Genomic DNA, 72,089 nt, shown 5'->3' with positions numbered 1-72,089 from the left:
GAAAAGTGTTAATTTAAAACTCAAAAGAGTGGACAGATATAGACACTTTTTTAGTGTTAAATTTAACACTCACAGTGTTAATTTCACACCAGCGATTTTGCTGCAGCTCCCGTTTCTGCTCGGAGACAGCTCGTACTTTTCCACTCTCCTTTTTCTCCCTCCTCGCGCTCAAAGACACATAACAGGTATGGCAGTCCATTCTCCCTGCAGCACGGACTACACTGCCCATGAGGCTACATTCTTTAGGACTGTAGCACTCTGCCTGTTGCCTTCATATTAAATCATTTTTTGAATAATAATTCTTAAAAATGTTTCTTCATGTCATTATGTGGGCCACAAGTAGGGGTGACATGGGCCGGGAGATTGAGACCCAGGCATTAGAGCCTCTTAATGCCTGTTTTGTTTGTCTATCACAAGTAGAGAGGGCATAGCCTAACATATGAAACAGGAAAGGACTGCCATGTAATCCATTTATTTCAACAAAGTAACTGTATTATGAATACCACCTTTTTAAACGGTAACGGTAACTGAACATATTTTGTATTTTAAATGTGTAATGCTGGTAAATGCTCTCCGTTACTCCCCAACACTGAGTGTTCCAAGGCCTCAAGTATGGCCAGCTTGCTGTACTTCTTAGGCATATCTTTATTCATCATACCTTTCTGAAGCTCCGATAGTGGGCTAACTAAACTCTGTGCTGCCTTGATCTTGATCCTTTATGGAGGGTACACAGCAAATTCAAAAGTGTTAAATGTTTTGGTGTTAATAGTCTTCTTGCAAAAGTAGAGTTAATTTTACTCTAAGCAGAGTCACATTCTTTTAATGTAACTCTGAGGTGTAAAATGATAGTAGTTAAAATCGAGTGTTAAAAATTAGTGTTTCTCTGTCAAATCTGGAGGTGTTACAATGGAAGCATTAACTCTTGGCCTCTTAACTCTGAACTCCTACAGGGGCTATGACACCAATAGAGTGAATTCACAGACTCCGCCCCCAGCACGGCTCCAATCGAAGACTGAGATTATTGTTTCAGTTTCTGTAGTCACAATGTCTCCTGCTTATTTCCATCATCCACTCGGAGCTAAGCATGTTTCTCTATACAGAGTAAGAGCGGAGTCATTCTGTTTCATAACAGCAGCAAGAACAAAATTGGCCGGTGTGCACGATTCAAGAATCTGATAGTTTGTTTTTTTGTTCAGGGTAAGAAAGGGTAAGTTAAGGTTATATTTTTCCTTTTTATGTTTCTTTTTAAATGATGGCTTAACCAGGAGCAGCGAGCTTTCATAGTGACACTGCTTTGACACCTTGTGTGACTTCAATGAGCTTCCTGTGGAGAGAATGCTTCACCGAGCGCAGAACAAGGAAAATAAAATGGATTTCAGTGTGGCTTGATCCGTTCGGAAAATGGGAACAGATCTGATGAGCGATCGTTCTAAAAGCGCTTTCATCATGGCTCGACGTGAGACTTTTTGTGGCTGTTTTTTCCCCTCGGCTGTGTGAGTGTCAGAGTGACACTTAAGAAGCAGACAGAGATGAAGTGCTCCCACCCTACAAAGTGCAGTCTCATTATCTCGGGCATGTCAAAAAGCCGCCTCTTTCTGAGGGCTTCTAACTGCTCCCTTTATGCATTTTTTTTTTCTTCACACCAAAGCGACGGCACTTTAAAAACCCATTTAAAGCAAAAAATGTTCCACAAACGAGACTGATGTGGCACCCGCTCCTTGCCATTATTTATGCTGTGGAGAGAAAATGACTGGCTGAGTGGAACTCAGCCTTGGCTCTCGAGAGGATCACAGCCACGTTCCACTTGGTAAATTACAGAAGGGCATATTTGCATTTAATAAAACGTCATTGATGTTGCCTCAGAGCTAAATGAGATAACTTTTCGTACACGCCTTAACCCCTTAAGCCCAAAGCTACCTGGAAAGGTCATCCCAGCATTCAGCCGGGAAGTATGAAGTCTGAACAGGTCAATGGATATGAGAAATGAATCAGTACTGGTAGTAGCAGTTGTAGTATAAAGGTGAGTGAGCAACCCTTTAAAGTAGTACAGCTTTAGTTCATACTTACCCTTTTTGTAATTTCCTTGTATGTCTGGATCAAATTTTTATACCACTTTAAAGCACAAACAATATATTTTTTCGACAATAACACAGAATTGTGGATGTTGCTTTGTTACCACCTAGCACCTAGTGTTGTTGTAGGTGATGTGCAACCTTTCATGCATATTGTATTTCCTCATGGCTGTGGCCTCTTTCAGCAGTAAAGGGACCCTGACACAGAGCAAAAATGTTCAGGAATGGTTTTAGGAGCAGAGCAACGAGTTTGAGGTGTTGACTTCACTTCCAAATTCCCAGATCTCAATCCAACTGAGCATCTTTTCACTTTCCAAAAGAAAAATTCCAGTCTACAAAGAAACAATATTTGGTAGATGGTCATAATATGTTTGTTTTTTGTCTTCATCCACATCTGGAAGCTTTGTAGGATTTGCATGTGCAAGCTAACGTGTGTGTGTGTGTGTTGCACATTTGGGAGAATTATTTTGCCTTTGAGCGTTTGGAAAGGAGAGCTGTATGTTATTCCCCTTTTGGCAGCTTGAGCTCTGTTTTCAAATAGTTGCTATGCAACCATTAGAAGAACCTCTCCAGCTAATTCATATACATTTTATATCTACGTCCACTCTATTTTCCCCCTTGTCCTCCTCATCCTTACCTCTGTTTCTTGTTCCAGGCATGTACTGCTTGTTTTCTTCTTGTTCCCGTTAGGAGGGCCAAATGATCCGCCCATCCTTTGGCTCTCCTGCCTCTCCTCCTTTCTCATCTTTCTACCTGGCGGCTCTGCTCTCTGTTTTGATCTGGATGCTGGTGAAGCATCCAGTATCATACACACTGTACACTCAGTTTGACGAGGGGCCCAGTGTCAGTATATGTGTATAATGGTGTGGAGCACACACATCTGTGTGTGGCTGTCCCCTTACTGTACGCGTGTATGTTTGTCCTGCTTTGGGCTGCTTGTATAACTATTCTCTGTTCTAATGGAGGCACAGATGGAGAAAGCTACGTGAAACCAGCTTTCTGTCTGCATGAAAACTCGTCACTCAGCAAATATTGACCTCTGACTCTGGTTCAGAATGTAAGCAACGAATTGTCATTACAGTCTAAGCAAATAATGGAGTTTGAGTCTATGCAAGGTTACGTTATCAGTGATTATTAGTTCAGTAATCCTTTTGTACACTCCATGTATAAATCTGTCCATGACAGAAATTACACAATACATCGCTGCACTGTTAGAAATGACAAGTCTAGCAGGTTACACTACCTTCCAAAAGTATTTGGACAGTTTTTGAAAGTTGTTGTTGTTGTTGTTGTTATTATAAAAAACACAGCTTATCTGGGCATCAGTTTTCACATAATTTCTAATAATGTTGTTGAAATGGAAACTTTACTGACTTCTCATAATTCCTCAGAAATGTAGCTTCCTGTTATGAGATATGCTCAGTTGGTGGTGAGGTGCTGTGTACCTTTCTGAATTCAACCCCAACACTCCTACCTATGAGTTGTTTCCTCCTTATTTTCAATGGGCTTCCCCCAGAAGTCACCTTGAGGAAAAACTACCTCCGTTGTCAGGCGGCACATGGAGAGATGGGTTTCACGTTAGAGAGAAAAAATGGCAAGGAAAAATAAACCCCCACGTATAAGCTTAAAAACACTACAAAAGACCAAGGATAAAGGAGGATTAGAACTGCCTAACTTTCAGCACTACTTCTTAGCCAACAGGCTTCAGTTTATCTCAGGATGGCTAAAACATACCCTCTTAGATGAACCTTGGCTAGATGTAGAACAAGCACTCTGCAATAATCTAGAGATCTCAGACCTACCATTTATCAGCTCAAACATCCAACGACATGAATGCTTTAAAAGCATCAACATCAGCTCTTCTCTGACAGCATGGTGGGAGTTTCTAAAATTGACGGCGTCTTCATTAATCCCATGCAAACGTACACCTATCTGGAACAACCCTGACATATTACAAAACAATAATATGATAAACTTTTCAGATTGGAGTGGTAAAGGAATCAAATATTTAGAACATATACTAGAAGGAACAGAATTTATTTCATTTGACGGACTAGTTACACAATATGGGATCAACAAGAAAAGATTTTTAGAATATCAACAAATTAAATCCATAGTAAAAAAGAAATTTAAACCGGGTCAAGTTGAACTACAAACACCACCAAGTGTGGTTCAATTTCTTACTCTTAAAACCCCCAAATTACTATCCAAAATATACAGAATGCTTTCTAAAACAGATGAATCAATATCACTTCCTATTGCAAAATGGGAAGCGGATTTATCAGTTAACTTAGACCTAAACTTCTGGTCTCAGATTGGCTTAAAAACCTTTCATCTAATTAGAAATCCCAGTCTTCAATTAATTCAATAAAAAATATTACATAGAGTGCACTATACAGGTCATCGGATGTTCAAGATGGGCTTTACGTCTACCAACAACTGCTCACACTGCCAAACCAATTCAACGGACAATTATATCCACGCTCTTTGGTTCTGTCCACCAGTTCAGAAGTTTTGGCGCGAGATATGTGAAGACTTATCAAAGTGTCTGAAATGTAACATTCCAACTTCCCCCTTAGTGTGTTTGTTGGGCAGCTTAGATAATGTCACTACAGAAAAGAATATCGCCCATATGGTTTTCACTGCCCTATGCATAGCCAAGAAAACAGTCCTCATGAACTGGAAAAATAATTTCTAGAATTAAGATTATTTTTATCTATTAGATTACATTAGTCTTGATACAGCCTCTGCCACCACATCAGATCATCCATCACCTAGTGGGGGTGGGGGATCATAGTTTGGTCCCACCTTCGCTGTTGTGATTGGTGTGGGGGTAGGGACAGGCTTGGGGCGTCGGGGGGTTCCCAGGAGCATTTTCCTTGGGGGACTCAACCCGGGGTTGCGGTTAGGGCTGCACGATTTTGCATAAAATGAGAATCACAATTTTTTGGCTTAGAATTGAGATCACGATTCTCTCACGATTTTCTTTTCCAGTATAAATATTTATTGCACTTATTAACTGCACATCAACTTCGTAACAGTTGAGACTGACCATAAAAACAATAAATAAACATAAAAACAACAAATGTCTCACGTTTTGTTGTTGCCGTAAAATGTTGTACTGCTTGAAATTCCGTCTCCACCGTTGCTCGACGCTGCGTGTACAGAGCAGGTAGTGCAACAATAGAAAAATAGTTGCGGGACGGCACTGTGTAGCGTTTGTCTAGGGTGTTGATCATTTTCCTAAATCCCTCGTTTTGCACAGTGTTGATGGGAGCCATATCTGTGGTCAGGTGATAAGTGATAGCCTCCGTAATTTCTTTGTGCCTGTGGGAGTTCGACGGGTATAGGGAAGCGCTGTATAAGGTTCCCGTTATTGATGTTTGGGTGGTTGACTGGGACGGATTTTCTCCTGTCACTTTCTCGTCATCCGTGACGTGCTCTCCGTTGTTTTTTTCCCTGCTAATTTTAGCATCACACGGCACAGCTTCTGTATCACGTGGTATAAGGCTCCGCCCTTGTCATTTGTTGAGCAGGAAGAGTGAGCGCTTGTTTTCATGCAGATTACGTCCCGGATCAAAATGCAGTACAATAGTCGTCGTCTTTTTTTCTTTTTCTTTTTTTTAAAAATTGTTGTCATTTGGAAATGAGATCGCACATAAGTATGAATCGAGATCGCGATTTTCTAACAATTAATCGTGCAGCCCTAGTTGCGGTCATGGCCCTTTAAGGGCTCTGTTGGCTCTTAGGTGACGGTTTCCTCGTGGCTGCGTGCAGCGGGGCTAGGGGAGGATCTGTGCTGACGGACGTGGGTTACTGACCTGGTAGCCTGGCTGCCCCTGGGTGGGTCCTGGATGGGCGTGGGGTTCAGGGGGTGCTCCGTCTCTGGGCTGGGGCCCTGGGTGGGCCTTGGGGGCTTGGGTCCTGGTTGGTGTGTCGCCAGGGTTGTGGGCGGGTGGGTGTATGGGGACCCAGCCCTGGCGCAGGGTGCCGCCAGTGCATCGAGCCACCTGGGGGGCTCTTCAACTGGTGGGGGAGATTGTCACATCTTGCAGGAGGTCTCCTCTCTTCAGGAACTCTCTGCAGGAGTGGGAGATATAGGAGAGGTGGAGGAAGATCTCAGCCTGGGCGTCTGTTGTCTTGTGTAGTCTGGAAGATGAGTGGATGACGGGGTGGGTGCAGTTTTCTCTGTGGTGGGTTCGGGTGGGCTGTCCCGGGCTCTGTGAGTCCCTCAAAGCATCCACCATCATTCCCGTTCCCAAAAAATCAGTGGTCTCCTGTCTGAATGACTACCGTCCTGTTGCACTGACATCATGAAGTGCCTGGAGCGGCTGGTCAAAGGTCACATCTGCTCCTCCCTCCCTGACATACTGGACCCTCTTCAGTTTGCCTATCGGACAAACAGAGCCACAGAGGATGCCATCGCCCTGGCAACGCACACCACCCTCACTCACTTGGAGAAAGGGAATGCATATGCAAGGATGCTCTTCATCGACTACAGCTCGGCATTTAACACCATCATCCCCTCAAAACTTGCCACGAAGCTCGTCGACCTTGGGCTGGGAACACCGATCTGCAGATGGATTCTAAACTTCCTCACAAACAGGCCCCAGGTGGTGAGAGTTGGTAAGCACACCTCCTCATCACTCATCCTGAACACAGGTACGCCACAGGGTTGTGTGCTTAGCCCCCTCCTATATTCCCTGTTCACACACGACTGTGTTGCTAAACACGTGTCCAACATCATCATCAAGTTTGCGGATGACACAACCATCATAGGCCTCATCACAGGCAATGATGAGACGGCCTATAGAGAGGAGGTGATGGCGCTGTACGAGTGGTGCCTGGAAAATAACCTGACTCTCAACATCAGCAAAACTAGAGAGATGATAGTGGACTACCGGAAACGACCAGTCAGAGAACACCAGACCATCCACATCAACGGTGTCAAGGTCGAAAGGGTCAGCAGCTTCAAGTTCCTTGGAGTCAACATCACTGAGGACTTCTCCTGGACCCTTCACACAGACGCTGCTATCAGGAAAGCTCGCCAGCGGCTTTACTTCCTGAGGAGGCTGAGGAAGTTTAGCACGAATGCCAACATCACCTCAAATTTTTACAGGTGTGCAATCGAGAGCTTGCTGACGAGCTGCATCACAGTTTGGTACGGAAGCTGCTCTGCCAGCAGCCGTAAATCACTACAGAGGGTGGTGAAGGCAGCAGAGCACATCACTGGCACGAGGCTTCCTGCCATTCAGGACATTTATCTCCAGCGATGCCTCCGTACAGCACACAGCATCATCAAGGACCACAGCCACCCAGCACATCAGCTCTTCTCCTTGTTACCATTTGGCAGACGTTACAGTAGCCTGTCTGCTCAGACTACAAGACTCAAAAACAGTTTTTACCACCAAGCCATACAACACCTCAACCACAACACTTAAACACACACACACACACTCCACAGGACGCACTCAGAAGCTACCCTTCACAAGTACTCGGTATAATCTGCACTGGTCACTCCACTTTGTTGATATTTATATTTTTAAAAAGTGCAATACTGTAACAACTGCCACAAAAAAGAAAGACTTTTGTACTGTTTAGTTGTACTGCTGCTCATTCCTGTGCAATATCCCATCTGGCCCCCCTCCCCCCTTACATTCCTATTTAAGATTTTCTTTATTTAATCACTAGTGTGTACATATATTTGTATATACAGGGTGGGCCATTTATATGGATACACCGTAATAACATGGGAATGGTTGCTGATATTAAAGTCCTGTTTGTGGCACATTAGTATATGTGAGGGGGCAAACTCCTCAAGATGGGTGGTGACCATGGTGGCCATTTAGAAGTCGGCCATCTTGGACAAAACTTTTGTTTTTTCAATAGGAAGAGGGCCATGTGACACATCAAACTTATTGGTAATGTCACAAGAAAAACAATGGTGTGCTTGGTTTCAATGTAACTTTATTCTTTCATGAGTTATTTACAAGTTTCTGACCACTTATAAAATGTGTTCAATGTGCTGCCCATTGTGTTGGATTGTCAATGCAACCCTCTTCTCCCACTCTTCACACACTGATAGCAACACCGCAGGAGAAATGCCAGCACAGGCATCCAGTATCCGTAGTTTCAGGTGCTGCACATCTCGTATCTTCACACCATAGACAATCCATGGTCACCACCCATCTTGAGGAGTTTGCCCCCTCACATATACTAATGTGCCACGAACAGGACTTTAATATCACCAACCATTCCCATGTTATTATGGTGTATCCATATAAATGGCCCACCTTGTAGATATATATATATATATTTAGTCAGTTAACTGAAAATCTCAAATTCAAATTCAAATTCAAATTCAAATTTTATTTGTCACGTACACAGTCATACACAGTACGATATGTAGTGAAATGCTTGGACAACTGCTCGTGACCTAAAGAGAACAAAAAAGGAAAAGGCTATGAATAAGATAGGAAATAAATATGAAAAATTAAAAAGGGTAAATTTAACTAGGAAGGAATAAAATATAAATTAAGGTTAAAAATGAAATAACTGTACAACACAAATTAGAATGAAGGGTAAATTTAACTGGGAAGAATAAGATAAAGATAAATATATAAATTAAAGTTGAAAATAAAATAACTACAACAAAATACACAATACACAATATAGAACTATATAAGAATGTATGAAGAAATATAAATATAAATAAATATATACACAATAACAGCAGCTGTACAAGTATTAACCGGAAATGAAGAATATAGTGACCAGTGTTGTGCAAAACCAAAGTCCAGAATGTCCAGTGTGTGTGTAAGAACTGTATGTGTGGGTCAGTACTGTGTGGTGGTGTGATTGAGAGACCGTATCGCCTGCGGGAAGAAGCTCCTCCTCAGTCTCTCTGTGTTGGTCTTCAGGGAGCGGAATCGCTTTCCTGACCTCAGCAGAGAGAACAGTCTGTTGTTGGGATGGCTGAGGTCCTTCACCATCTTCCTGGCCTTGGTCCAGCACCGCCTGCTGTAGATTGAGTGCAGGTCAGGGAGCTCGGAGCGGATGGTGCGCTCAGCTGACCGCACAACCCTCTGTAGAGCTCGTCTGTCCTGCATGGTGCTGTTCCCGAACCAGGTTAAGATGTTTCCCGCCAGGATGCTCTCTATGGTGCACGAGTAAAAGTTCCTGAGCACCTTGGAGGGCAGTTGGAAGTCTCTCAAGCGTCTGAGGTGGTAGAGACGCTGACGGGCCTTTTTCACCACGGTGTTGATGTGACAGGACCATGACAGGTCCTGCGTGATGTGAACTCCGAGGTATTTGAAGCTGTCCACTCTCTCCACTGGGCACTCGTTGATGACGGGGGTCTGGTAGTTCCTCTCCTGCTTAGTGCTGAAGTCCACTATCAGCTCCTTTGTCTTACTGACGTTTAGAAGGAGGTTGTTCCTCTGGCACCAGTTCTCCAGATTCCTAATCTCCTTCAGGTAGGCCGTTTCGTTGTTATCAGAGATCAGGCCCACCACGACGGTGTCGTCAGCAAACTTGATGATGGTGGTGGAGCTGGTAGTGGCCACACAGTCATATGTGTACAAAGAGTACAGCAGGGGGCTCAGAACACACCCCTGGGGGGCTCCAGTGCTGAGAGTGGTGGAGGCTGAGACATGTCCGCCCATCCTTACTGCCTGTGGTCTGCCAGTTAGGAAGTTGGAGATCCACTGACACATAGATGAGCTGAGTCCCAGATGCTCCAGCTTGGTGGTGAGTGTGGAGGGAATTATGGTGTTAAATGCAGAGCTGTAGTCTATGAAGAGCATTTTAACATAATTCCCCCTTCTAGTGTCCAAGTGAGTGAGTGATGTGTGGAGGAGATGAGAGATGGCATCGTCTGTGGAACGATTTGGATGGTAAGCGAACTGTAGTGGGTCCAGTGTGTCTGGTAGTGAAGAAATGATGAAGTCTCTGACCAGGCGTTCAAAGCACTTCATCACTACTGAGGTGAGGGCTACAAATCTCTTTTTTCTTTTACTACATCTTATTAATATTTTGCTCTTACTATTTTTCTATTTATTTTTTATTATTTTAATTTATTTTATTTTTTTCTACTGTACCATTCTGCTGAGTGACTGTCTTCTGCTCGTCAAATACATTTCATTGCGATGTTGACCCTGTGCTAACTTGCATATGACAAATAGAACTGAAACTGAAAACTGAAACTATGTGAAAAAGTAAGTCTCCATCTTCTTAAATCCCAAATTAATATGAATTGTGATTTAACCACATTTTTTGGAAAGCTGGAAAGCAGAGTTCAGTTTCACCACTCCATGGGGTGAACCTTGTCCTGCAGCTGTCGTTGGGTTTGAAGTGCACTGGAATGCCATGCTTGTTAAACATACTCAGGAGATCCTTGGACAAACCTACTACAGAAGGAAAGCCAATGTTGCTTTTATTCTGCTTCTTCCTAGTTGGCATCTGATCTTCCTTCTGTACATCTTCCCTGATTTGATGAAGGCCATATTTGTGTTCTAGAATATGGTGGGAGTTGAGCTCATTAAATCACCAGTAAACAACAGGGTCTGGTTGTGGGGCTGGGGTTATTCAGTGTTATCATTACTCTGGGTTCTTATCTAACTTTGTGATAAGCTGCGGTCACTGTAGATCCTTTGCAAGGAGTTGTGTTAGCAGTATAATGTGGTTGTTTCTGTACCGGACAGTTTCCACTGTGCCATTGTGCACTCGCCGTTTTGTACCATAAAAATAACTGTAACGTCTCCACTCCTGAAAAGCTGCATCGCTGCACTGCTCCACCATTCTCCTCCAGTACATCACAAAAGGAAAGTTTTTAAAGCAGAAAAGGTTATTTATTTACAAAAATTCTAATGTTAGAGATCCTGCAACTGGCATTTGGGCTGTGCAGGGGTCTCTCTCTTCCGGAAGATGATTGAATAAAAATAAAAATAAAATGTTTTGACCACTATGAGTCGGGTTTTCTCTCTTCTATCATGGGGACAAAAGAATCGGGGTTAATATTTGGTGTTTCCGCCCGGTTCTTCGTGTAACAGAGAAAACAAATGTGGCCGAAGGTTGGATCTGATACGAGGCGAACAGAAGACTGGCCTAAAAAGATTTAAAGGTAGGCACAAACCTGTTCAGAGAAAAAGCAAATCTGTGCATATTGGATGAATTCTAAATTATCTGTTCGCTGAGTAGATGATCTTAACTATCAAATTGGCTCAGTAGTGGTAAAACTAAATTCTTGAGAATAAAGTAAAACTTTGAAGCAATGAGAAACTTTGAAGTAATGATAATGAAACTTGGAGAATGACAGTACTGGGTTAAAAGGGATATGGTATTTCATGGTAAAAGAGGAAAAAGAAGTAATGTGTGTTTAGGATGTTAGGTAATTGGTCATTTTTATGTGTTTGAGTCCCTATTGATCATAAGGTTGGACCTGCATCGGTCAAATAGTTCTGGTGGACTTTTGATTGTTGTTTCAAATTAAAGTAAAGTATCTTAGTATCTTATCTTTACAGACGTGTAAAAGGACCCTCCGGCGTGAGGATTATCCCAGGTAGCACCTGCCAATGACTTGGGACCTTGGTTAAAAATAGCTAGTGATTGGATCACTTTGCCATTTGGAACGGTATATGCACTTTTTTGGGCAGCAGAGGTTGGACCTTGGGCGTTCGACGCTTTTAAATTCACTTAGGGTTTAAATGAGGCCAGAGACAGTTTGGAACTGATACTGGTTAATTGATCACAAAAAAGTTGGACTTTTATCTGTTGGATGGTTAATTTAAATTAGTCAAAATTGTGTAGGTTTTCGGAATTAAGTATGTCAGGCCTGATAATTGTTGTTGTAATTACTGGACGTCCTTGTAATATAATATAAGAGATTCTTATGTGGAGGGAGTCTGTAAGCTGACAGTGAGTGAAAGGACTGATGCTATGTTCAGAGTGTGTGTGAAAATGCAAATGTGGAAGCTGTGAACTGCTTAAACCACCGTTGGTTTCAAAAATGGTGCTGTGAACATTGTTGAATGCGTGTATTTAAGACGCCGTTTAAGTTTATTAGGGGGCTATAAATAAAGTTTTGAGTTTTGCATTATATTTATAGTAATTGACTGAGTTTTGATATATATTGAGTGCACTGTACATACCTAAGACCAATATATTACTTTCAATAGTAACCTCTCTTCAGCAATAAATGCTGGTGTGTTTTAGGTTTTCCATTTTGGTGTGTGATGTGAGAATTATTAGAGGCTTAAATTGTTTTTCTTTCACTTTTCAAAGTATCCATCCATCCATCCATTCACTTCCGCTTATCCTTTTCAGGGTCGTGGGGGGTGCTGGAGCCTATCCCAGCTGTCATAGGGCGAGAGGCGGGGTACACCCTGGACAGGTCGCCAGTCTGTCGCAGGGCCAACACACAGAGACAGACAACCATTCACACTCACATTCACTCGCACATTCACACCTAGTGGCAATTTGGATTATCCAATTAACCTATCCCCACAAGTTACTTTTCAAAGTATGTTTGATAAAATACTCTTGGGAAAAGAGGAAGTCTGAGAGAAGAGAGAGAGAGAGAGAGGGAGAGAGAGAGAGAGAGAGAGAGAGAGAGAGTGTGTGTGTGTGTGTGTGTGTGTGTGTGTGTGTGTGTGTGTGTGTGTGTGTGTGTGTGTGTGTGTGTGTGTGTGTGTGTGTGTGTCAAACAGGAAGTCTGAATACAGCTTGTGAGCTGGTGACAGACGTTGCAAGATGAAAACAGAGGAATTAGAGACTGAATGTCTTAGAAAGTAATAAAATGATATTAATTACATGTTTTAGTGTGTCAATACAGGTGGAGTCTTCTCAGCCTAAAAACATGAGTACAGAGGCAAAAGATTAACAGTGTAAGATTAACAGAATTGGGAGGAAAAATAGGTCTGTCACGGTCTGGCTGGCAGACCGTGGGGATGTGGGGAAGGAGGACCCAGGCGCAGAGCTCAAAGTTCAAGCAGTGCGTTTATTCACAGTGAGGTAATTGTACACCACACAATAATTCTCCAAAGTGCTCCCTCGACTCCCGTGACGTGCCTTCTCCCAAGTGCTGGTATCCCGTGCTCTCTGCCCCTGTGCCTTCACACACCCCGTGTGTCTTGCAGTCCTGTGTTCCGCTGTCCTCCTGAGGAAAAACAGACACAGCCGTTATGGCACCAACTCCGGCAGGCATACACTTAACAACACTAGAGACACTGACGTGGAGTCTAACTCAACGATCCTGCACCGGAGGAAGCTCCATCGCTCTGTTAAGTAGCTCCCCCGACGATCCTGATCAAAAGCAGGTGTGTGGTAAGCTAGGCGTGACCAGCAGCTGGCAGGGCCACACCCATCAAGCCTGCAGGTGGCTGTCCTTCATCCTCCAGCCACACACACACACACACACACACACACACACACACACACACACACACACACACACACACACACACACACACACACACGTGCACACACACCAGCATGGAACACAAGAGCACAGTGCAGCAAACATACATCCAATACACTAATAACAATAAAGGTCCACACTGTTCACGAACCCCGAGTCCCCGGAACCGGGTCCGTGACAAGGCCAGATTTTGGCTTAAAATTTTACAGCTTGACCTCCCACTTGTCCCGATCCTGAGAAGAAGCTCATAGGACAGTTAATCTCCTGATGAAGACCGACAGAACATCGTGGACTTGAAGAATTAACAGCAGACAAAAAGACAGTGCAACTGACGATACCAGCAGCAGGATGGAAGAAACCGCGTGATGGAAAATGCACGGTGAACTGGAGGCTGGTAAGAACAGTGTGACATAACTGTTTAAAGGCACTGAATGTGATATTTTGCCAGGCTGGGACTTAATCTAAAAAGAAAATACTGAAGAGAAACAGAGAAGAAACAGACTGTGTTGTTGGAGATTTGACGGCCACACAGGACACTGTGAAGAGAGGGACAGGGACCAGTGAGAGGTGAAGCCCAGACGAGTTCGACTGCGAGAATAGAGGGTAAAATTGGGTTGAAATTGAAGCCGGAACTCAGGATGGTTTAGGGATGTCCACATCACAAACAAAGAGGTAAACAAAAAGAAGGTAAAATAAAGAGAGAAAATAACTAACAATTACATTAATGAATAGAAAACACACATACACAAATTGTTACATGTGAAATAATTTTTGGAAAGAATCAGAAGTGAGATAGTTTGAATCAGAACTCAGTGAAAAGATGCATGAATTGATGCAAGTGTGAACCACTAGACAACTCTGTCAGAGAAACAACTCTGGCAGAATGGATGGCGAAACTACTAGAAAATAGGGATATTGTTTTGAACAATAAACTGCCGTGCGACGCTTCTCCAGTCTCTTGCAGGTTGAAACCAGGCGATTGGGTTCTTATCAAGTGTCATTGACTACACCCACAGCCTGTAAAATTGCAGAGAGACCATTTTGGATTCATCAGAGCCACTGCAAGAAAGCAGAGCTTGAAGCCCAGACCAGCAGAGATTCACGAGTGTAAGGGGTGTTTCACCAGGTATCAGTAGGTCCAGTGACGAGGGAGGAGTGCTGATTGAGCTCAGCTCGCACTCTCATTCACTCTCATGTTGGCCAATCAGAAGTCTAGAAGCCTCGGTGGGAAATAGTAAAGAAAGATGGGGCATAGAAGCAGAACCCAGTCCTATGTGTGTAGGGACAGTAACTGTGTGTATATGTAAGCATTTAAACACTGCAGAGAGTACAATTAACAGTAACAGTATTGTAGAAATTCATTTCACCGAAACAATAACGCAGCGCACAGTGTGACGTCAAAAAAGGCCCACACCTTTGACGCTACGTTTTCTCCGTTTTTCTCATCCGCACCTACAGTATATGCAAAAACGGAGTTTTCGAAAATATCCACCCTGGCAAGCGTTTTTAGAAATCTCCGTTTTCAGTGACCAAAAACGCCGTTTATGTGTGGACGGAAGGTGCAAGCGAATCACAAATATAATACTTTTTCCAGTCAATGGGAGGAAGGTAATTTAGAACCTGTGGAGCAGTCAGGAGGGAATATAATGGAATAGAGTATTGTTTTTAAATGGTAAATATTAAATTATGTTTCTTGTGTATCCTGTTTGTTACCCAAGCAAAGCTGTCAGCTGGCTTGCACATGAGGGTAATGCAATGTAGTGATAATTGGAAACTCCTATTGCAGAAGCAAATGTTGGAGAAGACCTGCTCTCATCACTTTCACGAGATGACATCAAAGATCTGTTTCCTGGTCCTGAACATTTCCTCAGGCGTCGGGCTCTATGGCTTGCAGTGCACAAATGTGAAGAAGTAAGTTCTGTCCTATCGCTGTGTGATAAAACTGAGAACACACCAGCTTGTTTTATGCAGTTTCAAGTAATTCCACCAATACTCACTTAACAGATAGACAGTAGAATCTTCTTTAGTTTTGATTTAAATCAAGTGGCCTACACATTTGTTAAATATACATATTTTTTATTGTTCAACACTTTACTGATATTTTGTTGTACTTTCTTTCATATTTAGAGACCTAAAGTTCTTGTGCAATTTTATGTGAAATTAGCCCCATGTACACTATTTTAGAACAAGACTGCTGCTGAAAAAACGCTAACAACTACTGGAGATGGTGACTTCTCCAGAGAGGAACCCAGCACTTCTAAGTTTGTGACTATGTCCAACCCAGAGTACATAGTCTTCACAGACAGTGAACTTGAGCAAGCTCGACATTCTTACTTTGAAAAGAAGCGGCTGGGGACAGAGTGTGCTGAACCTTTGTCAAAGGAACTCTTTTGTCGACTCGTAAGAAACACCATGACAAACATGATTTCGATAGCAAGAGCAGCTGACGACTCCAGATACCCCAGCAAACATGAGGTTGATGCCATGGCAAAGCGATTAATGGAGTACTACCCAATGCTTAAAGAAACGTGTGGTGAGTGGGTAAGTAGCATTTGCTCAATATCACTCTGTGTTAATCATGAGTGATGTATCTTATCATCTTTTAATTTTTACCGTTTGTACCTGTTTGGAGCATGTTGATAAAAAGCTAATGAAGAGACTCTCCAATGTCAAATGTCCAAGGAAAGACAAAAAACCTCCTGCGAAGAAGCCAAGAAAGGATGGGAATGAAAGCGTTGCAAAAAGTGACAGCAGTGGGGAGTCCAGTGCATCAACTATTATTCTAGATAAATCACCAGTTAGATCGATGGGCACCCCAGTGCACCACCAGGATGGCAGTGATGAAGAATGTAAGTATAATATAATGCACCCTCTTTTTACAGCCTGAGTGTAAATGTGGTTTGGACGATACTTTTTGTTTTTTTGTTAAAAATTCTGCTAACAATGGAACACAATTACTTCACTGTTTATCTTGGAGTCTTTGTGTTCCATTTAATAGTGACAACTTCACAGGATTAATGAACAATTTTAAGATAGGTGGTTAGTTAATTTGTTGATCTAATTTACAGATATATTTTGGTATTTTTGTTTTATTGTTTTGCACCAATAACATATATATAAAGCCTTACTGTGGCAATAAATGATTTGCACACCTCTGCTCTGTGTGTTTAGCTGGTTCAGCTGACTTCTTTGACAGCCAAAAGACCCAGGCAAGACACTACAATACACTTCAAGAAATATACAAGCCCAAAAAACCAAACAAAGCTGCTGTTACCCAACTGCTGAACCTGGAGTTTGAGTCTAGAAGACAATTCATTAACTCTGATGCTATAAAGGAGCAGGACAGAGCAGTGAAGATACTAGAGGCATATCCTTGTTTCAGAGAACTGGATCATGTAAGCCGCACTTATTTCTTTTAGCCATCCTGTTATTCCTTTGGGGACATTTTGATATGATTTTCAAATTTCTTAAATACTGGCCCTCATGTTTAAATTGTTATCACTTATTGTCAAGACCAGATACAGAGCTAGACAGATCTATCTCAGTTGGGTTTCTGTCTGTATTTTTCAGGTCCTTGATGAGCTGCGGAGAATTATTCAACCATCCAACTTGAAATACATTTCTGAGATGAAGGATAGATGGGAAATCTTCTACTCGAAGGTGCAGTTTTATGGTGTCATGAAGAAAGTTATGAAGCCGCCAAAAACTTTGGATGGAGGTAATGCTACAGTATCTTGATTTGTCTACATTTATGCTTTGCAGATTACATTATTTGCAATGCTTAATGGTGTTGCCCTGTCTTATTTTTCTTTTTTCAAACCAGTGGAACATGCAGCAGCTGTGTTCAGAGCCCTTCCCGTGCTTTTCCCTTCCAGCACAGTACCACCTAAGAAGCTGGGCATCTGTAGTGAGGCTTTTTTCCATGTCCTAAAGGTAAGGCTGCAATATTCTATGTGTATATATTGTTGAATTTTGCAGTTACTCATGTTTTCATTTTATATATTTTACTGTGGAGTCAGTCAAATATTCTTAAAGTTCAGATCCCCATAACATGTTGATGTTAGTAAAACCTACAAAAAAAGTTGATCTATTTTAAACTCTAATGCAACTCAAAAATTGTGTTTCTTACAGTCTTGTTCTAATCCTCTTTTTTTCTGTCATGTAGACTTCAGAAGACCCTGAAGGCTACCTGCGTCAGCGACCCCTGGCTTGTCCAGTTCTGCTTGTCTCTGAAGGCAACTGCATGATAGCTGTTGGAACCACACCGGTGAGCACTTTTGACCGGAAGGATCTTAATGAGGGACTGCTCTATCTGATGGCATATTACTATGCCCTCCACCTCACATATCCAAAGTGCATTTCCACGCTGCTGTCTGTCTTGCAAACTGAAATACTCAAAGACTCCATCCATGACCGAGATTCAACCCCCTCTTACAAGAAGGCGCTTGGTGAGTGGAAGTCATTCATTGAGTGAGTCTCTCAGATGACAGACTCCATCTGCCTTGTTTATCAGACTCAGTGTTAGTCAGTGAGGTTGTTTTTTTTTCTTTAGAAAAGTTGTTCAAATGTAAAACACATGTTTGTTTGTGTGGTCGTTCAACTTGTTCTTCTAAAATGTTATGTAATATAGGATTTGAAATAGTGATTGTTTTAAGCTTCAGCAAAATTTATTTTTGATACCAGCCATGAGTGTGTTATACTGTTATTATTCATGTTAAGAGTATCTGGAATATGCACTTCTTATATTGGCCATGTTACACAGTACCCTGTTGAAATGTATAATTTTAGACATGATTCTCCTGGAACAGACCTCAGTGAGTTACTGACCCATTGCTGTGTCAATAAAAGCGCAAAATCTAAGAGTGCTTTTGCTGTCTTAATTTAAGATGAATTCCCTTATTTTTAGTAGCTTTTTGAAGAGATGGTGTCTTATTCTCAGGAATTTTTGCTGATTATTGTTCTCAGAGTCGAAACATAATTCTTATAGTTAGCTCAATCAAGAAAGAAACAATTCAGTTTTAAGAAAATTTGTCCTATAGTAAGGTGTTTTTTTTATGTGAAAAATCTAAATTAAGGTGTAGAATCTTAAAGTAAGCAAATAATTCTTGAAAACAGCTTGTTCAAGAAAGCATAATACTCATTTTAGGTACATATTTTCTAAATATCAAAGTGTCTTTTACTTATAATAAGTCACATTTTCTTCAAATAAGCACACATTTTAGACAATTTTGTCTAGTTAAAAGGCATATGGCAGTTAGATTAATTTGCTAGTTTTAAGAATTCTAGTCAAGCAACTTTTGCTTACCCCATTGGCAGATTTTTTTTTGCTCAAAACAAGAAAATTTTGTCAGATTTAAGAATAGCTGTTTTTGCAGTGCAGCCATTGACCAAATTTAGGCTTACTGATACATTTGGGTGAAACCAACCATTCCAATGTAAGGAACAAACACCCACCGATATATAAATAAAGACCAGGGCAGTCACAGAGCTGCGAGTCTCAGAGCCCTCACTCTCAGTGCGAGTGCTCTGTGCTGCCCTTGTATACAAGTAAAACTGTGTTTCTCCTCTCTGATTCTCAACTGAAAAAGTGTTTAAGAATGCATCTCTTGACAGTCTCTTATATATAATACATTTATACATACAGTGTCAAAGGAACCTGTCTTTGAATGAAGATTTAAGGTGACAGGAAATATAAATAAATACTGAAGCTCAGTATTTGAAACAGAGTTCATTCACTGCTGTAATAACTAATAATGATTGAAATAATAACTTATTATATTTGCATCACCAAAGTGAGATGACTTTAGTCTCATGAACAACATTAGCTAATTGTTATTTACTAGCTAATCTTAAATGATTGTTCAGTACAGAAGTGAAGCCCAATAATCATGATTTCACAGTCCTGTGGTCTCAGCCTCAGATACTTATCAAATCAAAGCTCATGTAGAAACAAACAAACAAATGAACAAAAGATTTTCTCCTTTATTTCTGTCAAACAAAGCTGTATGAAACGTTTCCAGCAGTTAGTGTCATGGTTGCTAGGCAACCTGGGCAGCGCAACGGAGGCTAGACCGTCCCATTTCAGAAGCCTTGCACTTCCAGCCTTAGCAGTCTTTGAGTACGCGGCCCGTGTGGACCGTCAAGGCTGCGTACTTTAAGGCTGCAGACCCTGAATTGGGATACAGCCAACATGTCCTGAAGTTCTCCAGAGGCCTGGTAATGAACTAATCACGTGATTCAGGTGTGTTGACCCAGGGTGAGATCTAAAACTTTGGGAAGCGCATCTGTAACCGGAAGGTCGCCAGTTCGATCCCCGGGCTCTCTGTCCTGGTCGTTGTGTCCTTCACCTGCCACCTACTGGTGTTGGCCAGAGGGGCCGATGGCGCGATATGGCAGCCTCGCTTCTGTCAGTCTGCCCCAGGGCAGCTGTGGCTACAACCGTAGCTGCCTCCACCAGTGTGTGAATGCGCGAATGAATGAATAGTGGCATTGTAAAGCGCTTTGGGTGCCTTGAAAAGCACTATATAAATCCAATCCATTATTATTATTATTATTATTATTAAAACCTGCAGGGACACCGGCCCTTGTGGACGGGGTTTGGGGACCCCTGGTGTAGATGAATCCTTAATGTGACTGTTTCAATTAAAGAAATGTTTTTGTTTGATTTTTCTTTTTTATTCATTTCTTATTTATTACTTGGTTTTAAATATAGCTTTTTATACACTTTACAAGTCTGGCTCCTGTGCTCAGATATGTTCACCGGGTCCGTTCTATTATCTGCTTACATTTTTCTCTTTTCAGTCTGGACATTTTTGTTCCACACCAAGGAGTATGTATGGGAATCATAGATACTTGTCTAAACTCACATCTACACATTCAAAAACAAAACAAAAAAACTCCTACTCAGTCTCTATTACAAACACAATAAATAAAGTTGTTGGCTTAAAAAATATATAAAAATAAAATTTTTTACATAAACAAAAACTAAAATATATTCCACAAATGCATCAAAAGCCAAAAACTGAAAACACAGAACAATGTCTACAGTCTTCCATATGTGAGGGACAGATATGTGGGATAATTACACATACACAAGAGTGGACCAAGTAAAGCGCTATACAAATACAGACCATTTACCATATATAAGAGTGAAATAACGTGACAGTATGAAAATGAAAACGTGCGGAGAAGACCGCTTTTTTCACATCTCTTTGTTTTTGCAGTGATTTATGAAAATAATAAAAGCATTGCGGTAGGTAATTTTCTATTTATACTTCCATGAAACACAAACACATTCGATGGATGTATGAGGACTGTACAGTGAGAACTTATCTAGAACAACTGTTAACAGATAAGATCACATTTTAGGGGTAAAGCTAGCACAGCTGGCTTAGAAAAAGGTAAAAGTTCAATTTTTTATGGTGGCTTCGCTTAATGTGCATTGTGCAATAAAAAAAAATAATAATATTTAATTTTTTTTAGGCACTTTTAGCTTTTCAGCTGAAGCTTTATCACAACATACTTAATACATACAAGGAATAGAAAAAAAGCCACCAAACCTTTCCCCAAATATGCACACATGAACAGAGGCAATTAGTCCATTAGCCATAAAAACGTAACTTTTTTCTTTTGCAGTCGCACTAAATATAGTAGTCTGCACAGTGGAACACTTGAACACACAGAGACACACACATATATATGTTTACTGACTACATGCATAATCTGTGTCTTTGTGTTTAAAATTATTCTAAATATGACAAAAAACCAACTCGTTATTGTTCGTGTTAAAACAGATTTTCTGCAGTGCACTTCTTCTGGTAAGACTTTGGTCACTTAAAACCAGCACAGCAGTAAAACATTTTGCATGAAGCGGACAGAAAACAATCTTGATGTGCGACTGCAGAGCAGTTACATGAACAGGCATGCTGCGGCTTGTTTGGTCCCACTCTTCTTCACATTGGAAGCTTATCCACCTTTGGGCGCAGAGGCCTTCACAGACCACCTTTACTTCACCTGGACTGTGTAAGTCCAGATCTGTGTAAGGCAGATCCTCGTATCCAGATTTATCCAGATTCTCAGCAGCTCAGAACTTCTAATGGTGTGTTCTATTTGGGCAAGGGCTTTAAATTATGGTGTTTTCAGGTGAATTTATGATGATGGAACTCTCGGGCGTCTGTATGACAAAGAGAAAGAGAAAAGCACTTAGTCAAGTGTGTGCTTGACTGGCGAAACGCATGGCTGATAATTTTTAATGGAGGTTTCTGTGGCAGAGTGACTGTAGTCAGCTCTTATCAGTCCCAAAGATCTGACTGAGTAGTCCATATCTTTGGGTAAGCTTTCAAATGGAGCATCCTGGGCTGTGTATTTGAACTGTGATCTTTTCCCAAAACCTGAGTAGTTTTCTTGCTTAGACCTCCATGTATCAGACAATACAATAGAGATAGAGGTAGTCAGTAAGTGAAAGTACATTTAAAATAAAAAGTCCAAAAGACATGCTTCAAACTAAATGACTGCGTTGAAAGTCTTTTTCACACCGTGATTTCTTTGGACTGTTATAAAAGCGTACATCTTTTATAACTTTATGAAAACAAGTATTTGGTGCACAAGTTTGAATTTATTTTGGACTTTCTCTAATCCGCACTGTGTCAGAATTATACATGCGTGCTCCAATATATAGATCAGCCACCCTCATTAATATTAATGTAAATGTCCTTTAGCCACATCAACCAAGTGCTTTTCATAGCCAAGAACGGTCTTATGGCTGGATATCTGAACCCTCTCCTTGACCAAACTGGTAGAGTCATTCGTGTCAAATTCTGTAGAATTTTAGCTTTAAATATCACACATACTTTACATACTACATACTGACATTTTCAGTGGCCTTTCTTGCCATCAAAATAAACCTGGATCTGTAATTTGGGACATTTAAAAAAATGTCTGCGTGCTTGCTAGTTGAAAATATGTAAAAGAAAGATATTTAAACAGACACTAGTAAAAAATAATAGTAAAAGTCAGCTTGTGATCATCTCTGATCAACAGCCTTATTAAATGCAGAGTAGTTTGGGCCCATTAGCAGGATTCATCATGTCATCACTTAAAGACCAGTTACAATAGAAACAGAGGTGAGAGTCAAGTTACAAAAAAATAAAAAGCCAGTTAAAATGAATGTGAAGTCCAAAAGACACGCATCAAACAAAATATCCGTGTTGTGTCATGTGGCCTAAATCTTTTTTCACGTCGTTGGCAAAGATGTTGTGGAAATTTGGGGACTCCTGCAGAAACCCATATTTGAACAGACTCAATAGAAAGACTTGCAAAAGTCAGCTGGTGATAATTTCTGAATGGTGTATTGCTGAATTTCACAATAATGCAAAATAAAACAGGTAGATTATTTTTCAACATGAAATTGTTAGTCACAAAAAATAAGAAAATGCTACTTTTGTCTAACGTTTTTTTAATCAGCTCCTCACAAAGGAAACTTAACCCAGTGATCTGTGCGTTTCTTCCCAGCTGAGAGAAGTCCAGTATCGAGCACATAAGCAGACACAGTTTTGTTTTGTTTTGTTTTGTTTTTTTACCTACAGTTGTTGGAAAAATAGATTTTTGTAGTTACAGCTGGACCTCTGCTGACAAAAAAAAAAAAAAAAAAAGCACACTTAGTGGGAACAAATATCAAATCAGTCAAGGCTGTGTTTCCATTCGGGTCTTGTCTGGTCTCATCAGTCAAGGAAACCACGTGTTTGAAACATTAAGTCTTTTACAGGCACCGTTTATGAAAGTAGTAGTACAGTAAAAATTACCGTTAATAAAATGGGACCCTCTTCAACATCCCTGGGAAATGTGTTTTGCTAAAAAGAGAAGAAAATAATACTGTTAAAGCAAAAACACGCAGAGCAGGGTTTAACACAAAGTTGACTCTCTACCAATGTTAAGAAACAGATAAATCACTTCTGTTGTTCTTATTAATGAAATGTAATATCTAAGTAAGACTATCAAATAACTGCAAGTTTAGTTGTATCCTAATCCTCTGTGCTTCAGTTACAGTGAGTTAGCATCCACATTCTACAAAAATACCTGCATCTCTGTCATTCTTACTTCTTCCCTCAAGTTTGGAATCTGAAGCAGAAATGAAACAGAAGCCATGGTCAACCTTCATTTCCGCATCAATGTGACAAATTTGTGCTATTACATAAAAGGTTTAACACTCTGTCATACTCATGTTCTCACAGAAACTGATTCAAATCAAAAATCTACGTGTAAAACTCTCAAGTTCCCTCGCTTGCGTGTGACTTTCAACTTGCAAGTACAAATTCGTTTAAGTCGATTGGTCTTTGGATTGTTAAATTTGTGGTTGCCATGACAATCAGAAATCAGATGAGTTTGGCTTACTCAGCTTTACTGAGCTTCAGGTCCTGGAAGGGTGATACAGTTTGAAGCTGGAGGATCTCTATATTAATATCCCATGAGGCTCATACAAGCTAGGTCCCTTAACTTTCGGTAGCTGTTGGAAAGATAAAGTTGTGCTATACCAGTCAGAAATACCATTATTACTTTAGTATTACGTTAACACAAAGTCAGGGCTCACCCGGGACCTTTGCTGTGAGTCACACGGTGCAGCATAAAGGCCCTTTTACAACAGATACGACATGCGCTGCACTCATCGCTAACTAAGAGTGAAGGATCCAACATTTGTTGCGCTGGCCGCTGTCGTTTTTTTGCAGCAGCTCTTCGTGTACTAGATGCGCCTGCTCCTTGTCGTTTCAAAACATGTACCTCTCTTACTTTATATCCTCTACAAGAATTTGTGTTGTATTATGTTGAAATGTTCAATAAAACACATATCGCTCATTCATAATGAAGAAAGCTTTGTAACTGTCCCGACTAGTGAGGAGTCTGTTGTTTCCACAGCACTGCTCTCCCCCTGAACTGAGCAGTTGAAAAGGCTCTGGGTCTGTATAAACACATAAACCTGTGACTCAAAAAATTTACCGAACTCAGACACGCACAAAATGTTTTCATTCATGGTGATGAAGGAAAACACTGGCACATGAAAGGGCATTTACCCTTCAAGGGCCTGAGGCTAAGTAAAGCCCACCCATCTGTTATCTGATTGGATTGTTAAATTTGTTACATGACATTGACCGATCTGCTGAAAGGAACCGGGTCAAACTTCATAACTGCAAGTTGAAAGTCACACACAGCCTTGAGAGCAGAGTTTTACACATAGTTTTTTGCTTTGTATCTGTAGCCAGACCTCAACAAAAATATTTGTAACTTGTGTAAATAGTTTTTACAAACTCATAAATTCTCATCGATCACAAACATGAAATTTTCAGATATTTTGGTTTACAAAGTACTCAGTCCACAACTACACATTGTGATTTACAAGTACAAAATATTTATGACCACAATGTGAGCCCATATATGTCTGGGTACATGCTGCTACGCCATTCTTTAAGCCACATGTATCACACACACGGCCCAGGGCCCAGAATCAGTCTGGCAAAGACTCTAACCGGAGTCTTCAATCATTTTGTTTTTCAGTGGGGTTTTTTTGTTTTTTGTTTTTTTAAACAGGAAATGTTGGTAAATTTATGGAATTACCCTCTTTTATCTGGAATTTTACACATTTATTTATTTTTATCAGCATTTGCTGTCCTGCTTTATTGTATTAAATTAAATGTGTAGTTGAACATCCTTACATCCCTGCATTAAGCAACATTCACATCTGAGCTGCCACTCACCTGCTGAATCTGGTTACGCATGTACAGATAAATTGCCATGGGGACAATGATGTTCGTCATGATAAGAACTCCTATTAAAATCTTTTGGATGTCACTTCCTGTTTGAGAAGAAGTTGAACATGTATTAATTTTCAAAGTAACACTCCCTTGATAACACATATTTATGCATGAATAAAGTTTTTAAAGTGCATGAACTATTAATTTTTGTCTTGTTTTCTATAGTGTGGCCAATCTGTAAGATTCACACATTTAATAAATATCGTACATGCTATATGGTTGTTTTAAAACAATTATGTTGAATTCTGTATTTGTTTTATCAGTTTTTGGAACCTGAAAAAGAAAATGAGGACTTGGGCTCTTTTGGAATGTCGGTACTACAACAAACTTGTCAATATACATTTTACTGAAGCAAAGAATAAATAAATAAACAAAAAACACAAGCTTACCCGTTTCTTTTTCTGAACCTATGAAAAAACAGGAAAGACTGTATGAGAACATCTGCAAACTAAACGTGTGTCGAGAGTATTGCGGTTTGTTTCTTTCAGTACATAGCTTGTTATAGAATGTTAATTATAATGCCAGTGCAATCTTGTTAATATATATAATTGTATCAACCCAAATAAACACTAAAATATTAATAAACAATAAAAATGAACTAAAACTATACAAGTGGACTTGGAGAAGGCATTCGACCGTGTCCCTCGGGGTATCCTGTGGGAGGTGTTGCGGGAGTATGGGGTGTCTGGCCCATTGCTACGGGCCATTCGATCCCTATACAACCGTTGCAAGAGCTTGGTTCGCATTGCCGGCAATAAGTCGGACTCGTTCCTGGTGGGTGATGGGCTCCGCCAGGGCTGCCCTTTGTCTCCGGTTCTGTTCATAATTTTTATGGACAGGATTTCTAGGCGCAGCCAAGTGGCGGAGGGCTTTCGCTTTGGTGGCCTCAGAATCTCATCTCTGATTTTTGCAGATGATGTGGTTCTGTTGGCTTCATCGGGAGAGGGCCTCCAGCTCGCACTGGAGCGGTTCGCAGCCGAGTGTGAAGCAGCGGGAATGAGGATCAGCACCTCCAAATCTGAGGCCATGGTTCTCAGCCGGAAAAGGGTGGAGTGCCCACTCCGGGTCGGGGATGAGTTCCTGCCCCAAGTGGAGGAGTTCAAGTATCTCGGGGTCTTGTTCGCAAGTGATGGGAGAAGGGAGCTGGAGATCGACAGACGGATTGGGGCTGCAGCTGCAGTAATGCGGACGCTGCACCGGTCCGTCGTGGTGAAGAGGGAGCTGAGTGTAAAAGCGAAGCTCTCAATTTACCGGTCGATCTACGTCCCTACCCTCACCTATGGCCACGAGCTGTGGGTAGTGACCGAAAGAACGAGATCGCGGATACAAGCGGCAGAAATGAGCTTCCTCCGAAGGGTGGCTGGCCTCTCCCTTAGAGATAGGGTGAGAAATTTGGCCATCCGGGAGGGGCTCAGAGTAGAGCAGCTACTGCTCCACATCGAAAGGAGCCAGCTGAGGTGGTTCGGGCATCTGACAAGGATGCCCCCTGGGCGCCTCCTGGGTGAGGTGTTCCAGGCATGTCCCACCGGGAGGAGGCCCCGGGGCAGACCCAGGACACGCTGGAGAGATTATATCTCTCGGCTGGCCTGGGAACGCCTTGGTATTCCCCCGGATAAGCTGGAGGAGGTGGCTGGGGAGAGGGAGGTCTGGGCCTCTTTGCTTAGGCTGCTGCCCCCGCGACCCGGCCCCAGACAAAGCGGATGAAGATGGATGGATGGATAAAACTATACAAGTACAACTGCAAATTAAAGTAACTCTTAATTTCAGTATCAAAAGTATATTCAAAAAACTTACAAATTCCTCCCTGTGAACCTATGGGAGAAAGGAAAGACTATGAGTACAATCGCAAGGAACAGTTTTTAAATCAGAGTACAGCATCAAGTTAGTTAAACTGATCTGTTCAGCTGTAAGTACCAGAGGGGGGATGTGGATCAGTTTCATCTGCTTTAGTGTTAAAGAAATTGACGACTGGTGCACTACAAGGGCAGCAATGAGAGATAATGGTTTCACATGTGGGGGACACTTTTCCCTTCTCATCTTTTCTTACTGTTTGTTCACTAGTTTTGCATTTGGCTGCTGGTAGCATGAGGCGATATGGATACAGAGGTTGCACAGGCAGTTCATCTCATCCAGGATACGTGTTATTGTCAGAAGGTTTGCTGTGTCCCAGCACAATCTCAAGAGCATGGAGGAGAATCCGGGAGATAGGTTTTTACTCTAGAAGAGCTGGACAGGGACAGAGAAGATCCTTAACTCATCAGCAGGGCAGGTATCGGCTTCTTTGTGCCAGGAAGAACAAGATGAGCACTGCCAGAGCTACAAAATGACCTCCAGCAGGTCACTGGTGTGAATGTCTCTGACCACAAAATCAGGAACAGACTTCATGAGGGTGGCTTGAAGTTCTCTAGTGGGCGCTGTGCTCACTGGCCGACACTCCGGAGACTAATCATCATATCCTCCTATAAGATCTCACATCATTAGATGTTTCCAGGTCCAAACTTCTCTTCAGCTGCCAAACTCAAACAAATACTGCGGGCTTCACTGAGAGTTAAAATCTGTCTAAATTATTTCATCTTCAATATAATGATCAGTGTGGCTGCTCTACTAGATGAAACAATAAAGCTTAACATCCAGGCATCCCTTAAAAACAGGATTTATGAAATTTATGAAATATGAAATTTAACAGAGTTAGAAGTTAGCAGGGAGTTAGGGTTAGGGTAGATGGTTAGTTTCCATCTAAAGATGATACACCAGGTTCTTACTGAGGGATTTTTGAAAATTAAAATGTACAGCTCTGCTGTCGCTTCAGACATATATAAAGACAGTAAAATAAACAGCAGTAAAGTTTGTAGGGTTACTGAAGTTAGCTCTGTAGCCAGCCACCGTTATATGCCAGCAAGCCTATGGATAGCATAATATAAACACATTATCACAGTAATGCTGGAGGATGAACAATCCCCCCCCCCCCCCCCCCCCCACCCAATAAAAGTGAAAAAAACAATACAAAACATCGGGTCCCTGATCCCAATCACATAACAGAAAAAGGATGAAAGACGACCAAACTTCAGCCAGGAGAATACCTGATATAATCTATCCACAATACGAGGTTAGTCATTAATATACTGCTGCATGGTTTTGGATATAATATAATTCCTGATCCTCAGCTGCCGTTAAGGTTTCAAAAACGGAGCTTTAAAACATGCTGCAGATGAATAGTTGTAATAAAACCTCAGAGGCCAACAGTGATTACTGACTATTTTTCAAGGCCTGTTAAAAAGAAAATAGTCTTGTTGAACACTGTGTAGTTTGCACCCAGAACCTGGACCAGGACTTGAACACAAAAGCGAATCTAAGTCCCTACCCTCACCTACAGTCATGAGCTTTGGATTGTGACTGGAAGATCGAGACTCCGAATACAAGCAGTGGTAATGAGCTTGCTCCAAAGGTGGCTGGCCTATCAGATTAGACTCTCTACTCGTCCATGTGGAGAGTTTTTCAGAATCATTGTTAAACTTAAGTTATTTATTTGAACTAAAACTATTACAATATATTTTCCATGACACATCAAATAAAGTTCTATTAACGTAACTTACGTGAATTCACCAGGAATGATGCTGCTGTTGTACTTGTTGTTGACGATGTCGTTGATGGTGCTGTTGTTTTTGTTGTTGATGCTGTGCTTGGGTTTTTTGTTGTTACTTCAATGGTTGGTGTTGCTTCGATGGCTGGTGCTGTTGATGATGTTGCGTCGATGGCTGGTCCTGTTGGTGGTGTTGCTTTAGTGGTTGGTGCTGTTGATGATGTTGCGTCGATGGCTGGTCCTGTTGGTGGTGTTGCTTTAGTGGTTGGTGTTGTTGGCAGTGGTGTTGATGGTGTTGCTTCAATGGTTGGTGCTGTTGATGGTGTTGCTTCAATGGCTGGTGCTGTTGATGGTGTTGCTTCAATGGCTGGTGCTGTTGATGGTGTTGCTTCAATGGTTGGTGTTGTCGGTGAAGGTTTTGGTGGTGCTGTTGGTGGAGGTGGATTGAGTAAACACAAGAGTTTGTAGCTATTTTTTTTCATGTGTTAATTATGTTAGCGGTCATAAAATTACATTTTTGGGGAAATTCTAGACTGTTTCCAAATTAATTATTTAAAATTCAATATCACTACTTATATTTAGTTTGAATAGAAGGGTAATTTAAAAGGCTGGTGTAAGTACTACAGAAACTGCTGATCTCCTGGGATTTGCATCTATACAGTGGGGCAAAAAAGTATTTAGTCAGCCACCGATTGTGCAAGTTCCCCCACTTAAAATGATGACAGAGGTCAGTAATTTGCACCAGAGGTACACTTCAACTGTGAGAGACAGAATGTGAAAAAAAATCCATGAATCCACATGGTAGGATTTGTAAAGCATTTATTCGTAAATCAGGGTGGAAAATAAGTATTTGGTCACCTCAAACAAGGAAAATCTCTGGCTCTCACAGACCTGTAACGTCTTCTGTAAGAAGCTTTTCTGTCCCCCACTCGTTACCTGTATGAATGGCACCTGTTTGAACTCATCATCTGTATAAAAGACACCTGTCCACAGCCTCAAACAGTCAGACTCCAAACTCCGCCATGGCCAAGACCAAAGAGCTTTCGAAGGACACCAGGAAAAGTATTGTAGACCTGCACCAGACTGGGAAGAGTGAATCTACAATAGGCAAGCAGCTTGGTGTGAAAAAATCAACTGTGGGAGCAATCATCAGAAAATGGAAGACATACAAGACCACTGATAATCTCCCTCGATCTGGGGCTCCACGCAAGATCTCATCCCGTGGGGTCAAAATGATCATGAGAACGGTGAGCAAAGATCCCAGAACCACACGGGGGGACCTGGTGAATGACCTGCAGAGAGCTGGGACCAAAGTAACAAAGGTCACCATCAGTAACACACTACAACGGCAGGGAATCAAATCCCGCAGTGCCAGACGTGTTCCGCTGCTGAAGCCAGTGCATGTCCAGGCCCGTCTGAAGTTTGCCAGAGAGCACATGGATGATACAGCAGAGGATTGGGAGAATGTCATGTGGTCAGATGAAACCAAAGTAGAACTTTTTGGTATAAACTCAACTCGTCGTGTTTGGAGGAAGAAGAATACTGAGTTGCATCCCAAGAACACCATACCTACTGTGAAGCATGGGGGTGGAAACATCATCCTATGGGGCTGTTTTTCTGCCAAGGGGACAGGACGACTGATCCGTGTTAAGGACAGAATGAATGGGGCCATGTATCGTGAGATTTTGAGCCAAAACCTCCTTCCATCAGTGAGAACTTTGAAGATGAAACGAGGCTGGGTCTTCCAACATGACAATGATCCAAAACACACCGCCCGGGCAACAAAGGAGTGGCGCCTATTGTAGATTCACTCTTCCCAGTCTGGTGCAGGTCTACAATACTTTTCCTGGTGTCCTTCGAAAGCTCTTTGGTCTTGGCCATGGTGGAGTTTGGAGTCTGACTGTTTGAGGCTGTGGACAGGTGTCTTTTATACAGATGATGAGTTCAAACAGGTGCCATTCATACAGGTAACGAGTGGGGGACAGAAAAGCTTCTTACAGAAGACGTTACAGGTCTGTGAGAGCCAGAGATTTTCCTTGTTTGAGGTGACCAAATACTTATTTTCCACCCTGATTTACCAATAAATTCTTTACAAATCCTACCATGTGGATTCATGGATTTTTTTTTCCACATTCTGTCTCTCACAGTTGAAGTGTACCTCTGGTGCAAATTACTGACCTCTGTCATCATTTTAGGTGGGGGAACTTGCACAATCGGTGGCTGACTAAATACTTTTTTGCCCCACTGTAACTGTCTGTAGGGATCACAGAGAGGACCCTTCTGTGAAGGGTTGCACACTGACCAGTACATTTAAAACATGACACTGTTTTACAAATGACTGTTGTCCACTCGAAGAGACCAGATCCTTAAAAAACTAGAACTTTCTGTTACAAAATGCTTATTTAGCTATTTGACAACAGTTTGGTGTTCTCTAGCACAAAACAAAGAAAAACTTACTAACAAAACTTGAATTGTCATTGAAATGTTAATCTGAACAGATAATACTTAGTAAATATGATCAAATATGTATTTTGTCCATGTGTGAAACTCAAAGCTTCTTTAAAGTCAAAATATTTTTTACGAAAAAAAAAACCCTTGGAGGTTTCTTTAAACATTTTTCTTGAATGGATGGAGTCTGACTGCGTTTAATCTCATTTTTGGGCAAAGAATAGAAAGACAACAGCAGCTGTCAAGCACTGAAAAAAAGGTGAAATATTCGTCTTTTGCAATAAAATGTCAGTGTCTGGTCTGCGCTTCCACAGGCCCCACTGGTTTTGAAACTTATTCCCGTTAACGAAGTAAGGAAGCAAGACGAACAGTTCAACCGGTTTTTCACATGCTAGTAAGGGAAGGATCTCAGAGCAGCCCTTCTGCCCTCAGTCTCAGACCACTTCAAAGAACCATCACCCCATAGCAGCCTTTTATTCTGTTACACACAGTTTACACAAACACCCATTGTAAATCCCCCCATGGTCACAAAAGGTTAAAAAAAACTGTGTGTGTGTGTGTGGGGGGGGGGGGGGGGAGTCAGAAACAAGAGAATGCCTTTAATCATATAGTTCGAACTAAGACTTACAAATTTAAGTCTTACAAATTTAAGTGACACAATGACAACATTTAACAATTTTAACCTGACAGTCAGTAGCACTGTACGTGTATGTGTGTCCTCTTTTAGATGTGTTTTAGTTTTTCTGCTTTTAATGACTAATCTTGGTTGAATTTAACGTTTATGGCCATATGAGGGTCATTTGGGCGTTTTTTGTTTTTGTAAAGTAAATTGTCCTGACTTCTTTGAGAAAACATCTCTCTGTATATCTGTATATCTTCTGTCCTGTACCTTTAAAGTGATATTTACTTGAAAAGCTGCACTAAGAGCAGCAGTCTGTCCACAACGTGGAAGTCAGAGAGAATGCATGAAGTAGCAAAAAAATGTTGAGTGAAAGCCTGATTCAAGAAAGTGGGGAAATAAATAAGATGCAAAAGTTATTACACAAAAAGAGCTGAAGTATATTTTAAGATGGGAAACAGCAGTAGTGCGGCAGTCGGCGTGATTTATAAGTTCTAACATCAGCTAGAAGCAAAACACAAACATGTACTGTTTCAGCATTAATATCCAGTCCAAGCCAACTTTATTTCTGGAGCACTTTAAAATCATCTTTGACCAAAGTGCTTTCCAGTAAAAAACAATGAGAAAAGTAAAACTGTGACAAAACTATAAATAAAATGTGTTTCCTACCTGGGGTGGCAGAATCTTCCCCACAGACTTTTTCTAAACAAAAAAAGAAAAAAAGAAAGAAAAATACAAGCAACAAGTTGTGAATTTTAAAATCAGCACACCGAAACAAAACAAGAGGAAATGTGGATGTAGGTCTCAGTACCTGTACACACATCCACACTGACAGACACAATAGCAGCATGGATACACATCACACACACCCACACACAAAGTCTTGATGTTTTGAATGTCTCTGTTCATGGTGTGTGTGTGTGTGTGTGTGTGTGTGTGTGTGTGTGTGTGTGTGTGTGTGTGTGTGTGTGTGTACTTACTGTACACTTCACAGACTTCAGGTGGTTTTGTTTTATCTTTGGTGAAAAAGAAGAAAAATGTTAGCGGTAAGAACCAGAAGTTCATTTTAGGTTTATTGTAGGAGATCCACATTTTACGGTTTGAGGAAGACCTGCTCCTTTTCTTTCTCTGAATTTCTAAAATGTCTAAGCTCGTTACAACAGTCGGTGTCACAGTGTTGCTTCTCACAAAGACATTCAAGCAGCAAGTCTTTAAACTAACCACAGCTGAATGTTAGACAAGTATCAAAATGAGGCGATACCTCGTAGACCCTTGGCTATATTTGTCAAGCACATGAAGTGGTAGAAAGGGACACTGATGTTCTCATCCGCCTCGTTACATGGCGGTTTATAGTCCTGCAGGACAAACAACATGTTTATCAGATATAATCCTTGTTTAACCTGAGCAGGAAAAAACAAACAAAACTTGAAGAAGAAGAGATTTTTTTCCTTGCCATGTTATTCTCGTCCTTAAAACAGTCCCGTAGAAAGCAGGTATTTTCTGTTTTGCTGTTATCACAGTCTTCGGCTTCCGTTAAACTACATACAATGATGTCCTGCAATGAAAGAAGGGCACATTTATCATTAACCAAATATAAGTCACTCCAACATAAACTTAAATACATTTGGACATTTTCTAGTTTTTAAACAATGTTTCACAAAGTTACCTCAGACTTGTTCATTATTTTGACGGTAATATTCTCTGGCAGCTCACTTGATGCGTTTTCCTTCCAAGTACAGAGAGTTGGTAAAGAAGCAAAAGACATCATTAGTTATATATTTGTTTATTATTAGTGAGTGATCATCACAACTAAAACTGCAACATGTCCAAAGAGAGTTAAATATACAAACACACAAATCTGCTGGGGTTAGAGGCTCCCAGAGGGCTGCAGGTTGTCAAAAGCCTGATCCCAAAACCCAAATCTGATTTATATCATCCTCATATTACCTTTTATCTTAGCAGCCTTGTCATCCAGCATTAGAGATCAGCCTATTAAGAAATTATAATAATTAGGGAAAAGAACATGTTTTTTTCTTACCAATCCTTTTTTTGTGAAGTGGTCCATACAACCTGCTTCTGATGGCTCGATCGGGATTACCTGGTAGACAAAAGGTTGTTTAATTAGACGGACAGAATTACCACCATATAATGAACATAACTTGTATAACACTATATAAACTAAACTAATGCAGATGTAAATTTAAGGAGGACAGGCTACCAAAAAAATTACTAATGAGTACTTTAGGTCTCATAGCTTTTTAATAAAACCAGAAGTTACAGTAATCAACAAAACATTAAAACTAAAAACATTCGCGCGCCTCTTGAAACTATTAAGTTCGGATCACCAAGAGCACATTTTACAGCACTTATATAAAAGTAAATAGAGTAAAACTGCAAAGAGAACACTCACACTTAAAAGCAACAGGCAGAGAAAACAGCCGTGTGACGTCATGATGCCCTCTGTGATCTTTGCAAACTACAGTGAAACAAAAAAAGCAGGAGAAAGGTATATTATGGACACAGACACACAGAAGATTTAAACAGATTTAAATAATAAACAATAATAAAACAAAACCGATAAAACTTGTTTCCGTGGCCAGTGCTTTGCAAAAGCAAAGTGTTCACATTTTAAACATCATCTTGATGACATGTTAAGGCTTCAGGGTTAGATCAGTGTTGTAACGACTTCCATTTAGAAAGTCGTTGAGAGAAGAAGTAGGATTTGATGTGCCATACGAAGTCCATTATGAAAACTAGTTGTCTTTGAGGATGCTGATTTCATGAAAGTAAAATGTCAGCAGTTAATAGACAAAAGCTCAGATGACACAATCAACAGGCAGGTCAACAATATCTGAGGCCTTCTCCCTCTCCCACCATCCCATCGCAGGGAGGATCTCCGCTGGTCTTGGACATGATAAATATTGTTTATTAAAAGAAGCTTAGGGCTTTGACCAAGTAGCTATAACACTGATATGATCTCTAAATATGTCCCATGATGTTATCAACACAGCTTTTCTCCAAACTGCGTTCTCTTTTTGTGAACAGCAAGTGACTCTGAGTGCTCTGCAAGAGCATCTTTTAAGTATACACTGTGAAAGCTATGCACTGCAGGCATTTCTTGTTTTAGCACAGACAGCTGACTGTCACACTCTGAGAATGGCTTAAAGGTAAGTGTAGTCAGCTCCACAAATCATGAAAAATAGCATTTACATAAATGTACATGAAGGGCAGAGAAACAATCAGTTCATGTGTATCATTTCACGTTGTATTGGGCTGTAGTATAGGCTGAAACCTGCGGTTAACATCCAAAACTAAATCATATAATCATTTAATCATATAAGCATAAAACACATGTTCAATCTGAATTTATCCAAGGACGAGGGATCAGGAAGGCTGGACAGATGTGAGTATGGATGGTGTACCAGGAAGAGGGGATAAGGCAAAAGAAGGAGTCCAAGTTGAACCGAGGCAAGCAGAAGAAGAAGAAACAGGCGTACAATCCTGAGCCAAAGAGACGATACAGCCAGGACGAGAGAGGGGAGGAGACACTTCCCTGAGATTATTCCCAGTGGTACCCATATTAAAATGTCAGAAGTTCAATAAAAGTTGGAAAAGAAAATGCTGTGTCATGTAAAAATGATAATAATCTTTTGAATGAGTATTGAGCAATGTCGCTTTAAAAATGCAATGAACTAACTTGTGCTTATCAGATTTAATTTAGCAAAGAGGATTTTTTTCCAGTGCACTGTTGAACTTCATGCAATTTTTTTTGTATGTGCATTTAGACAAATTCAGCACAGCTGCATGAGCGGCGTTCACACAGAATGAATATTACCTGAGTAAAGACTTTTTTTGTGTTTTCTTCTTTGATGCCTTCAAAGTTATTTTGACTTGATTTGTGGGATAGACTCCTGAAAACCAGCCAATTCATTTATGTCCTCTGTAATGGGTGTTTGTTTTTGGTCTACATCTTTTGACTTATCTGTGCTACACTAAGTCCTGATGTAATAAGGGGCGTAAGGGGCGATCGTGGCTCAAGAGTTGGGAGTTCGCCTTGTAATCGGAAGGTTGCCGGTTCGAGCCCCGGCTTGGACAGTCTCGGTCGTTGTGTCCTTGGGCAAGACACTTCACCCGTTGCCTACTGGTGGTGGTCAGAGGGCCCGGTGGCGCCAGTGTCCGGCAGCCTCACCTCTGTCAGTGCGCCCCAGGGTGGCTGTGGCTACATTGTAGCTGCCATCACCAGTGTGTGAATGTGTGGATGACTGGTTGTGTAAAGCGCTTTGGGGTCCTTAGGGACTAGAAAAGCGCTATACAAATACAGGCCATTTACCATTTAATTGTCACGGTTCTGGGCCTGTTGGACCCAGTATTTTGAGTTTATTATGTTTTGGTTTAATTTTGCATCATGGATTGTTTTCTTGTTCAGTACCACATAAATATAGTACACGCCCAGGAAAATGTAGCCACATGTGCAAAAATATCTGAGACTGCAGAGGTGAAGCAGGAAATAAACGTGAGAGACTTTATCTCCAACTCCAGAAGTGGATCAATGAATTCACCATGCACTTGGACAGTAGGCTGTGAGTATGCAGTGTCCTCAAAGCATATTCCACATGTCTTTTGCAATTTTCCAGCAGGCCCATGATTTAAAACTAACTACATAAACTGATAAGTGACCTCTTTGTTTTTAAAGTGACATGAAGGAACTTCTAAAAGTCTGGCCAACTTAATATTCACTCAGCGTCCTCATCAGTCCCACTGCTTACCATGACTACTGAAGAAGGACCTTTTGGTAATATGTGTTTTTAAGTTTTTCATTATATGTTATTAACTTATAGTTGAAGTATATCTGTACACAAAGGCTAAAATTTACAGAAAATATAGACGATATAAAGGGTTGCACAACAGTTAAGGTAAACAAACACAATATATAAATATTAACACAATCTCAGAAATGTTAGTCTTGACCTCTTCAGAAAATATAGTTTTCACTCGGTCATATAAAGAATCAGTCAGTTTAAAGGTCAGTAAATCTGAGCAGAGACTAATACAATACATGAGTTTCCTGGGGGTGTCAAGACACAGAAAATTATCATTGTTTTGATGATCTGCCGACAGATATTGTGCAGAAGTGAAAACAGTGGCGTCTCATGGCACTAGAGATGGACTGATCCGATATTAGCTATTGGTATCTGTCCGATACTGACCTAAATTACTGGATCAGATATCACAGAGAAATAAAAAATGTAAACTGACCCATTAAATTTCACAAAAGCACCTCACAAAACCTCACAAAACAAAAAGCTCATGACCATAGCACGTCAGAGCAGGATGCCTTGTGGTGTAATCTATATTGGTGAATATCATGCGCCACTAGGGGGCAGTACTTACCCTTCTAGACAGGAGGTGATGCTATGTCATGAACATAGAGTGAGCTGGAATAAAGATGGTGGGATTCCACGTTATCGCCTAAATGAGGAGTTTTATTAAAAGAGCCCAACGCAACATGGTGTCAGAAGTGCACTCGCTCTAAGCGGCGAAGAGAGACAGTGGAAAAAAATAACCATCAGCTTGGCGAACGGCTAGTGACGAAAATGACGGAGCAAGCAGCAGCATTACCGGCGACTCCTGGCCCGGTTACGGCAGCTCCACCAGCGGCTACTTTCACCATCAAGCCACCGGAACCATTCGACTTCGCAAAGCCCCAAGAATGGGAGAAGTGGATCAGACGTTTCGAGCGTTTCAGAATGGCAAGTAATCTGAATGGTTCAACTGATGCTAACCAAGTGAACACATTAGTATACTGCATGGGAGACGAGGCTGACGACGTGCTAAGGGGACTAGACCTAACAGACGGGCAGCGCCAGCAGTACGATGCAGTCAGAAACGCATTTGACAGACATTTTGTCCCCAGAAAGAATGTGATTTATGAAAGAGCAAAGTTTAATAAGCGAGTACAACAGCCAGCGGAAACAGTTGACTCCTTCATAACAGCTCTATATGCTCTCGCTGAAAACTGTGAATATGGTGAACTCCACGATGAACTTTTGAGGGATAGGCTCGTTGTGGGTCTTAAAGATTCATCACTGTCGGAGAGAATGCAGCTCAACAAAGATTTGACGCTAACCAAAGCTATCACAATGGCGAGACAATCTGAGGAAGTAAAAAGACAGCAAACTGACCTCAGAGGCGAAAGCAGCACAGGCAAAACAGCCATGGACGCCGTGCATGTCAGAAAGTCACAGCCCAATAAATTCAGAAGCAGAGAGCAAAAGCAGTTCAAGCCACGAAAACCACAAATAACAAAACAAGAAAATAAAACGTGTTTTAAATGTGGAAAAACACAGATGCACCCAGCAGCACAGTGCCCAGCTAAAAATGCAGAATGCCACAACTGCGGGAAACGTGGACACTACGGGAGAGTTTGTAGGTCTACAGCTGTGCATGAGGTGGCAGACTGTGCAGATGGACTCTTCCTAGGTGAACTGGATTCAGGAGAAGACCCGTGGCTTGCTAACATCTGCGTGAGAGGCAAAAGCATGACCTTCAAATTAGACTCGGGGGCAGATGTCACAGCTATCTCAGAAGAGACATTCAAAGACATTAAGCAGCCAAATGAGCATCTGCAAAAAGCTGAAAAGCCACTGTATGGACCAGGAGGTGCAGCACTGACCGTGCTTGGGTCCACAAAGGAGGACATTTCCTACAGTGACAGGAGCACTGCAGAGACAATCTATGTAGTCAGAAATCTGCGTGTAGCTCTCTTAAGCAGGACAGCTTCTGTGAGACTGAAATTAATTGCCCGAATGGACAATGTTGACCTTGAGACAGTGAAGAAAGCGTACCCGAAGCTATGGGATGGGCTCGGGCTTGTTCAAAAACCGTACACGATTAAGCTGAAGCCCGACGCTAAACCTTATTCACTGAAAGTGCCCAGGCGTGTTCCGCTCCCACTACTGGGCAAAGTCAAAGCAGAGCTACAGAGGATGGAACAGTTGGTGGTGATCAGTCGTGTGGAGGAGCCCACAGACTGGTGTTGCGGCATGGTCGTAGCCCCTAAAAAGGACAAAGAGACAGTCCGCATTTGCGTGGACATGACACCTTTAAATGGGTCGGTGTGCCGTGAAAGATATATCCTTCCCTCTGTCGACCAAACACTAGGCATGCTCACAGGGGCGCAGTATTTCTCCAAGCTCGATGCTAACATGGGCTTTTGGCAAATACCGCTGTCCAAAGAATCTGCTCTCCTCACCACGTTTATTACGCCATTTGGGAGGTACCATTTCAACCGTCTGCCATTTGGTATTTCCAGTGCACCAGAGCATTTCCAAAACATGATGGTGACAGAAGTGACAGCCGGCCTCGCGGGAGTCGTATGCCACATGGACGACATCCTGGTCTGGGGATCTACGAGAGAGGAGCACGACATGAGACTCCACGCTGTCCTCGACCGTGCAGAGAAGGCAGGCGTCACCCTGAACATGTCAAAATGTGAGTTTGGCAAAAGAGCAGTGAAATTCTTAGGATTCATTGTGTCATCTGAAGGCATGAGCCCCGACCCTGACAAAACTAGCGTGGTGCAGAAGATGAAAGAGCCAAGCACTGTGAGTGAGCTTAGGAGCTTCTTAGGAATGGTGAACCAGCTGGGGAAATTCATCCCAAACCTTTCTGAAAAAGACAAACCACTGAGAGACTTGCTTTCAACTAAAAACATGTGGTACTGGGGGCATGAGCAACAAAACGCCTTTAACAGTTTAAAACAAGAACTGTCATCTGCACCAGTGCTACAGCTCTACAACCCAAACAAACCCCAGAAGATCTCAGCAGATGCTTCTTCATACGGGTTGGGGGCAGTCTTACTACAGAAAGACAATGACGTGTGGTCACCTGTCGCGTATGCCTCGCGATCATTGACAGCCACAGAGCAGCGCTATGCTCAGCTGGAAAAAGAAGCGCTAGCGCTCACCTGGGCCTGTGAAAGATTCAGTGACTTTATTCTAGGGCTACACTTTGAGCTTGAGACCGACCATAAGCCACTAAGATAAGATAAGATAACTCTTTATTGTCATTGCACAGTCATACATAGTACAGTAGTACAATGAAATTGGAAAAACTGTCCTACGTCGGCACTACATATAACACAACACGACACGATATGACACATCACAACGTAACAAACAACACAACACAGTATATTAACTTAGTATAAAAAAGAAGAATAAGTGTATGTGTATTGCACACTGTTATTATTGCACATTAATTATTATTGCACCTTGTTATAAATATAAATATTATTGTTATCGTTTTAAACATTGTTACCTCCCCCTAAAAAGTCCAGGGAGGTATCCAGTCAGGTCAGCTATTTACATTGATCAGGGCTATTGCCCTGTTGTAAAAGCTGTCCTTGAGTCTATTTGTTCGGGACCTCAGCAACCTGAACCTCCTGCCAGACGGCAGCAGCTTAAACACCCGGTGTCCTGGGTGTGTGCAGTCCCGTAGGATGCTGCGTGCCCTCTTGAGACAGCGAGTGCTGTACAGGTCCTTCAGGGAGGGAAGAGGATGTCCAATGATTTTTTGGGCCATGTTGATGACCCTCTGGAGTGCCTTTCGGTGTGCTGTGGTGCAGCTGGAGAACCACACACCGATGCAATATGTCAGCACACTTTCAATGGACCTGAAGAAGACGGTCAGCAGCTCCTTCTTCAGGTCCATTTTTCTGAGGATTCTCAGAAAGTGGAGACGCTGTTGGGCCTTCTTTAAGACCGCAGAGGTGTTAGAGCTCCATTGGAGGTCTGTGTCTATGTGCACACCCAGAAACTTGAAACTGGAGACCCTTTCCACGCACTCCCCGTTGATGCTGACAGGCTGCAGCTCGGACTTCCTCCTTCTGAAGTCAACTACCAGTTCTTTTGTTTTGGTGGTATTGAGGTCCAGGTTGTTATCTGCACACCAATCTGACAGCCTCTGAACTTCAGCTCTGTATGCAGTCTCATCTCCCCCTGAGATGAGCCCCACCACAGTGGTATCATCTGCAAACTTGATGACTGTGTTGTCTGGGTGGGAACTAACACAGTCATGTGTGTACAGAGTGTACAGTAGGGGACTCAGTACACAGCCTTGTGGAGAGCCGGTGTTGAGGCTGAGGGCTGAGGAAAGATGAGGCCCCACTCTAACTCTCTGTACACGGTCTGAGAGGAAGTCTCTGATCCAGCGGCAGGTGGTGGAAGGAAGTCCAATTTCCAGCAGTTTATCTATTAGTCTGTCCGGGAGTATCGTATTGAAAGCAGAGCTAAAGTCAACAAAGAGCAGCCTGGCGTAACGGCCCTGCACTTCCAGGTGAGAGATGGTGGTGTGGAGCGTTGTAGCAATGGCATCTTCAGTTGATCTGTTAGCTCTGTATGCAAACTGGAGCGGGTCGAGTGTGGGTGGCAGGCAGGACATGATGTGACGTCGGACCAGTTTCTCAAAGCACTTCATTATAACAGGTGTTAGTGAGCCTACTCGGAGGACAAGCCCTGGATTTGCTTCCACCGCGGATACAGAGATTCCGCATGCGCCTGATGAGGTATTCTTACACTATAAGGCACATTCCAGGCAAAAGCCTCACCACAGCCGACACGCTGTCACGGTTGCCGTTGGCAGGCAACGTGATTCCCAGAGACAATGACCTTATGGAGGACACTGATATCTACGTTGACACAGTGCTGGAGGGCCTTCCTACTAGCAGCAAATACCTTTCAGATCTCCGTGAGCAGCTGCAGTCTGACAGCGTCTGTTCGCAAGTCATGAAGTACTGTGCAGAGGGCTGGCCGGACAGGAACCAGCTGCAGGGAGTGGTAAAGCACTACTGGTCTGAAAGAGCAGTTTTGAGTGTACACAATGGACTACTACTGAGAGGTACAAGGTTGGTCATACCTGTAAACATGCGAAACGCAGTTCTGGACAAAATACACGAGGGACACCAAGGAGTAGTCAAGTGTAGAGAACGTGCGCGACAAGCAGTGTGGTGGCCAGGCCTGAGTAACCAGATCGGTGAACTTGTCCTTAAGTGCAGGCTGTGCATTCAGGAGAGAGTTAATGTGAGGGAACCTCTTATGCCCACACGTTTACCTGAGAGGCCATGGCAGAACTTAGGAGCTGATCTGTTCACACTAAAAGACAAAAACTATCTGTTAGTAGTGGATTACTTCTCGAGATATGTCGAGATTGCTCAACTCAGTCCAACTCGTTCAGCCAATGTGATTGTGCATTTAAAGTCAATATTTGCACGCCATGAAATCCCTGAAGTATTGATCACCGATAATGGGCCACAATTTGCATGTCAAGAAATCAGAGCCTTTGCAAAGGACTACTGTTTTGAGCATGTTACCAGTAGTCCCAGGTACCCGCAGAGCAACGGCGAAGCGGAGAGAGGCGTCCAGACCGTCAAGAATCTCCTCAAAAAGGCTAGCGATCCATACAAGGCGTTGCTGGCATACAGAACAACAGCACTGGCAAATGGCTACAGCCCGGCTCAACTTCTCATGGGGCGCAGGCTTCGTACTACCTTGCCAATGCTTCCTGAAACCTTACAGCCCCGTCTGCCTGATTTTCAGCAGGTTAGTTGTTCGGAGAGAGAGAAACGGCTGAGACAAACCGAAAGTTTTAACAAGAGACATAGAACAAGAGAACTGGATAAATTGGTGCCAGGACAACCAGTCTGGATCACAGACGCAAGAGCACAGGGCACAGTGACAGCAGTCCACCCGACTCCACGATCGTACGTCATCAGTGGGCCCCAAGGGACAATTAGAAGGAACCGCAGTCATCTTGTGCCGATCCCGCAAACAGAGGCTCAAACCGAAGCCACACAGATCCAAGCTACTCCTACAGAGACAGTTTCTGAGCCAAGCGCACCCCATACACCAGGTGTGGTTAGAACCCGGTCTGGTAGGGAGGTGATTAAACCGAAAAGACTTGATCTGTGACGCTGATTGTTTGAAAACGGAAAAGTGTGTTTCAAATGCTAAGTTGTGGTTTTAAGAGTAGCATGTTGAAAAGAAAAAAAGTGTTTATTCTGTTACAGGTTGAAAAGAAAAGAGAAAGTGTTTATTCTGTTACAGGAGGAAAAGAAAAAGTGTTTATGACAATACTGACTTTATGTTTCCTGAAATGTTGGGGTATGCCTGTATTGAAAAAGCTATATGCAGTTATGTTTTGTTTGAAGAACAAAAGAATGTACCAGTCTGACTTCAGTAAGGGGGATGTGGTGTAATCTATATTGGTGAATATCATGCGCCACTAGGGGGCAGTACTTACCCTTCTAGACAGGAGGTGATGCTATGTCATGAACATAGAGTGAGCTGGAATAAAGATGGTGGGATTCCACGTTATCGCCTAAATGAGGAGTTTTATTAAAAGAGCCCAACGCAACAGCCTCACGTGATAGAGCGGCTGTGGCGTGTGAGACCTGTCAGCGGTCACTCCACGGAGCCTCGCTACGTGCTTCCAAACCGGCATTTCATCTTGGAGAAAGCTAACCCAGAGAAGTAAAGCGAGTGTGTAAGTTCATGTCTGAATGTTTGTAAAGCATTCCCACGTTAAGCTTAACAACCGATATATGGAGCGACTGTCTCTATCTCCCTCCGTCTCCTGTTGCTACTTCAATCATGAAACTGATCTGTCATGGTCATTTTGACCCAGCGTTTGTGTTTCCTTTTGTATCGCCTTGTGTTTTGTGTTAATTCTGATTTTGTATGTGTGGGTTGGTTTTGGTGTTTAGTGTTTTATCATCCCTACCTGTGTCTTTCCTCTGTGTTAACTGGTATTTATTCCACGTCTCTCTGCCAACATTCTCCGTGCATTTTGCTCCTTCTCCCGTGTGTGTTTGGTTTCAGGTTAGGTCTTTAGTTTTCCCCAGTTTAGGTTTGTTTACTCCCCGCTCTGCTCTTCCTGTTTTTGCCACTTTGTCACTTCTGTAAATAAACACTCACTCGCACCCCGGCCAGTACCTGCATTTTGGATCCTTTTTCTCAATACACCACACGACTGCTGCCCCAGTCGTGACATGATCAATGATCAGCTGATCGGCTTTTCTGTCATGAGTCCGTCTCTCTTCTTTGTTTTTGGTCCACTTTGCACCAGAAAGAGGAAACCAGCAGCTGAACAACAGCAGCACGTTTAACCTTGATCAGCTGTTGTTAGAATTTATTTGCTTTCTACACCAGGATCTTTTTCTACGTAGCTGACGGCTGGTAACTGTGCAGGGGCGGATCTAGCAAAGTTTTGCCAAGGGGGCCGATAGGGCATTAACAGGGAACGGGGGGCACAAAGACATACTTTTCTTTCTTATTCTCATTTAAAATGTCTAGCTTTTAATACATAATTATCTGAATCTTACAACCAAAGTTTTAATCTGATGTGAAATGTATAGAAGTCCATTATTGTATATAGTAAATATTAAGTCAAATTTATGACCTAGTAAGCGATAGTACTTTTTCCTTTGGGAAGGTACCATCTGTGCAGTCAATTCTGTTGAATTATTGTAGAAAAATGATTGATTTCTGTGAATTTTTTATTTTTTTATTTTTATTTTTTTACACATGCATTAAATTAAAGTTGATTACGTCAATTAAGCATTATGAGGTGGAGGGTGGCTCCCTATACCAGAATAGGGAGGATGGAGTAGGTTTAAGTTTATTGGATTGATCAGTTTTGCTGAACTATGAAATATTTTGGGTGCAGTGTGTTTTTTGCATACAGGTATAACAGAAAAGCTTTAGTTTTGTTTTGTTTTTTTAATCTTCAGTATGAACTTATACAAAGTGCCGCAAGATATTTAAAAAACGACAACAACATTTTATTGATTATAAAAAAGGCTATATTGGATTTATATCGGTATCGGCAGACATCCAAATTTATGATATCGGTTTCGGACATTAAAAAGTGGTATCATGCCATCTCAAAACAGTCCACGCAGGAAGCAACAAAACTTAAAGATTGCCTCCTTACTTCTACTCTTATTCCTAACTTGACATCTGAAATACCTCAGAGCTGACAAGTCTCAGACTTGCAAAGCGTGATGGTTCCTACCGCTCTCCCACAGTGTGGGAGTTTTTCAGATCATGTTGTTCGAACAGTTCAAGCTCCCCTAACTGTGGCATTGCCTGTCAGCAGTGCATCTTATGAAAGGCCCTTTTCTGCTGAAAGGATAATCAAAAGTCATTTGCGATGAACAGTGACTGAGGACAGACTATCCAATAAGTTTACACTCCTTCCTTATATGAAAGACATTTAGAATTTAGAATTTAAATGCAAGTCAAAGCCTAAGAGGACTCAAATATTATTAAAGATTTCAAACAGTAGACTAAACAGAAGCAAGTGCTAAATTGATTTTAGTATGTAATTCAGGAGGATCGACAATCACAGCCTTGTTGGAGTTTAAAACATGGCAAAAGTGGACAACAATGGACAGCCAATCCAGCCGGCAAGGCTTAAAAGACGTGTAACTAAGTGTTGTCTGCATAAAAATGATGAGAAAATGTCATTAAAAGATTGAAGGATCAAAGCAGAAGGAATAACGTTGACAAAAAAAAGAACGCACCCAGGATTAAACCTTGTGGTCTCATGGTCTCATTGGAGCTTTTGAGCCCAAAAACACAGCCACGAATAAAGAATGGCACCAAAACACCCTCCAACAGCAACTTCTTCCAACCATCCAACAACAGTTTGGTGAAGAACAAAGCATTTTCCAGCACGGTGGAGCACCGTGCCATAAGGCAAAGGTGATAACTAAGTGGCTCAGGGAACAGAACATTGAAATTTTGGGTCCATGGCCTGGAAACTCCCCAGATCTTAATCCCATTGAGAACTTGCGGTCAATCCTCAAGTGGCGGGTGGACAAACAAAAACCCACGAATTCTGACAAACTCCAAGAAGTGATTATGAAAGAATGGGTTGCTATCAGTCAGGATTTGGCCCAGAAGTTGATTGAGAGCATGCCCAGTCGAATTGCAGAGGTCCTGAAAAAGAAGGGCCAACACTGCAAATACTGACTCTTTGCATAAATGTCATGTAATTGTCGATAAAAGCCTTTGAAACGTATGAAGTGCTTGTAATTATATTTCAGTACATCACAGAAACAACTGAAACAAAGATCTAAACGCAGTTTAGCAGCAAACTTTGTGAAAACTAATATTTGTGTCATTCTCAAAACTTCTGGCCATGACTGTACATTATTATCATTGTTTTATGTCACATGACAGGACTGGCTTCTAAGTACTTTGCCAAGCAGCCGACGCGCTCTGGCAGGACTCTTGCTTTCACAACACTTTATAATGATAGTTTATCTTTGTTTTTACACACATAAAAAAGCAGATATGTGAAACATACTTGTGGTTACTTGTAGTTTGCTCAATCAGTAGTGCTTTTTGATATTGGCAACATGGGCGGTTGCCCAGGGCAGCATCACAGGCATCGGCAACCCTCGGTGTGCCTGCTCGCTGCTGAAGTCAAAGTAAACTTTATTGTCATCTCCGCTACATAAAGTCCAGTATATAGAGAGACGAGACGACGAGGCTCCAGTTACAGCAGTGCAAGTAAACAAACAATAAATATAAGAAGAGTAAGAAAATAAATATATACTTCAGGACTCGGGGTAAAGGATCAATAACAATTTAAAATTTATAATTTACAGTTTGATGATTTAAAGTCTCACACACAACCCGTCGAAAGGGGCGGGGCCGGCTGCTTCCAAACAGAGCACATTTCATTTATAATGTAAATCCAAGCCCATCATGTATTCATGATTTGAATCCTGATTTGTGCAAAATACCAGAAATAAAGACAAAGTGAATCTGTGAACTAAGGTGTAGGGTTGTTAGGTTATGTTGTGGTGATCCTCGGGTTGGGGGATTTGTGTTCATACTGGAGTGCAAAATTAAAACCAATGGAAGATGGACAAGAAAAGTTCAAAGCCATCAGGTGCTCAGTTTAGAAAAAAGAGAAAAGAAGAGGAGGAGAAACGAGCAAAAGATGCAGGTAAGCAGATGTGTGATTGGATAATGGCAGGTCATCCTGAAACAATCAGAATCAGAATACTTTATTAATCCCGAAGGAAATAATGTGGGTTACAGTTGCTCCAAGAAGAAATTCTAAAAATAGTAACAGTAACAGACTGAACTCCAACCAATACATTATGTTACAGATGTTACACATTTAAGAAATAGCACTAATATACGCAGATAACTCAATTATAATTATGAAGGATTAACAGAGGGGATTATAAATAAAGATCAAGAAAATTGACAAGAATATTACAGAGTAGAAAAGAGCGTGTGTAAAAAGGATGTAACCATTGCAGTGTTTACAGTGTGTTAGATGGAGGAGCTGTACAGGGAGATGGCCACGGGCAGGAATGACTTCCTGTGTCGTTCGGTGGTAATCTCTGGCTGTATCCCAATTCAGGGTCTGCAGCCTTAAAGTACGCAGCCTTGACGGTCCACAAGGGCCGCGTACTCAAAGACCACTAAGGCCGGAAGTGCGAGGCTTGTGAAATGGGACGGTCTAGCCTCCGTCGCGCTGCCCAGGTTGCCTAGCAACCATGATACTAACAGCTGGAAACGTTTCATACAGCTGTGTTTGACAGAAATGAAGGAGAAAATCTTTTGTTCATTTGTTTGTTTGTTTCTACATGAGCTTTGATTTGATAAGTATCTGAGGCTGAGACCACAGGACTGTAAACATGATTGTTGGGCTTCATTTCTGTACTGAACACTCATTTAAGATTAGCTAGTAAATAACAATCAGCTAATGTTGTTCATGAGACTAAAGTCATCTGAGACTAAAGAAATGAAGGACGCATTTCGAGCAGCCTTTGTATTGGGACAGCCTTCGTCGCGTCGCTGTGACGTAATCGGCCTTAAAATGTGGCCTTTATGGCTGCAGACCCTGAATTGGGATACGGCCTCAGTCTCTCACTGAAGGCTAGGACCGCCCCTGTGCTCAGTATAATAAGGTGATCCATGTCCCCCTTTCATCAGTGTTAATTAGTTCATGAACAGCTCTAACATTTGTCTCTGTGCTGGTAAATCACTGCATACAAATTAATGACAGAGTAAATCAAGGCATTCATTATTGGGATCCACGGCACCACGCGCCACTAAATGTTAATGCGTTTGTTTTACTTAGCATCAATGTGTTACTGTGCTACAAATGTCCTCACTGTCAGGGTTTTGACTAAAGGCTGTTTTTATTGTTTCTGCACTCCACACATCACGAGTCTGCATCTCTGATGGGGTGTGGGGGTTGAATGGCACCATAGACGTATCACAAGAAGATTTGTTGAATGTGTTTGGCTGGATAAGTAAAAACAACATGATCTTAAATGTATCTAAATCCAAATCTATGTTAATTGGAAGTAGATTACGCTTAGTCAACAGCCCACAACTAAATCTTTCCATAGCTGTTCCATCATTTGGTCAGCAGCTAATAAGACAGATCTGAACAGACTTCAGTTAGTCGAGAACAAGGCGACCAGATTAGTGTTAAGGTGTTCATACTATACAAATATCAAATAAAATGCATGATAAACTTTCCTGGCTTCCTGTACAAGCTAAATTATACTGTGGCTTAGTTGTATTTTTAAAGAAAGCAATACTGGTAAACACACCACATTTTTTTCTGCTCAGTTGCAGCATCCAGATAAAATACATAATCATACTGATTATTAACAAACCGCAATTTAGTAATTCCTCGAGTTAAAAGCAACTTTTTGAAAAACTCTGTTATATTTAATGCAATTAGAGAATTAGCTTCTATTCATAATTTCAAAAATCACTTAAAAGCCCTGCGACAGACTGGCGACCTATCCAGGGTGTACCCCGCCTCTCGCCCTATGACAGCTGCGATAGGCTCCAGCGCCCCCCGCGACCCTGAAAAGGATAAGTGGAAGTGAATGGATGGATGGATGGCACTTAAAAGCCTATTTAGGCAGCTTTTAATTGTTGTAAATATTGTAAGAGGGAGATGTGATTTGTAATAGAAATTTGTGTATTTTGTCTCAGAGTTATTAATATTTATATGCTCACATTTTCCAAATTGTAAAACCTCACTGTGGATGTAAGAGCCAAATTATGTGGATATTTTGCATCCACTGTTTTGCTTAATATTTTATTTGATTCTATTTCATGGCTTGGGCCCCAGGAAGACTGGCAACCACTGTTGTGGAAGCTAATGGGGTTCCTTATAAATGAACAAATGCTGAAAGCTATATATGCAGGTTTTCAGAACAACATCTCCTCCCATCCAGTGACGCCTGGGAAGGCTTTGAATATTTCAGCAAGATAATGCTAGACCACACACACTGCATCTGTTACAGCAGCATGACATCATAGTAGAAGAACAGCCTGTCTGCAGTCCAGACTTTTTACCACCTCAAAACATTTGAAGCGTCATAAAACCAAAAATGTATAAAAGCAGACCCAGGACTCCTGAGCAGCTAGAATCCTCCAGGACTCCTCAAACATTCATCTCCAGCATCTGCTTCCTCTGTTCCCAGCCTGTTGTTACAAGAGGAGCAGATGCTATACTCTGGTAAATGTGACACTGTCCAAACAATTTTGAGACACGCTGTAGTTATCGATTTCCAAATGAGCTCTTTTTTCTATATAAATAAAATGAGTGAAATGTCTCAGTTTAAACATTTTTTTCCTTGTTCTGTTGTGTAAATCAGATCGGTAACTGGCAAAGATCAGTCCCACCTTTGGTTTGAGGGGTTTTAAACGATCATCACATAAACTTTTGTTCTTAAACAAGCAAAGATCAGCTGAAGAATCCTCATTTACACCTACATAAAATTTACTTGGGACAGAATATTAAAATTAAACCTTGTTTCACAACAGCTGTACTTTATTTTGAAATTTCTTACTTGGTTACGGCGTTTAAAAAAATTTCAGAAGCAATGACTGAAATCTAAAAATCCCTTTTCCTCCCCACCAGCATAGCCTGCAGCTCTACTATATGGTGAATTTTGACCTTTTGCTGATAACTAAAAATGGTCTTCACTGTGCTTTTCTACAGATAATTGAATATACGCAGAGTAGTCGAGGAGCCTTCCTTCAAATGCTTAGCACGTTAATTACAGCAGAGCACTCTGTAAACAGCAGTAGTCAGTTCCTACAAGGCTGCAACAGGAAGAAAAACTGTGTGCTGTGTGACACAGACCGCACCATAACGAAAGGAGGGGGGACGTTACCCTGGACATGCCAGATATCTGTCTAAAGATCATTTCCATTCACAAAGGGAAAAAAATCAGCTGTTAAATAAATATTATTATAAATAATAACGCAATTGTTTGTTCTGTGTTATCATACCTGTTCTGTGTGCAACACTGTAATCAACCCAATCCTGTTTGGTCACTAAGAATATGTTTTTATTACTGTTCCTAGCAATTTGAGCTCCTGGCCGTAACTCTCATTGCCAAAGGGACTGCAGCTAATCAGTTGATATGCGTTTGACAAACTCCATCGCACCCAGTTTCACCACCAATGCCACCAATTTGGCTGATGACCAAGTTTCGGCAACAAGAGAAAAGTACTTTTCCCTGCTCGTATTTAATGTATCACTGAGTGATTGTTAATCATTGTCTTGACATGAGGACTCAAAGCGGCCAGCAAATTCCTCCAGGGAGACCACCGAAACAACAAGAATGGAAAGGACGTGGGGAAACTCGCGGCACAAACGGGGCTGAGGTGCCAGGATTTTACTGCTTTAACCGCTTGGATATGACCCCAAACTGATTGTTCGAACACGGGAAACATGCAGCAGAAGCATGAATGCTGGTGACCAAGTTCACCACGTATGTGCGTCACGTGGGAAGCGATAATCATGCTGGTAGTTATGATACCCACTATGATACCCACCGATATCCTTTCTACGTGTTGTCTATCATTGACGGTGAACGGCAACGGGATTTACCCCTTCCCCTCCTGCTCCCCTGCTCCTCGCGCTCCCGTGTGTGTGTGTCATACATGAGAAACAGCTGACCTTGAACACAGGTATGGTCTGCTGACAGCGCACACATTGTATGTCTGAGTCTCCCCTTTGCGCAAATTCCACATTACTTTGGTCCGTCACGCTGAGCACAAGATAACTTGACAGCACCTCTGTACCACAGCTCAAGCACATTTCTGTCCTCTGTCACCACAGTCCAACTAAGACATGCAAAAGCGATTTCTCAGAAAAGCTAAAGACGGCACATTTCAGCGACACACAGTGAACACACATTTAGAATGCAGAATGCTCTCTGCAGCCTACCTCGCCTTGGAGAGGTGCTGATCCATTCTGGCATCTTTACTTTCACTTTCAGCTTATGTAGTCTTAGATGTCGTCATCCTCCGGAGTTTCCACACTACTACCCGGGGTCTATTTAAATAGACTACCTAATTATGTGTGTATACATTTATTTTTACCAGTTAATGGGGATGAGCTTTTGGAAAGTTATGGAACTTCCAAATACTTACTTGGCTCCATCATCTCTATAAGATCAGGACCCGAACACTACTAGACATTTTATACAAATCAACTCTTCCAAGTTTGTGTTTTTCCTTCTGACCAGATGCAGCTCTGGATGCAGCTCTTTTTAACGTATCTGTGTTTATCACTGTGTTCACGTGTCCTTGTCACTAAAACAGACTCTGAAGAATGATTTCGCCAAGTCAGAGCAGCTGTGGCAGTTTGTCTTGAAACAACTACTTCAACGTTTCAAACTTCTTTTTGAAATAAAATTACGACTTTAATCTCGAAGTTTCGACTTTATTCTGAAAATTATCGATATTTTTTCTTAATGTGGCCCAAAGACTCCTTTAGTTATTCTTTATGTCACAGCAATGTGCACTCTTCCCTCCATGGAGGAGCTGAGCCTTATGTATGGAGGAACATTTGTGCCAGTAAGAAACAAACAATAAAATCAGAATAAATCTGTACTTTTTAGTATACTTGCTATCTTATTATATTTTCTATTTGATTCTGTGGAATGAATGATGAGGGAAAGACCTTAAGAATGTGTGTCTATGCTAATCCACTAGTTGAAACATACACTGCTCCAAATTTACTGTACAATGCCCATGTGATGATGACGAGAATAATAAAAGCTAAAAAGAAATATTTTTAAAAAGTGTCCCTGGTGTTTCCCTGTGATCGTTTGGTGATGTGTTTAAACTACCCCAGACTCCCATGAGACGTCCCTGCAGGATAATCAGTACTAGGATGGTTGGTTTCTTCCCATTGTTTGCCCCAGCCTCCTTTTGTGACCTCCTTGGTGAGTTTTTTGATGTCTTCTTGAAGTTATTTATGTAGGCTGGCCCACATCCATTTCCATTCACTCCAGATGCAGCTTATTTGGTCATTTGCTCAGCTGCAAGTGAGGGACGGAGGAGTGGGTGAGAAGTTTGGTGTCAGGGCAGCTTGACCCACACACCTGGCCTCCATCCAGTGTCTCCCCCTTCTGAGGTTGTTTCCGAGGCCAGAGAGGAGAGCAGTGTGTGGTTCTGAGCTGGGAGTGCAGCCGGAAAACTGGACCGTAAAAAGCGCACAGATAAAGGACGTGCCTCGGTCCTTTATCTTCACAATTCTCTCTCTCTCTCTCACACACACACACACACACACACACACACACACACACACACACACACACACACACACACACACCACCACCACCACCACCACCACCAGTCAAATGTTTGGACACACCTTCTCTTTTAATGCTTTTTCTTTATTTTTACTACTTTCTACATTGTAGATACTTACTGAAAACATCAAATATATATGGTATGTTTGATAAGTTTGGTTCCACCTGCCGTGTGTGTGTGTGACGCAGAAAAGGCAAACGGATGACAATGGCTTTTTTAGCCCACTTTATTTATCTTGAGGGAAATTCTTTTATCATGAGCATGCTCACAGCAGCAAGATGAAAAGAAGAAAAAAGAGTGCACAAGAATAGAATAAAATAGAATACAATAAAAATAATAATAATATACCTATCAATAACGTGGCATACGTTGTGCAAAATGAATACCAAAAAAACGCAATCAGGCGTGAATTGGCAAAACTGAACGGAGATTTCCAAAGATGTGGTTAATGAGCTCATTTCTGATTGATCAGTTTTTCAAAAACGCACTGAAACTTTGTTTTTGTTTTTTGATCTAGAGGGTTACCTACTTTTCCACATACGACCTGGTATGTTTGTACAGAACTTGTTTGATTTCACAAATGAAATAATAGTTTTAAAATCTGCCGTTTGTATTTACTTGGATGCCCTTGAATAATAAAATTTGCCTGATCTGAAATGTTTAAAAATCAATAAGAATACTTGTTCACAACAGTGAATTAGCTTCTGCCTTCAACTTCAGGTCTTTGTGTTGTGCTGGTAGAGATGGTCTTTCATCTCTAGTTACTGTTTAAATCTTTATCAAATGTCATGTGACTTCTGAGTAATAAACACCTGGTTCTAATTATAGCAATTCTGGGCTTCTTGTCCAGAGAACAGGTGGGAGCAAGCAGTTTGATCATTTATGATACATTCATGATATTAAGACATCACACACAGACACACACACCAGTGTGGACAGTAAATGTTTTATTTTACACAACACACCACATCCTTCTGCTGAAGGTCGTCAGAGTCCACATGCTAGATTTAAATTAATTTTAGAAAGAAAACAACATACCGAGAAAAAACAAAAACAAACCTCCAGCAACACAAGAAACTGAGGAAACAACACGAGTAGAGACAGAACCATTTACCAGTTTACACACACACACACACACACACACACTAACCAACAAGACAAGAAAACAAAAGTATTCTGATCCTAACAGGAAGCCAACTGCTACGACTTTGCTTTCCGTTTTACAGGATCGTCATCCAAACTGTGAGAAGCCTGGCCACAACGAAAACCTTTCTTTCCTAGCGACATTACTTCTTAAAACAAGACCAATTCTGTCTATGCTGCAGCGAAGTCATCACGGCACACGGATGATGGATTTTCAGGCAGGTTGTGGCGTCAAACTTTAGGTTTGGTTTTATTTAACAGAAGCTGCAGCAGCAAAGCGATCTCTAAATACCAACATTACCCATTTCCCCAAATACATTTATGGAAACTATTCCTATTATAAAATTAAAAAGTATTTTTGTTTCAGTGTTTCTAGAAAGCAAAAACAAACTGTTTTTTCTTTTGTAAATTCATTGAATCAACCACAAAGCATTTAAAACAAGAAAGGAAACTGAAACCAGTGATGACACCAAGCTGTCTCCTTAAGGTTTCATTTTCTATTGTTGGTTTGGAAAATAATTTATGAAGTTATTAGAATGACTTCCATAAGTATAGAGAGGTAGAGACATTGTAGCTGTAAATTGCAAGCATTTTACTAAACTGTAAAAGGGACATGCAGCTTCATGAAAAGAGGAGGACAGCTAGGCTGCTCTGACAGACGGCAGTCTGAAATATGAGCTAGTTAAACAGAAGCAGAGGCCACTCCGGTTTGAACTCATTACAATATCAAAACTAGAATCTTTACAGCCTTTGAAGTTAGAAATACAGTCAGTGGAAACACGTTAAACGTCTGTCTGAATATTTTGTCAATAATAAGAGACGCACTTTTGCTTTGGACATGTAAACATATCCTGGCACATTTAACAGATGCCAGCTGCACTACAGTCGTACACTTTGTAAAAGTCAGCAGGCATGCCACACATGCAAGGTTTGCTGTAGGAAGTGCACCAATTAAAAAAAAAAAAAAAAAAAAATAGCGTTGAAACAGTTTTTTCTTGGTGAGCACTTATGTCAGACACATGTGGCTCTGTGGGAAGGAACCACTTCATTGCCCCTGGAAAATAGAAGCATGTCAACAAGTTGGCTCTTCATACTTCCTTCACTCTGCCCTTAACTGGTAAGCAGCTCATGTCTGGCATGTACAGACAACAGATACAACTTTGGAAGTGACATGAACCCAAGTACCCAAACGAGTCATTACCCAGAGCAAGAGACAACATTAAATGAAACAGATTAACAATAAATAATTTTTAAAAAATTACAAATGTAATGAGTCAAAAAAACAAACACAGCTGTATTCCCAGCTGCCAACATCTGGACATCACACTGCCATTCCCCCCTTTCCATAACCCCTTAGCAACTGTTGCTACACAAACTTATCAAAAACAAGATTCCCCTTTTTAATCACCGCACTAAGCACACGACACAAAAGAACGTTACTGTTCTGTTCCCATTTTAAACACACGTAAAAGCTGCAGCTTGATGTTGTGAGCAACGGGTAAATGACCACTAGGTCATCCACAGCGATATCTCATCCATTATTACATCTGTTGTGCAGTTTGTTTCTGGCGTTCTCAGCAGTTTCCCAGTAAAGAAAGGAGAACTGAGTCACAACCTTTCAGCTGGGCCAAATACATCACAGTAATGTTTGTTCTAATTACATTGCATTGCCCAAGTTGCGTTTTTGGATAATGTTTGTCCAACTTTATTTTGCTGTTTTACTCGAGCTTCTTGGAGTGGATGGCCTGTGAACGTGAGGAGAGTCAAACTTCAATTTAACAATTCAAACAGGCTTCAAATGATAAGAGACGTTTGAAACTTGTTGCTTGGAGGTCTGAGCCACAGTTCTTCCTTTACTTTACTAGTAGATTTACTCGCTACTTTACACGCTTTAATGAATTCTACGATTCAAATGAATCTTCCATGTTAATCATATATTAAACACCAGAAGCACAACAGAAAGGCTTGCTTTGACAGTTTAGGTACATTTACTGATAATACTTGTGCAACTCTTTGAATGCAGGACTCTTACTTGCACTACTATGAGCAGCGCGTCGCAAGCCTTAGCAGAGTGTGGCTAAGCATCAGCAAAGAGAGCGAAGAAAAAGCTCAAAAGTTAGCAAATAAACTAAAAACACAGCATTTGTTATTTTAAATGTGATGATAATCATTTTAAAATGCAGCTTTGCATGGCTTTGATGGCTTCCCTTAAACTCATCCACATGCAAAGCGATGTATGGCTGAACAGTTGGTCACTAGTGGAGATTCCACAGTCTGGCTGTGATGATGACGCCATCCTGCTTTCCTATGGATGCATAAGTCATTCCTGACAACAGTGGCCAACGTTCTCTCTCCAGCTAAGTAAATTATTAAGTCAGGCTGATGTACTGCTCTTGTCTGGAGTTCAGGTGATCAAACGATTACACCGGGTTTATGGAGACTACACCACTTCCATCCGTCAACACAAATGGCACATAAAGAAATAAATGAGTGCAATTTGGCCAGAACTTCCTTTTTCCTGAACACTGACTTTAGCGAAGCCATACAACATGCACTCTAACCTCCAACATCAAATTGAAATGAATGGTGTCAGTGCGCTCTTCACTTTTAGTGAGATTAAGGGTGTCTTAATGCTTTCCACCAGTTATCAGGGACATTTGTCTCACTTTCACTCTAAGTATGTATGTTGAAGAACACAGATTTTCCGAGTGCTGATGCACAACAGCCTTCCAAATAACTGGGGTTTGGTAGCGTTGAGGCTTATCTTTTGTCACTGAGTGGGAGGTTTAAAAAAAGAACAGTAGTTTATGTGTTGGCCTGTAAAAGGCTGCTGTACATGTTTGTTGTGTCTGATGAAAGATCTGCATCTATGAAACAAGCTCTCTGTTGTTTGCCTCTGACTTTAACTTTGTCAATTAATGTCTTGTTGAGCTGTGCTTTCAACATTGTGGGTTCTGAATCATTAAGGAAATATTCGGCCGACATTTGTTTTTACTGGAGCTTCTTGGACTGTGGATGGCCTGTGCCTTCGGATGACGAAGAGGTTTTGGGATCAGCTGAGAGAAGAGCCATGATGTCCTGCATAGCCTTACTTATCTGAACTCCAGAGTCCTGGGAGGGGAAAAAACGAAAAAGTAAGTATTGAGAAGTGAAAGGGAAGTGTAAAAGCAGACAAATGTGTTACTGGGAAGACAATTAAAACCACAGAGACAGAAGAGGGAAGAAAGAGAACATGGACAGAAGTGAGAAGTCAACCCCTATTTATAATGAAGAAGGGATTTTTGGAGAGTTTCAAAATGAAAAGAACAAAATATTTATAGACATTCATCTCGTTAAAATATATTAAATTCAGTGTAAGCCTTGGGTTCAGGCATTCGTGTGGGCCCTTCTTAAAAACCATTAGACCCATCTATACACTCTTGCCACCAAAAGACCCATTAAAAGCTCTGAGAACAGGACACAACGTGTGAGGTATTAACCCACTCTCAAATTTGAATTTCCCCAGATTCCAGTCTGACTGCACAATGACAGCTTTCTGCAAAAGCAGAGGCTCATCTGAGGAACATTTTGGCCAGGGACCGGACTGAAATACAGAAAGTGTGGCATATCAAACAGTGTCCGTATAGGGCTGAAATATGCTCAACTCCATGAACTCAAGGACATAAACGACTGCTTTAAAATAGGACCGAGCTCTCTTTCCAAAAACGATCAGAAAACGCAAAAATGTCTGTTATTACATTTATCTTTGCATAAAGTGAATCAGTCAAATCTAAACAATCACAGAAAAAACAGGAAGTATTGTGTCATTTTCTTGAGTAAGAGTCATTTTTTGTTCTGTTTTGAAACTCAAACGACTTTCATACTTTCAAACGGAGATTTACTCACGCAACATCAAAGGTGTGCGCCTTTTTTGACGTGACACTGCGTGCCGCATGATGTTTACATGAGATTCATTTCTACAATCGCGGAGACAAAATGCTGTTGCTGTTAATCTATCTGCAGTTTTTACGCGCTTACATATTCACACGCAGTTACTGTCCCTCCATTTAGAAAGATGGAGGTGTCAGAGTGAACTTCTCCGTTCAACACAGACGCTCTCACAACCAAAATCCTGGTTTTGAATAAATGTATTTTTTCTTAATTAAAAGTTATGCATGCTGTATGCATTTTTTTAATTCCTAAGTTGAGAGTCTACATCAGCCAAAAAACTCTGTTTTCAGTTTTTAACATTTGAAATGATGAAGGCACTTGAAAAGTAACACAAAATTAGCTGCCTTTCCAGAAAAACAAAAACTTTTCATAAGTACTGAAGGGTTGGATCTTTCCCTCCGAGGCTTCTAGACTTCTAATTGGCCAACACTTCTACAGGGCTGGGATTTGGCTTGTTCTTGACAATGTTTCACAGGTTTTTGGCGTTTACATGTGGACGAAGATATTTTTTAAAACTGCACAGATGGATGGGATTTTTAAAAAAAATTATTTTTATGTTTTCTTTTGTTTGTTTTTAAGACACTGATCTGAAAGGTAAATGTGTGTGTTAGAAGCAGCTTTGCTGGATTTGTTTTAAGTGTGAATCTTTTTCTTTGATCAGCTTTTCCACAGGTTTGAACTGTGAGGCCTTTCTGTCTTTCTGGGAAAACACAGGCCAACATGTGAAATGAGAGCGTGCACCGCCCTCAGAACTTTGCTCCTGTTAATGAAACTGAATATTTTATGGATCTAAATGTTTAGAGACAATAGTGAGGTACTGACCTGTCTGTCTCTTTAAGTTGTAGATGTTTAATTCTAGGCTACATGTTATTCATCTCCCAATGAGTCTTCTTGGCATATGCTATGTATAAAGGCTCTGGACTTTTCCAAAATGGCATAAAAAGCCAGCTTTAGCGTGATTATTACTATTTCAATTTCTGGGAAGTTTTCAATTGTCTCTCCTGTGACTATGAAGAGTGTGGCTGGTGCAAGTTTTTTGTTTATTTGTGAAACTGAGCGTGGGTGTGGAGATTTCTGATGCCGCTGCTGATTATTCAAACAGTGTTTAAAACGTGAGTCATTTGGTACAGTTGTAAACAATGCACCCCAGTGCAGGCCTTTGAACTGTATGTTAATAAGTACATGAAGTGTACCTGTACCTCAATAGCTGAGAAGAGTCTTTATCCATCATTTGGTGATCTACTGATTTGTTTTTTTAATGTGGCACCTTTTTTTCATGAACTGCAGATGATGAAAAATGTGCTTAAATTAATTTTGTTCATACTTACTGAGCTGCTTAGCTACTTCTTTACTATGTGAATAAACTATTTGAACAGGAAAGGTATCGTAGAATTAAAAACACATCTCAATAGAAGCAACTGTTAAAATTTGGAATGAAATTTATGACTGAATATGAAATCCAAAAGCTGCTGCAATCCTTCGTATTAATGATCTCACTCTCTCTTCCTGTGTGTGTGTGTGTGTGTGTGTGTGTGTGTGTGTGTGTGTCCTTCCTGAGTTGACATTTCACCCGTAATGAACCATGAAGTCAGTGTGGATTGAGGACTTCCTGAGCTGTTGACGAACATAAAAGTACAATCACTCTGGACAAAATTAGTTTTTATTTACCATCATGTATTTTCAAACACCATGCTATAATTGTGTTTAGCTTTTGAATGCAAAAACTTATGTACATAGTAAATACACAGTCAGCTTATTTACATAGTTGTCCCCAACTTTTCTCACTTCTCGTTTCCCTGTCAGCAGGCTGGATAAGTTATCGTTGCAAGAATCATCTCATGATTCTTCAGACTCAAATTCTCTAGACCAGCGGCCTGCAATCTCTTTTCAAAAAGAGTCATTTTTGGCTAAAAACACACAGAGCTCCAAGAACACACTCAAGATTTACAATGAAGGCAGCACCGATTAAAGCACCAATTAGTCTATCAGCATGACTATCAGGTGTAAGTACAATATAAAGCGCCTTGAGGCGACTTTTGTTGTGATTTGGCGCTATATAAATAAAACTGAAATGAATTGAAGTACCCTACACTGCTCTGCTGCGGGCCATTGAATAATATGTAGTTCAGTTCATCTTTACAGTGTCATGATGTATTTGCCTCATTTGAGGAAATATAGAGCTAAAATAACAAAAATGTAAATGTCAAAAAGTTTTGAATTTTCAAAGGAAACTTGGCAATAAAAAAATGCAACTCTGGCATTTTTATTCTTATGTGAGTTGGGTTTAATTTGAGCTTAGATGCAAACTTAAAATACATTTTTGTTTTTTGCAATTTGACGAACAAAAGCCAAAAACTAGGATTTTTCTTAATTCCAGGTAACACAAATTGTCTGTACTTTTGTATTAGCTGTGCTTGCACACGTACTCAGCCCTAAAGGCCCATTTTCAGCCAGGAGTGTCAGGTTAGGGCTGTGTGCAAGCAGGAGTGGTGGTAAGGAGGACCCAAAGTGCAGACGCTCGGAGGCAAGAGTGTACTTCAAAACAGCTTTAATGCTAAACTCAAAAAGTAACAAAACTGATACGCACGCACGCACGCACGCACGCACGCACGCACGCACGCACGCACGCACGCACGCACGCACGCACGCACGCACGCACGCACGCACGCACGCACGCACGCACGCACGACACAGCAAGACGAGAGTAGATCGCGACAATGATGGAAGAACACACAGGGCTTAAATACACAGAGGGAGCAATCAGGGAATGAGTGACAGGAGGGAAACACAGCTGGGGCAAATCAGGCCTAACAACACAGGGGAAGCAAAACCAGATACATTAACATGAGACGTGGACCTTCAAAATAAAACAGGAAACATAACACAGACTGAACTTACAGACACAGACTCACAGGCAGGCACTACAACAGAGGGAACAGAGACGTGGGACCAGGACAGACACAGACACAGACAGGACATGGGGATGTAGCAGACAGGGGAGACAGCAACTAAGGAATACACAGAGACAAACCATAAGACATGACTCTAACAAAAACCCAAAGACTAGAAATTATAAATAATATAATAAACTCAAAAACCCTGGGTCAACGACCCAGGCATCCTGACAAGGAGCAACTAACATTTAGGCCTGCCTGTGTTTTTTTCCAAATGTATAAAATTGTCTATAGTGATGATAAATAAACAAGCAGCAACTTAGTAATGCTGTAGCTAAACTGATGTCATCAATTTGCAGACTGTTCCCCTTTCTGATGCTCACACGAATACTTTACTGGAAATCAAATGTGTTTTTTCTCTGAAAAAGCAATTCATCTTTACTTTGATTTCTAACTATTTTCTTGCTGCTGACAAAGCGAAACTTTCTGCAAACTTGGAAACAACTCCAAAGATTAGCTGTTTGTATGTAAAAATATTAGCTATTGAGGTTTAGAATTAAGAGGATCATCTGATAAATCAAAGGGCTGACTTTGGCATTTTTTCAGAATTTTTATTTTTTAATTTTAGATGAATGTGTTTACTAAGAAGAGCAGATGATTGAAATGGAAGTGAAAATGTGTGAAACAGTACATTCTGTCCTTTCGTGGAACAAGGGTTATGCCACATATCTTGTCCACATGACATTATAGCCTGTATTAAGAAATAATTCAGGGAAAATTCAACAACATTTATGTGTCATTTAAAACCACAATTCCACCCTAAACACTTAGAATCCTGCACCGTTTGTGGTCCTGCTGATTTGTGATGTTAAGCTGTGCGGTGCACAAAAGTCAAGGGGGCTTCAAACAGGAAATTTCAGGAATTTAAAGGACTTAAAATGAAAGTCTGAAGCAGGCCCTGTTTTGGTAGTATTTACAGAGTAACCTGTCTTACTACACTGATAAACTTCTCGATTGTACTGTAGTGACTCATCCAAAGAGCCATCTGAGCCAAGAAACACTCTTAAAGACTCGTTAGGATACGACCAACATTTTAAGATTGACAGAGCCAAAATAAACATCCTGACTTTACTGGGTCAGTATTTGGTTTTTCTGCGTTCACAGTTTCTGCTTTCATCATTGCATCATTTAATTGCATCAGTTAGGGCAAAGCTGACCAAGTGAAGAAAACCGAGTCACAAAAAGCAAACAATATTATGTTGTTCCCACCAAGGGAGGAAATGCTTCCAATGTAGTACCTAATAGGCCAGAGTATGCCAGTTGTGAAAAGCTCCAGAGGATTGTCTGGTGTAAATAAGGTTACCTACAACAGTGCGTTATATAACACTGGGACTCTGAACTTCAAGACACAGAGACGTTACTTACAGTCTGACTGCAGGAGTATTTGGAAGAGACGTGGGAGTTGACCATATCTTCACCCACGATGATGCATGAAACCCCATAACCATCATCAGTGACCTGACATGACAGTGAAGACACGAGGTTTCGTATCAACGCCACCAGATGTACATTATCTAGTTATCCCTCTCTCTCCTGCTGCTACTTCAATCATGAAACTAATCAATGATCAGCTGATCGGCTTTTCTGTCGTGAGTCCGTCTCTCTTGTTTGTTTATCGCCCACTTTGCACCAGAAAGAGGAAACCAGCGGCTGAACAACAGCAGCACGTTTAAGCTTGATCAGCTGTTGTTAGAATTTATTTAATATTACTTTCTACACCAGGATCTTTTTCTACGTAGCTGACAGCTGTAACTGTGCAGGGGCGGGTCTAGCAAAGTTTAGCCAGGGGGGCCGATAGGGCATTAACAATGGAAAGGGGGGCACAAAGACATACTTTTCTTTCTAATTTTAATAAATAATTATCTGAATCTTACAACCAAAGTTTTCATCTGATGTAAAATGTATAGAAACCCATTATTGTATACAATAAATATTAAGTCAAATTTATGACCTAGTAAAGTACTTTTTCCTTTGGGCAGATACCATCTGTGCAGTCAATTCTGTTGAAGAAAGAAAGATGTTGAATCTATTTAATTATTGTAGAAAAATTATTTATGTGCATTTTTTTTAAATTTACTTTATATTTTATTTTTGCTTTTAAAATTAAACACAACAGATTTAATTGTGAACAATTACTACAGTTAACATTTTGTGAACTGTAAGCACGAAGAAAAAAGAGAAAAAAACGTATAAAAAAATCAAAAAATCAATAGAAATCAACAATCAATTTAATGCATGTGTATTAAATTGAAGTCGATTACAGTTTTTCTCAGTCGCTTTGGTGCGTTTCTCAGATCAGAATTTAAATTCTCATAACTATTAGTTCAACCTCCACAACACTCAGTCATTTGTGCACATCATAGTAGCAATTTCTCCTCTCTCTGAACAAACTGCAAATGATTTTGGACATGAATCAGTTGCTTCCATACATTTCCCTGCTGCTTTCTGACATTTCCATTTGCTTATGTCATGTCAGTCAAAAGTAATCATACCTATGGATGCTGAATAGTCATTCCCAATAAAACTAATAGTCATACATCCATTGCTTAAGTCATCACACACAAAATTGTTGAACTAGTTATCACATGCCAAATATTGGCCATCTGTCAAGCAAATCCTATACCTTTCTGTATCATTTTTCCTGGAAATGTCTCCGAAATTGAACAATTGATCTCAGGTGAATTACAGCTGTCACTCATGAGGAGGCTCTACCAAATGGGTGATTTTATGTTTACATGTATTCTACAGTGAACAAGTGACTGTAGCATATTTTTCTTTTGCACAATTCTGTAGGATTACAAACACTTCTACACAATGGAAATGTGAAACGTACGTATTCAGTGTCTCAGTTACTCCCAAGACTCCCATAACATCTACAGTGACTTTACTGCACATTTCAGATGGCTGTACAGGTAGGCCATAGTGCTGTCGTCAGCATTTTCAGGTGTCACCAATTGTTTTTGCAATGGGAAACACTGAAATTATAAACTGTCAAAGTGGAAACATGACAATGCCATTTGACTATCTTGTTCATAAAGATGGTGACAAGACTTTTCATTTTGATGGCACTGACAGTTTCATTGACATGGATACTTGCTTTTGAGGTATGGATAATCAATTCTGTGCATGTGACGTGCTTTTGCAGGCTATCCACTAGGTTTTGCAGTTTGCACTAATTGTTTTGGGAAATGCACTAACTGCTGTGCAAATGTTAATGGTGTTCTGAGGAACGCACCAAAGCGACTGAGAAAAACTGTAAGCATTATCAGGTGGAGGGTGGGGGGAGGTGCTGGGAAGTTTATTTCACAAAACTAAAAAGTTGACACGACATGCTCTCATGTCCTTTACATTTCCTGCTGAGATATTTTTAGAGCATACAGGGGAAAAAAGAAAAGAAAAAAGAAACCCAAGCTTATAGATAGATAGATAGATAGATAGATAGATAGATAGATAGATAGATAGATAGATAGATAGATAGATAGATAGATAGATAGATAGATAGATAGATAGATAGATAGATAGATAGATAGATAGATAGATAGATAGATAGATAGATAGATAGATAGATGCATAAACACTGATCTTTTTTTATTCTAATGACAATATCCCGAAAAACAGAGCATTTCCTTCCTCTGGATTTTCTCCCTGATCCATTCTTTCAGGGAATCACAGTGGTCTGTGTTTTTGTAGTTGTTTTTCCCTTCCCACATCTCTTGCATCTTCTCCATGTACTAGTACACAGTTAGGTAGGAGCTCTTGAGCTGCCACATAAATAATCTTCCAGAATAGGAAAAATTGAATAAAAATATAATCTAAAATAAAAAAAAGAAATGCATTTAAACAATGACTGGAAAAAAGAAAGTGAAGCCAAGGAAAAGGCAAATGTGAAATTGAAAGTATTTAGTTCCATTACATGCAGACAGGAGGATGTGGGTGAAGGAAGCAAAAGTACAAACACATGCACACACACATGCACATGAAGGGACTTGACAAGACTAAGGTTGAGAGATTTGACACACACGGAGAAGAGAGAGAGAGAGAAGGGAAAACAAAAGGAGACTGAAAAATATGAAAGCCAAAGCTGATGCAAAGCACTCCTGCACTCCTTACAAATGCCCCTCCTCTCAGTCAGTGATAACAAACAGAATCCAAAACCAAACCTTGGCATATATATCAAAACTGTAGGAGCAGGGGGATTTCCACTGAATGATACACAAGAGATTCCCAATATGAAAACACTAAATAGTGACATATTAAAACACTGATTTCTGTGTTTTGGTTGATGGAGATTTGACGCTTAAACTTAAACATCATTGAGGTCTGCCACATCAAGATTGCATGCACCCTGTCCTCGGTCCTCTCTACTTTCACCCAGTACATGAAATGACACACCAGAGACAATAAAACTTTGGACTTACAGTATATCCTGCAAATAAGGCATTTGCCTTTTCTGTTCAGTCGAGTTCTCACCCAACTCATCTGGATGTATGCACACAATTTATAGCTAATGAGAGTACAGAAAGCCCAATAAGGGCCAGGTCTTAAAGCATTAAATGCCTACCTACTCCCTGTTGCACTTAAAACATTTATTTACACCATCATGGGTTTCTGTATATCTTATACCAACATCATGAATCCTGTATTACCTGTTTAAAATAAGCCATCTAAAACACTGCAACAGGCTGGTTGAGGAAGCAGGACAGAAGCCAAATGTGTTGTAAGAATAGCAAAGGCTTCTCTGTACTGACAGAGCTGACCCCAGACGCTCCTGAAAATGGTGACACCACAGAGTCCCTGTGGGCACTGCTCCTTTTGTGAAGTCATTAGAGTCCAATGAAATCTAAAGCTTGGAGGTATTACTCCTGTATTCATCTCTGTGGTGTAGAAAATCCATCTCTGTGATTTGGCTAATTGCATGATAAAGGTTAATGCAAAAAACTCCACGTGGATGCAATGCCCCATGGGCTTCACTGCTCTCAGGGCTTTTGAAAAGTCACTAACAGAACACCTGTCAAGTTTCAGTCCTCAGGGACGTTCAACATTGTTGCAACACGTTGATGATTGAAGTTTTGTGACTGGTAAGCAGACCTTTGAGAACAACACAAAAGTGCTGCTGAAACAGCTTACTGAGCAGGGTTCACATGGTCAGACTCTCCAAATTCACCTGGGACACGTGATCACGTCAGACGGCAAGTCCCTCTCACTAAGAAGGACTGCTGTGATTTAATCTATTCCAAACCACAAACAGACAATGATGACATTTCTTTGCACGACATTTTGCTGTAAATGCATACCAAACTATGCAACGTGAGTGGCTCCACTGTCAACAATGATACATGGGAGGTGGACCAACTGCACACAACAGACAACATGTGACTAATGACACGTGCTTTCACAGACCTAAAACTGACACTGCAGACTGCACCAAGTTATGGATTATCCATCATCAATCCTAGCAAATCATAGGCCCAGACAGTGGATGAAAGTAGCCTCTGTTTTATCACTGGAGCACGGGGCGACAGCAAAGGCCAGTGATGTAGTTCTCATCCAAAACAGAATCAGCAGCCAAAAAAGACATTCTAGCTTCATGTGACCTTGTGAGCTACTCCGACTCAAGACTTTTGGTACCATATTGTGTATCACTGATCCATCTACAGCAAAGACACATGACTGTATGGCAGCCTCCTCTGACCTATAGAATAACAGGTCTGGTCAGCTCAGACCAGGTGGTCTTTGCGAACTGCTCAGCATCACACAACCCAGACACTGAGTTTAGCTGGCAAATCAACTGATTTGCTTAAGCTGAATGCTAAATGATGCAGGGAATCACTGCACATCAAACCTGTAATATGTTATAAACTACAGCCATTTTTAAAGATAGAGTTGGACAGAATATGAAACCAGACCATATCTTTAACATCAAAAGAGCACAACAGAAAGCTGCCACAGACTAGGAATGTGGGGAAAACAGCAGGGACTTGCAGAACAGGTGAGGCATAGTATGGCCCTCATAGAAAAAACAAAACAAAAACATGTCTACGCGAACTTTTCTCCTCATTATACTAAACTCAGGGACCAATATCAGTACTACATTAAATGTAGAGGAAGGTGTGTTTTGACTAATCTAACATCTGTGTACTGTGACTAAGTAAAATCCTGTGCAAAGAGCATGTGTGCAAAAATGGGATGCAATGGCAACAATAAAGGTCAGGATACACTTTGTTCTGCATTATCAACAAACAAAGAATCCACACAGTGGATATAAAGGAGTCATTATTTTCCCCGTTTATCCATGCCATATTAACCTTTGTAAAAGGGTTTTTCTTTCAATAAATCTCAGAAAACCACTGTGGTTTTAACGCTCTGTCCGTGTCCAAACCCTGTAAATAGGTAAGCTGGTAATAATTCTTTTTCATTTGCATTTCAAATTTTATTTTTAGATTAAAAGGAATGTCAGCAAAAAAGTACCAGTCCAAATGAAGACTGTGTGCCAACAGACTATCTCAGAAAATGACATGCTGGTATCACCTGATACTTATTGTTGCTCGACTACAGCTGGGATGTTTTCATGTAATGATGTAATGGTGTAAAGTAACTGGATCTTTGATCTGTATGCTACAGAAAGGAAGTTTGTCACCATGATTATTTTCTCTCCCACTGAGAAAATAGTAAAAAAAATAAAATAAAATAAAATCAGAAAGTCAAATGAGTGAAGCTTTGAGGTTGGAGTTTAACCAGAACTACTCACCATATGATAAAATATCCAAACTACCACATAATTCTTACAAGAAAAAAAGACTAACTACACTTTCCATATCCAAAACGAAACCAAAATCATGGGGAAAGGCTCAGATATTATATACAAGTTGTGGCTTCCACAGAAAAAGACACTTCAGAGTTGTCTAAACTTGTGGTATTGTGACATGAAAGAACAGAGTGGAAGGGAGATAAAGAAAATCCCCGCCTGTTCCCTTAAAACTTTCATAACTGGGTCACTCTCACTTGGCATCGGTGGGACTTTTCCAATACAGGAAAACACCTCAGTCCCCAGAATGAGAGCATGGGTATTTGCTTAGCTAGCAGCATGCCCGACCAATATTTCCACTAACCAATACAGACACTGAAAACCAATTACACATGTACTGTACATACAAATATGACACCTCCTCCACCACATTTTCATCAGTGTTTGTCAGGCTGTCCTGTGGCTATTAACCACTGCTTGGTTTTTTTGTTTGTTTAATCTTTTCCTCCCCTGGAGCGGATTTTAGAGAATATGTGCCTCCATGCTGCAGCTGCTTTCTGTGCAGCTAATCAGATCCAAATATCTAGGACTACTGTCACATTGTAAGCAGGACTGAAAGGCGTAATGTTACGTCTTACTATTGGGGAAAAGAAAAATTCAGCGCCGGTCACTTTGGTTCCCATAACAGTTTCTCCTTACACTCCTTACACTCATACAGTGGGGCAAAAAAGTATTTAGTCAGCCACCGATTGTGCAAGTTCCCCCACCTAAAATGATGACAGAGGTCAGTAATTTGCACCAGAGGTACACTTCAACTGTGAGAGACAGAATGTGAAAAAAAAATCCATGAATTCACATGGTAGGATTTGTAAAGAATTTATTCGTAAATCAGGGTGGAAAATAAGTATTTGGTCACCTCAAACAAGGAAAATCTCTGGCTCTCACAGACCTGTAACGTCTTCTGTAAGAAGCTTTTCTGTCCCCCACTCGTTACCTGTATGAATGGCACCTGTTTGAACTCATCATCTGTATAAAAGACACCTTTCCACAGCCTCAAACAGTCAGACTCCAAACTCCGCCATGGCCAAGACCAAAGAGCTTTCGAAGGACACCAGGAAAAGTATTGTAGACCTGCACCAGACTGGGAAGAGTGAATCTACAATAGGCAAGCAGCTTGGTGTGAAAAAATCAACTGTGGGAGCAATCATCAGAAAATGGAAGACATACAAGACCACTGATAATCTCCCTCGATCTGGGGCTCCACGCAAGATCTCATCCCGTGGGGTCAAAATGATCATGAGAACGGTGAGCAAAGATCCCAGAACCACACGGGGGGACCTGGTGAATGACCTGCAGAGAGCTGGGACCAAAGTAACAAAGGTCACCATCAGTAACACACTACAACGGCAGGGAATCAAATCCCGCAGTGCCAGACGTGTTCCGCTGCTGAAGCCAGTGCATGTCCAGGCCCGTCTGAAGTTTGCCAGAGAGCACATGGATGATACAGCAGAGGATTGGGAGAATGTCATGTGGTCAGATGAAACCAAAGTAGAACTTTTTGGTATAAACTCAACTCGTCGTGTTTGGAGGAAGAAGAATACTGAGTTGCATCCCAAGAACACCATACCTACTGTGAAGCATGGGGGTGGAAACATCATGCTATGGGGCTGGTTTTCTGCCAAGGGGACAGGACGACTGATCCGTGTTAAGGACAGAATGAATGGGGCCATGTATCGTGAGATTTTGAGCCAAAACCTCCTTCCATCAGTGAGAACTTTGAAGATGAAACCAGGCTGGGTCTTCCAACATGACAATGATCCAAAACACACCGCCCGGGCAACAAAGGAGTGGCTCCGTAAGAAGCATTTGAAAGTCCTGGAGTGGCCTAGCCAGTCTCCAGACCTCAACCCCATAGAAAATCTGTGGCGGGAGTTGAAAGTCCGTGTTGCTCGGCGACAGCCCCAAAACATCACTGCTCTCGAGAAGATCTGCATGGAGGAATGGGCCAAAATACCAGCTACTGTGTGTGCAAACCTGGTAAAGACCTATAGTAAACGTTTGACCTCTGTTATTGCCAACAAAGGTTATGTTACAAAGTATTGAGTTGTATTTTTGTTATTGACCAAATACTTATTTTCCACCCTGATTTACGAATAAATTCTTTACAAATCCTACCATGTGGATTCATGGATTTTTTTTTCACATTCTGTCTCTCACAGTTGAAGTGTACCTCTGGTGCAAATTACTGACCTCTGTCATCATTTTAGGTGGGGGAACTTGCACAATCGGTGGCTGACTAAATACTTTTTTGCCCCACTGTAAACCTTCATGCATTTTTAAACAATGTCTTTTTATTAAATGTTTTTCCTTTTATATAAACAGAAAGAAAAGAGAAGGATTACAGATGATCTGTACATTCGGTTTAAGTAGCCCGTACATTTAGGCTTTGAAATAAAAGGGGGGGGGGGGGGGGGGGCGGGAGAAAAAAGGGAAATAAAGAGAAGAAAAAGAGCGAAATATAAACATATGTATGATATTTGCCAAGGTAACATAATCCCTGCAAAATAATCCCATTCATTCCCACCCAGGTCACTGCCATAGACCTGTCCACTGTATTTCCACATCTGACATAAGAGAGTTTGCTGAAAAATTCTTATAGATTTTGAAATGCATCAATGAAAGGACCCTGCACACTTCCACATCCAGTTCAAGAAAACCTTTCATTTGATGCGGTTAGGGGACAAAAACAAAACACTTTGAATGGCACAACTGGAGTCTCTCCTTATACTGTAGATTTTTCTCTGAGAAGAGAAAATATTCCTTTTTTAAAATACCAAATAATGTTGCATTTTAGACAAAGTGTGGACAAAATTCAAGTAAGAATATGCCAAAATCATTTAAAAGTTCAGTTTTATAACTTCAGAACATGATTAATCCTGTTTAATCAGCTGTTAAATTGGTTGCTGGGAAAGGAAAAGACCTGTCATACCATCTTACTGTGATGTTCCTTTTAACCTGCAGTAGTTTAGAGGACAAATTATTTTGTGCACTCTCATTTCCATCCTGAATGTGAGAGCAGTGGCAGCACTTTGCAAATAATAAATAATAGGATGCAGTTTCACGCACCTCCTGCCATTGAATAACATGCTGGGCTTCCTCTCTGTCAGGATGTCAGTGGCTGGGGGAGATATCATGGAATAAAAAAATTAAATGTACGTCACATTTTTGGTCTTGAAAAATAAAAGGGGGGGTGACATGTGCTGCTCATGAACGTAGTCACTACTGCAGTCCCAGAGTGGAGCCACAGGTCTTAGACAGGAAGACTTAATGGCATCTGAAATCCTTCAATTGTTTCCACTGACACAGATCAACATTTTTATAGTTGTAAATGCTGCAACGGCCTTCTATATTTTTATTAAAACACTTGCAAAGGCAGAGGGAGCAGTACAGAAACACTGTTTTACTACTAGCATAGAGAAACTGGAACAAAGTTCATTAAAAAGAAAAAAGAAAACCAGACTGAAAACAACTCGAGTAAAGCACAGTTGTTTGATATCATCAGCACAGAAGTGATAAGACACCTCAGGGAACTGCCTAATTATAAGTCCTAGAGGTAACATGTACAAAAGAAAAAGAATAGGACCCAGAACTGAACCCTGCGGTACCCCACAAGTCAGATCTTTAGAATGTGACATAAACCGATTCGCAAAAACACTAAAAGATCTGTTGGAGAGGTATGACCGAAACCACTCCAGAGCCAGACTGGACACACCGACTACGTCCCGGAACCTGTTAATCAGGATGGTATGATCAATGGAGTCAATGGCAGATGTCAAGTCCAAGAAAACCGTGACTGAGGATGCTCCGGAGTCAGCTGACATCATAATGTCACTAGAGACTTTAAGTAATGCGGTTTCTGTTGAGTGACTTTTACGGAAACCTGACTGAAATTTGTCATAAATTTCATGTTTTTCTAAAAAAGTGGTAAGTTGATCTGCAACTACTTTTTCCAGAATTTTCGATAATAATGGAAGCTTAGAGATAGACCTATAATTCTTAAGCTGAGTTGGATCCAAACTGCTCTTTTTTAATATCGGCTCAACAACAGCATGCTTACAGAACGTAGGGACCACACCTGTTAAAAGAGAGGCATTGCATATCTCTACAATAGAGCGGCCAATGGCAGAGAGAGCATTTTTAAACAGCCCAGCAGGTAGAATGTAATTTGCACAAGTGGTAATTTTCATTTTTTCCAGCAGGAGTGAAAGGTCATGTATGGTCATTGGGTTAAACACTGACAGTAAATGAGGGGGAGGTGGCCCAGAGACACAAACAGATGGTATTGAAGAACCAATGCTCATACAGACATGATCAACTTTATCCACAAAGAAATTCAGAAAGTCATCACTCTCAGATATAAAGGTCACAGGTACTGGGTGGACCACGGGGGAAACAATAGAGTTTATGGAGTCAAACAGTACCTTGGAATTTCTCTTGCTTGATGATATTAACTGAGAAAAATATCCTGATCTGGCTGTTTTTATGGTTTCATGTAGGGAAACCCAAAGTTCCCTAAGGTGGAGCCTGTGAACTTCGAGTTTAGTTGATTTCCAAAGGCGTTCTACTTTCCTACAGATTCTTTTGACCTTCCTTACGTCATAATTTATCCATGGATGAGCTCTTTTTGGGGAAGCAATGACAGATTTCATAGGTGC

General features: G+C 41.1%; 2 protein-coding genes across 4 annotated transcripts; one reads left to right on the top strand and one right to left on the bottom strand.

Moving 5' to 3' along the window:
* Window positions 1-15,255: 15,255 nt before the first annotated feature.
* On the top strand, window positions 15,256-18,468 carry LOC113021428 (uncharacterized; the record flags this gene model as incomplete). Its single annotated transcript, XM_080300697.1, has 7 exons — window positions 15,256-15,399; window positions 15,673-16,029; window positions 16,121-16,337; window positions 16,660-16,883; window positions 17,059-17,206; window positions 17,312-17,421; window positions 17,654-18,468. Coding segments are annotated over 7 exons (1,509 nt in total), but the record flags the coding sequence as incomplete, so codon positions are not given.
* Window positions 18,469-19,450: 982 nt separating this feature from the next.
* LOC113021427 (uncharacterized) lies at window positions 19,451-51,331 on the bottom strand. Of its 3 annotated transcripts, none has more exons than XM_026166084.2 (15): window positions 51,230-51,328; window positions 34,347-34,412; window positions 33,975-34,034; window positions 33,603-33,662; window positions 33,390-33,491; window positions 33,198-33,291; window positions 32,917-32,952; window positions 32,606-32,638; window positions 28,883-29,296; window positions 27,084-27,101; window positions 25,679-25,696; window positions 25,233-25,330; window positions 23,563-23,604; window positions 23,289-23,336; window positions 19,451-21,661 (listed from the first exon to the last, which is right to left on the bottom strand). In XM_026166084.2, exons 2-15 carry the CDS (start codon window positions 34,386-34,388, stop codon window positions 21,611-21,613), a joined length of 1,116 nt encoding a protein of 371 aa, XP_026021869.2. In that variant the 5' UTR covers window positions 34,389-34,412; window positions 51,230-51,328; the 3' UTR covers window positions 19,451-21,610. The 3 variants fall into 3 exon arrangements, with proteins under 3 accessions (XP_026021869.2, XP_026021871.2, XP_080157172.1); XM_080301046.1 differs by lacking the exon at window positions 19,451-21,661 and adding an exon at window positions 22,081-23,111 and having other exon boundaries at window positions 51,230-51,331; XM_026166086.2 differs by lacking the exon at window positions 27,084-27,101 and having other exon boundaries at window positions 51,230-51,323.
* Between the last annotated feature and the right edge of the window lie 20,758 nt (window positions 51,332-72,089).

This window comes from Astatotilapia calliptera, chromosome 4, assembly GCF_964374335.1.
Source record: "Astatotilapia calliptera chromosome 4, fAstCal68.1, whole genome shotgun sequence".
Lineage (NCBI taxonomy): Eukaryota > Metazoa > Chordata > Actinopteri > Cichliformes > Cichlidae > Astatotilapia > Astatotilapia calliptera.
Note: the sequence above shows the minus strand (reverse complement) of the source record. Positions and strands in the feature narration are given on the sequence as shown.

Excerpts from the sequence above, each read along its gene's own strand:
- LOC113021427 (XM_026166084.2), bottom strand. The coding sequence starts at position 34,388 with ATGACGTCACACGGCTGTTTTCTCTGCCTGTTGCTTTTAAGT. Across the intron at positions 33,663-33,974 it reads ACTTCACAAAAAAAGGATTG|GAAAACGCATCAAGTGAGCT; the intron begins GTAAGAAAAAAA and ends TGTACTTGGAAG. Across the intron at positions 23,605-25,232 it reads TGCGTAACCAGATTCAGCAG|ATTCCAAACTTGAGGGAAGA; the intron begins GTGAGTGGCAGC and ends TTTCTGCTTCAG.